The sequence below is a fragment of the Diadema antillarum genome, unplaced genomic scaffold (assembly GCF_040938485.1).
Source record: "Diadema antillarum isolate AM-2024a unplaced genomic scaffold, OU_Dant_1.0 scf00000024, whole genome shotgun sequence".
Taxonomy (NCBI): domain Eukaryota; kingdom Metazoa; phylum Echinodermata; class Echinoidea; order Diadematoida; family Diadematidae; genus Diadema; species Diadema antillarum.
Genome location: NW_027270913.1, coordinates 2,029,046 through 2,101,134, shown reverse-complemented (window position 1 = coordinate 2,101,134; position 72,089 = coordinate 2,029,046). Strand labels below are relative to the sequence as shown.

Sequence of the window (72,089 nt, the reverse complement as noted above, 5' to 3'; positions counted from 1 at the left end):
GCGTCCTTGGTGCAATCCTTTGCTTATTTTCCGTGTTTTTCCCCGCGATCATTCTCGTCCTACAGCGAAAACTTGCCTCCTTGGGTATTTCGTCTCTAGGAATGCTGACCATAATATTCTCTGACCGCTACCGATTTCGCTGCCTTCTCCACGTCCGTCCCAAACCAGTGGACTCTTCCTATTTGTGGGCTGGATCGCTTCGCACTAATTGCTAACGGCCTCATCATTTTTTTTTTCTCCCAAATACTCATCTATCTCGCCCTGAAGTACGAGAGGGCCCTCAATGTGTCTCTCTATCACGCCAGCGACGTCCTGTTTTCATTTGTGATAGAATTTGTGTTCTTCGGTGTCGTTCCGAACTGGATAATGCTGTTAGGAACTGTGCTTATCATAGCGAGCTTTGTAGGAATTGTAAGAAAACAGTGGCTTATTACACAGAAGAAAACGGATGAGGATGAAAACGAAGAACTGAATTGTGAGAATGTTGACGGATGTAGTTGTATTATTTTAGAGGACATTGATATTTAATCATTTTTATTCTTGATTTCTTTCGAGGTGTAGGTAAAATTCCAATAACTTCGTGCGCACACTTTTTGTGTGTTTCATCTTAAATCTTTACCTTCTTCTTCTTCGTTTCTTTTGGAATTTCGTTATACCGTTAAACGAAAAAAAAAAAACATCAATCATGTGTTTTCCCGAGGTCATAAAGCTTCGCATTCAAGACGGCAAATGTAGGCGAAAGAACAGGAATTTGGCAGTATTTTATTAATGATATTGTTCTGAGATTGAGCCCTGTCCTTTCCACTACTCACAGAAATGACCAGAGGCACGATAGGTTCTAGAGTTGCCAAAGTCAGCCTAATGTCTTTGCAAAGAAGCGAAACACCACAATGGAAATTGTTGAAATCCATCTTCGTTCTCGTAGTGAGAGATCTTATATGGCAGTGGTTTTCTTTACAAGGAAAATTGTAATATGTTCTGTAGATATTTGTGAAACTCGGCAATTCCTTCACTTCGCTGATATCTAGAAATATTAACAGATACAACACAGTCTGTAGCAACTCTTGCATCATTTATGCTGTATATATTTATGTATGTATACGAGAGAATGTAATTTCTTTACCTGTTCGATATACAATCTTACTCTGAATGTTTGATATATCACTATTTTGTGTACAATTTTGTTAAAACGGTTTCTTTCCTGTCATACCAATTTTAGTGTTAATTCCGATGACATCTTACCTTCAAATAAATTCTTCTTTCCCTGCTGCAGAGAGCTACAATCGTAAGCTTATTATCGTGTAAAGTGATTGAAGATAATGAGGAAAAAGACTCTCGAATGATTGAAAATGTGATTCAGTAGAAAGAATAGATAATTAGGCATTGCCATTGGTTCTTTACTAAATCTTGTTCCAGATGTGATTATTGAGATTAGAAGTAGCATTTAGTTTGGCCAAAAACAAAAACAGCACAATGACAGTAAAATTATATACGAAGAATGTGCAGTTTTGAATATAACATCATTCAGATGGTAAATCAAAGGTAAATCATCAAACATAACCGAACTTTTGATATGTCTCGGGTTATAGAATTTGTAATGTTTCATTGCCAATTTCAGATCTATCCACATAGATGAATATGGATAAATATGTGCTTCTATGACATCCATGGTTATTAGACCTACAACACTGAACAATTCTTCAGTTTAACAAAAACATATTCTAGTACATATTCACACAGGCCCGCTCGAGTGTATTCAAGACAGTCTCCCCTTCCTTCCATAGGGTGCTCATCATAAGCATAAAAGACAATGCAACATGATACATCTAAGACACAATTCTTACGAAACAGGTAATTCATTTTACATAATCATATGGCAAATCACATTGTACAGGCAAATTGTATAATCAAAAACTAACACACTCAATTTTCGATTTATTTGTTAAAATCAGTAAGGCTCTTGACTACCAAACTATTGTCGGGTCATTTTATAATGTGCAGACAAACTAGTCAGAACAGACAAACTAATCCGTTCGAACATTCGAACGGATTCAATAAATTATCTTTCTACTGTATTGCTTTGTTTTGTTTTGCTTTGTGTACGAGACCTCATGCAACATTTCCGTCCAGTTTAATCCATTTTTATTTTTCCATTTCATTTAAAATATACAGAAAGACAACATTTTGCAAAGTGTAGGCATAATCACATGAGTTATATACGTCAATATACATAAATGTTGCACTGTATAGGAAAACCGTTTAATGTAAAAATATATAGCATTGTCATATTGATGGTATATTGACAGAGCAATCACTTCGTGTATTAAACGATTTCGAGAAGATATTTAGACGTACAAGGAACTATGTTAATAAGTAGAGATTGACTATAATAATGAAAATGGCCCCAGGTGGTGTTACAACAATATGAAATGAAAACGTACATTTTAAGTATGACATCTCTGATGGAGCACAGTGCAGAGGGTGTGCAGAAGAGTGAGGTGTGTGTTGTGCTGCAATGCTGTGGATTTGCAGAAGTACTTACTATGTACGTCATTATGATGTGGAAAACGAAATGTTATGCCATATCATGTCATGCCATGAAATGGTCTTAGGAAAGTAAGTCGGAACCTGTGGTTTATCCTTATCAAGGTGTCAAAAAAATAATAACAATAATGATAAAAATATGAATTTGTATTGCGCCAAATCCACTCTGTAGAGTGCTCAAAGCTCATATTAATGCTATTATTAACCCAGTGTCTGGATACCTTATTTCTCGCCAGCACTGACAGAGCTCACCCTCCACTCCCTGGAGAGCATTCCAGCCAGATATGAGGATTTTTTTATCTTCAAAAGATAATACGATGTACACAAGTTTCAACGTCTGCGAAATAATTCTTGTCAAAGATGCTTTTGTGATTAATACGCAACAACATGGCAGAATTTTACTTTCATCTGCACCTGAGGCTTATCATTTCCTCGTAACAGAGACTGCAAAAGGGGGTCATGGTTATCAAGCTGAGAGAATACAATTCAGCAGTCTGTCAACAATACCTCTTGTCCCTGGTAAACTGTTGACTACACCTGAACAAAAGATTCTTAGTAGAGGTTTTGTAACATCATGCATTACCATTTCTTTTTATTGTTTCTGTGCAAGATTTTATGTTTACTTAACGTAGATGCGCAGACTGGACAACGGGAATTGCTATTCTCTATCAGTGTCGTATTCTGTATCTCCGTTTGTGTGATACCATGATGTATTGTAGGTATAATGCATACAATGAATAATGAAGACATACATTTAAAGAAAAATTGTATCTGTTGTTGTTGTTGTTGTAGATGTTGTGAGTGTGTGTGTGTGTATGTTGTTTTATTGTTATTATTATTGCTAGAGTGGTTTATTTGGTGAAAACTTACAAAATCGTAGCCCGAAGGGTAAAATACATCGCAATGACATACAAATACCTCAAAATTAAATAGAACACACTGCGCTATCATACAAAAATCCACATAGGAAATCTCATCATTAAATATGAATATATTGCACACAAAAATGTTTAACCACACGTCATACTTCACCTACCTATATACTCTATGACGAGTATGAATATTACTCAACATCATTCATGATACACTTAATACAAACTTGCCAAATAATATGCTACAGATTTACTTAAGAAAGCATCAGAAATAAATATCACTGAACCAATACCATAGAAAGGAAATACGAAAAGAAAATATTCTTGTGTATATCACCACTGTATAAGTATAGGCTTCAATCAATCTGTACCAAGGAATTAGTATTAAAAAATGATTCCTTTACTCCAACTCGTGTTAAAATTAAAAATCATTCAAACTTTATCACGTATCCACACCGGCATCCGCATGTCCACAGTCTAGCACATGTCAAGACACATGCACGCATACATTATGGAAAAGACGATACACGATTGTGTGCGTCTGTGTGTGTGTGTGTGTGTGTGTGTGTGTGTGTGTGTGTGTGTGTGTGTGTACTTAAAGATTATTGGGACAAAATTATTGTAACACGTGAAATCTATTTTTTGAAATCAATATGTTAGGCCTATGGTTCGCCTACTTTTCTACATAATGTTTGTGTATACTAAACGATTTTGAACTCTATAAAGAAATACTTCACTTGGAAATGCCTTTCCAATTTCTGGTAATTATCAAGGCTTTATCGTCTTTTTCATCATACTCATTCATCATCTGAAATTTTCTGCTTTCAGCCTCACCAGCAGTAATCAAACAGGGAATTTTAACATATACCTAATGTTTAAGATATACCCATATAGTTTAAAACACGTCCACATCAGTACCGGCGCTTATGGAGCAAAAACAAATGCCAAAATACTAAATGCTATAGAGATATGATCTAATTCACCGAAATATGTTTTCAGGGGCTATCACAAGTGAATTATGGCTGATTTTTGTGTATTCCAGCTTTACACAAATTTGATTTCCATGGTTCCATGGTTTTCGTTGGATCTGTGACCGCTATTAGTTATCTTATTTGACTATCGGATGGTTATAGTATGTCCTGTTCATAACAACTCCAGCAAATCTTGACTAACGTAAATCAAATGTCTTGTATACCATCTCAAGAATAGCAGAACGAGCGCGTAGAATTGTCAGTATTTTAGGGGTTATGCAGGTGGGTTAGTCTCAAAACAAAAATGCGGCACAATCAAACACGTTCTCATATACTTATCACAATCACATAAAAGTTGAAATACATTTTTATAAAATGGGTTCAATAATGTAGCCTATTAGAAGCGCTGAAATGAATCACGTGTGTGCTCTCGATTTCCTTTCTAACATGTATGCACAGCCGTGGAAAAAAAGTGAGCAGCGAAAAGTCACAACAACACGGCGTGTTATTCTATGTATGGGTCATTACAGAGAAAGCATAACTGCTCGGTCACTGACGTCACAATAGGCGTTTTCACATCAGCCCGATATTTCGAAATAGCGCGCTATTTTCTGACTTGGGAAATTAACCCGATCACGAAATAGCGCGCTATTTGATAATGTGAACACAAATTAGCGGGCTGATTGTATCTGTTGTACCTGGTCGAGAAAATTTCTCGAGTCCAACTCTGGAAATTTCTGAAATAGCGGGATAATTGGCGAACTAGCGCGCTATTTGATAATGTGAAAACGCGTCAAGGAATTAGCGCGATGCATCCCATCATGCCTAGCGTGTGTGACCCGATCGATCGAGGCAAACTGCACACAAAGCATGAGAAATTTTTGAAAGTGCACACATTACTGATGCTGTTTGCACATGCTCAGCTGTCGAATTAGCTCGAAAAAAAAATAATTTAAATTAATTCTCTTCGGGCTGATGTGAATAAGAAATGAAATAGCGCGCTAATTCGGAATCGCGAAAAATATCTCGAGCTTGGATTTGTATCGGGTTGATGTGAAAACGCCTAATGTCTACACTAGCAAAGCGCACTCAACCAGTTGTTACAAACGCGTCACGCGCTCCGGTACTGTGCAATGTTGGTTGAGAGGAAAGAAGTAGGAATACTCCACTGGCCTCTTCCATTGATACCAAATTATGTTGACAGATGTCATGTATGACTGAGCGCATTAACTTTTGAGACAACAATGATAAATTCCACATTTGAGTGTCACATTAATGAACAATGAAAGTCTCACTGATTGGATGAGATCTGTCAATGGTAGTGCAAACATAAACACTGCGGCCCGTACGAATGCAGGTTTGTGTTCAGGTTTGTGTTTAGGTTTCTCTAGACTGACATTTTATGGTCCATAACCTTGGACATGGACACTAGTTCGATTACTTGGTCACTCCCGCAAAGACCAACCCCACAACCCCCAAAAGTCCATTTTCTCTGTTCATATTCATCACATACCTCGCAGCGATAAACCATGTCTTGAATATGAAGAGAGAAAAGTGGATGATGGGTTAGCCTTTGTGAAAGTGACCAAGTTATCGACAACGTGGCATTTTGGAGATTATGGGACCATACATTGTAAACACAATCCTGCAGTCGTCAGGCTGGCCTGTTAATTTGACCACTTCCATTGACAGATCTCATGCATTCAGTAAGACAGTCATTGTTCCTTCACGATGACACTCATTACCTGGAAAAAGTGCAAATTGTCATCGTCTTCTTTAAAGTCCATGTTCTCAGTCATGCATAACATCTATCAATGGAAAGAAGAAGAGTTACCTTTACTTCACAACTAACATTACGCGCTCGATAGCTGACAATTATGAAATGCAGCCCTTTAAAGTTGGATTTTCACACCTTTCTCTTCTCTGTATAACCATAAGGGTATAAAGCTGGCCATGGTCTGCCGAGTGATGGCAGCATACCATGCAAATTGATTTGGAGAGGCTCTCGCGTCACGATATCGTACCAAGCGATAAGAAAACAGAGAGTCGTGTCTCCATAAAAGGGGCATTCCAGACAATTTTCATAATTTGACCACTTGGATTACATAATTGAGGGGGTCGTTGCAATGTAGTGCTAACCCACACTTTTGCCAAAATTGAGTTACATGCATTTTCATAATCCTTATCCTTCATTCTAACCTCCGTGAAAATATCACATTTGAATTCCGCCACCAATAAGATGGTAAAAAATGCATGCATTCATGTTTTATTAATGTACGATGTATGGACTTTCCAAAAATTTAACAGCTATTATCTCAAAATGACTATTGTGAGGGTTAGCACTACATTGCACCGACCCCCTCAATTCAACAGCTCCCATATTTGTGGAATCTATTGTGGTCCTTGAGCACAAAATTCTATGCTCTGAAAACCCCAAAATGTTACACTGAACAGACAGCCTCATATAATTATTTCTGAAATGTAGAAATGTAATACAACTGCAATACCACGTGTTTGATAAGTTAACGTGTAGAATTCATACATGCTTTCGTTTTTTGTTCTGCTTCGTTGAGCACCTAATAATGCATTCTTATAGTTAGGCTGCCATGTAATCATCCTTGTTTATTGTCGGTGATTGTGATTTACTATGAATTTTGAAAATATTCTTATTCCTCATCTCAATCACTCTAACTTCTGAAACTCTGTAACCTTAATAACCAAATCATAGTTGTTCATAATGTAAAAATCATCAGAAGGTCTCCTTTAATAACCCACTTAAAAATGCGATTATACAGACATTACACAGACAGGGCACAGTACCCACGATCCATTGACACTATTCATTGATTACTGTTGAATAATCTTATCACAAATGGGATGGGCTATTTCTAGATCGCTCTGTTCCGCATTTCAGCTCAGTGAATTGGCTATTGTATTGCAAATAGCGTCCATGACACCCCATTCTCTTGGCTGGGATTAAGTCATGAAGACGAGAGTCCAAATTCTTTGCAATACTCTTGGTAAATTTCGCACAAAGGGAGATGCGATCCACTACAATATCATATTTCGTATCGTGCTCGTTTATTTTTTCTTGTGATATGACATTAATGTAAAGTCAAAGATGAAAATAAACGTACTGGAACTTCCCCAATGAGTTTGGTTTCGAGAGTAAGATTGGTGCAGTTTCAGTAATTCATTTCAATTCAATTCAATAACGGTCTATAAAGAATCCGTGTAACTTAAACCGACACGACACGAAGTAGAATGGGCACACACACACACACACAAGAAAAACAAAGGCTTGTAATGAGATATCCGTAACCCATTGTCCTTTAGTTCAATAGTGTTAATGGGCATTATAATTTTTCGTACTTCTTGAATCCATTCTGTAGACTATTTATAGTAGCCTCAATGTTATCAGCGTCAAACTGATGAGCAAAGTTCAAGAATGAGTGTGTTGTTGATGTCATGTGGCAATAGCGTAAGTGATGGGCTTCAAAGTCTCCATTACGATAGGATTATTCAGGGTCATCAGATTCAGCCAGAACTGATCATGTCGCGAAAGAGTTTAGAATTTCAAATCTGTATCTTTACTGTAGAGGGTCATTGTTAATTAACGATCCCGGACACGATGGCTGAAAGTCTAAATAGTGGGCAGGAGACGCTGGAAGATTGGACTGATCCCGACATGAACAGTGTACTAGGCCTTCATCGGCGATCTTGTAGTGGTGGGGCAGGAGCTGGCTCGGACAATAAAGCGTTCGAAGGCGATACAGCTACTCACGAATTAGACACACAGAACACCACCAGTGCACTGCAACAGAATGACAAATCGCTACAACGTAAGGACATGCTGTTGAAGCAAAGGGGCATCTGGTTTACTGTCTTGTCAGCCCTCGTCATAGCCTTTTCTGGCATGACCGTCAAGCAGCTGGAGGGATCAGTGTCAGCAAATGAGATATCTTTCACCCGCTTTGCCATCCAGCTTATAATTTGTGTTCCTATCATAGTATTTCAAAGACCATCCTTCAAATATTCACGAGCGGCTTACATCGTCCTACTCTTGCGCTCCATCCTCGGGTCCACCAACACAATTGTCGTTTTCTACACGTACCAAATCATGCCTGTGGCCAACGCGAAGGCGATACAATACTGCAGTCCCTTGTTCACTGGTCTCTTAGGTTGGCTGCTCTTAAAGGAGAAGTTTTCGATTCTGGACGCCGTCTTAGGCCTGGTTATGCTAACAGGAGTGTTTCTGGTGGCGCAGCCCACTTTCCTTTTTGACCTCTCGGAGCATGAGGATTCTGAGTCAAGTTCCAGCGTCCTGGGCGCCTTGCTAAGTCTCTTGGCAGCCTTCTTAAACTCCGTCATCATCATCATCTTGCGGAAACTCGGCTTGTACGGCATGACCCCCATGGTCATGCTCACCCTCTACTCTTCATTCGGCGTGTGCTTCACCGCAGTAGTGACTTCCTCTACCAACCAATGGTCTCTCCCTGGATGCGGCTTGGATCGCATCTCAATCATATTGAACGGCATTTGCAATTTCCTCTCACAGGTTTTAGTCTTCATAGCCCTAAAATCTCAGCGGGCTGCGAACGTGTCGTTAATCCATTCGAGCGACGTCATGTTTGCGTTTGTCTTTGAATACTTTCTTTTTGGTACCGTCCCCAATTACATCACAATTGTAGGAACTGCTTTGATTGTGACAGGGTTCATTGGCATTACTGGAAAAAAGTCACCTCCCACAAAAAAGATGCTTTCTGACGACAAATCGGACAAGTGTAGCGTCGCCGCAAGTGAGAGTGGTGTGAGCTCAAGCAATATGCAAATGTAATATATTTGTTTTTGCCACATGCAAGAGCCCCAACGTTGTGGCAGTGTGCTTGTTCATTATTTTTCATGCTGTGTTAGTATACTATCTACATAATTTTGTTTAATTTATAATCCTCTAACTGAATAGTGTGGGCACTGTGGCATGTGGATAAGACTCCTAACTCCCAAACGAAGGAACCGAGTTCGCATCTAGTCCAGCACTTACGTCCTTGGACAAGATTTTTTTGTTTAAACCAACCATGCCCCCTCTCGACCAAGATGAAAAATGGGTATATGGCAACGCTACAGTGAGGGGGCGCTGTGGCATAGTGGACTCCCAATCGGAGGACCCGAGTTCTATTTCCCTTGGACAAGATGTTTTTACCCACCATGTCCCTCTCGACCAAGGTGTATAAATGGGTACCTTGCAACGCTAGGGTAAGAATAATGGCAGGGCCCTCTGGCGGAGCAGTGGTAACATTGGACAGGGTAACCTGGATAAATAAGACGTTACTGTTGTTGTTGTTGTTGTTCTTCTTCTTCTTCTTCTTCTTCTTCATCTTCTTATTGTTATTACTATAATTATTATGGCAGGGTGCTTGCGAAATAGTGGTAATACAAGGGGGCACCCTCGGACAATATCATCATGATAATCATAAGCTCTTAAGTTTGAGCTCGAGTCCTTTTTTATGTTTTGCAATTTAAAAGTGAAGAAAAGAAAAACTTGACTGCATGAAGAACCCATTTCCACAACGGACAGTGCGTGAGATGTTTAATGTGCGTCTGATTTGAGATTGTGTTGACGGTGTAAAAGGGTAAACAGCTTGGCAAAAAAAAAAAAAAAACATGCCTGAATTCTTAATACAAATACTGGCCGCAGCAGCGATCAAGATGATACTTAATAGCAAGGTAAAAGTGGCTAAATCTATGAAGTTATCTCCATCTTTCGGAACTATAGTGACTTAAGCACAAGGATATATGACTGTCAAAGATAGAGCTTGTCCTAGGCCAATTCCTTGGTTCTCCATCTAAAGTGTAATGGAAAATTACTCATTCTGTGTTTTTTTCTTTGTTATTGATGTTGAAATATAAGGTACGCCAGGTTAAGAGCATACTTTACCATTTGCAGATGAAACAGAAACCCAACTTAAGTGCCTAAAGCAGTTCTAAAATATGAATTAGGGATAGAAACAACCAATGGAAAAATTTGAATCAGTATGATTAATTTTGATTATTGTTTTGATATACAGAATGTGAACAATACTTATAATAAATATGTTTCTAAACTAAACCGTCTACAGTTATGGTTTCTTGAGAAAAAATAACGATATCTCTTTATGTTTTAGACTTTATTGCAATTTTTTTTTACATGGTCACAGATGGTAGGATTTTTGTGATGCAACTGACCTACACATAGGCATCAAATAAGTTATCTTTAACATTTTTGAAATCACTGCTCCCAATGGTAAACAGTACTTTACATCAGAGAGTTCGAATGAAATCTATAACGGAGAAATTCGTAAGCACCCACCAAAGATATACCAGATAAGGCTCATTTAAGAGGAACATTCAGTTTTGCTGTTGGGTATCTTGTATGAAATTCAACCGCAACCACTTTTAGTGCCCACGTTGTGTTTGTATGGTCTTATACAATGTACATCACTTGTATACGTCATTATACAAGATGCTATTCCGTAATGACAGTGTATTACACTAGATAACACTCCATTAGTAAACAATGCTTTACTGCTCTAATCTAATCTAATTTACAGTTTCTGGCGAAACGCGGGATACAAATTCAATGTTAAGGTATACTAGCAAATTGTGCTTACGCTCCAAATTTCCGTCGCTACCTCCAATTGGGGGAAGAAGGATGGTGATAAAGACGACGAATATGCAGAAGAAAGAGAGAAGAGAGAACTGGCAATGTTATGTCATATCAAGTCTCGTGACATTGCACAGGACATCTCAGACATCATGCAGAACTTTGGACCGAACCTGTCTTGCCCATCTTTTGGCAATCGCAACTAATAAAGAAGACAAATACATTATCTAAAACCTCGACCAAAGGCAAGGAGTTACGTCATCAGGGCAATGAAACTGGACTCTACAAACTTCTGATTCACATTCATGTCGAACGGTATGAGTGCGCTGCAAATCGTAGGATATATTTCTCAGACTGAGAAACCATCCTCAAAATGGCTGACAACAACTGTGCAAGTGCGAAACGACAGAGTGAGCAGGATGATGACAGTTTGCGAGAGAAAATCGAAACTGGAAACGGTGCTGAATCATGTGACTTTAGTAGGAATGCATTTTGTTGTAACGACAGAGGAATACGCGTTCATGAAAATGAACAAATGCCAAGTACGTCGGAAAAAGAAGTGGAGGCAGAAAAGGCAGTTAGCAGAGGGGCAATATCGAACTGCTGGGAGGTGGTGTTGAGTTGGAAAGGTGTTTGGTATACTCTGACTTCGGCCGCCATCATTTCGCTTGCAGCGATGTCCGTGCGACATTTGACAGTCTACATTAGCCCTAACGAGGTTGCCTTCACCCGGATGATGATGCAGCTTGTAGTTTGTCTTCCAATCGCTGCTTGGAAGCAGCTATCTTTCAATTATACTCGACAAGGGTATGCCCTCCTGCTTTTACGCTCCATCCTCGGGTCTCTGAACACTTCACTTGTCTTCATCGCATACACCCTCATGCCGGTGGCCAACGCGAAAGCCATCATGTACAGCTGTCCTATCTTCGCTGGCCTCCTCAGCTGGTTGCTTCTCAAAGAGGCATGCTCCTTCCTCGATGTCGTCCTCGGACTGGTGACCCTAACGGGTGTCATGCTGGTAGCGCAGCCCCCGTTCCTTTTCGATGCTCTCGATTCGGTGACTTCAGCATCCAGCTCCAGCGTCCTTGGTGCAATCATTTGCTTGATTTCAGCCTTTCTCTCCGCGATCATTCTCATCCTCCAGCGAAAACTTGCCTCCATGGGTATCTCGTCTCTAGGAATGCTGACCATATATTCTCTGACCGCTACCGGTTTCACTGCCCTCTTTACGTCCTTCCCAAACCAGTGGACTCTTCCTAAATGTGGGCTGGATCGCTTTGCACTAATTGCTAACGGCCTCATCAACTTTTTCTCCCAAATACTCATCTATCTCGCCCTGAAGTACGAGAGGGCCCCCAATGTGTCTCTCTATCACTCAAGCGACGTCCTGTTTTCATTTGTGCTAGAATTTGTGTTCTTCGGTGTCGTTCCGAACTGGGTAACGCTGTTAGGAACTGTGCTTATCATAGCGAGCTTTGTAGGAATTGTAGGAAAACAATGGTTTGTCACAAGGAAGAAAACGGATGAAGATGACAGCGAAGAACTGAGTTGTCAGAATGATGACGGATGTAGCAGTATCGTTTCAGAAGACACTGGTATTTAATCATTGTTCTTCTTGATTCCTTTCGAGGTGTAGGTAAAATTCCAGTAATGTCCTGAGCACACGGCTTTAGATCTTTACCTTCTTCTTGGTTTTCTTCTTCGTTTCTTTTGGAATTTTGTTATACGAAGAAAATTTTCAGTCATATGTTTCGCCGAGGTCATAAGGCTTGACATTCATGAGCAAACCAAAGTAGTCGAAGCAACAGGAATTCGGTAGTATTTTATTAATGATACTGTTCTGAAATTGACCCCTATCATTTCCACTACTCACAGAAACGTCCAGAGGCGCGACAGGTTCTAGAGTTGCCTGAGACACCCTAAAGTCTTTGCGTGAAAGCGAAACACCACAATGGAAATTGTTGAAATCCATCTTTATCCCCGTATCTTTACAAGGGAAATTGTAAAATGTTATGCGGATATTTGTGAAACTCTTCAATCCCTTCACGTCGCTGATATTTATTAATGTTAGATAATATTGAATATACAAAATGTGGACAATAGTTATGATAAAATGTTTCTAAACTAAACCGTCTACAGTTATGGTTTATTGAGAAAAATAGTGACATCTCCTTATATTTTAGGCTTTATTACAAAATTGTTACATGGTAGGATGTTTTGTGATACAACTGACCTTCACATATGCATCAAATGTGTTATCTCGAACATTTTTAAAATCACTGCTCCAAATGGGAAACAGTATACCTTTAAATGGCAATGCTTTTCTATATTCACAAGGAAAATTGTCAAATCTTCTGTAGAGGAGTTTGTGAAACTCGACATTTCTTCACTTCGCAGATATCTAGAAATATTAGCAGATGCAACACTGTCTCTAGTAACTCTGACATATGTTGTATACGTCAGAGTTCAATCTATGTATGCGAAAGAATGTGGTTCCTTTCTCTGTTCGATGTACAATCTTACTATGAATATTTGATATATCACTATTTGTCTATCATTTTATAAAGATGGTTTCTCTAATGCCATACCAATTTCAATATCAATTCCGATGACATCTTACCTTCAAATTAATTCCTCTTTCGAATTCTGTAAAGAGCTACAATTGCGAGGTTATCATCGTGAAGAATTATCAAAGATAATGAGGAGAAAGCCTTGCGAATGATTGAAAATGTGATTTTGTAGAGAGAATAATATCTAGGTATTGGTTCTCCATTACTCGATTGTTCCAGATGCGATTTTTAAGATTAGAGGTGGCATTTAGTTGGCCAAACAACAACAACACAATTACAGTGAAATATATATACGAAGAATGTACATTTTTGAATATGATATACTTCAGATCGTGAATCGAAGGTAAATCAAACATTACCGAAGTTTGACATGTAACGAATTATAGAATTTGTGAAATTTCATGACAAATTTCAGATCTGTCTAAATGATAGATATGATATTCCATGGCATCCATGGCTAATACCTTTAACTATGAACAGTTCTTCAGCTTAACAAAAACCTATTTTTTTTGTTTGTTTGTTTGTTTGATAGATACTTTATTTTCTGCAAATCAATATACATAAGTTACATAATCATGAAAATGCAGGAAATATACAAAGTAAATTAAACGCAAAGTCGTTTGACTTGCATGAACCAAGATACATACTAAGTACATAATCATGAACACGTAGGACATATGTAAAGTAAATTTAACACAGTCTTTTGACTTGCATAAACAACGATATGAAAGAAATTTAATATACAGTATGCATGTCTATGCAGCAGTGATAAGAATAACATTTATAGTTAAGAAACGATTATGCAGAGGGCCGCCATTATAAGCATTGCTTGAAAAGATGGCCGGCCCGAGGAAAAGATAAGGACGTACTAAATTCGTAACAATATAAATTCTGCTGCGAAGGTAGCAGGGGAAAATAAACTCTGGTGTGCAATGGTGGTGGTGGTGAATGTGTGTGCAGGTGCTTGAGGGTGCACAATAGCAGATAGGCTGGAATTTAGAATAGTGAAATTGGTTTACTGAAAGAGGGGACGATATGCGCTGTTGCTATCAGGAGACCAACATTAGTTACAGGTTTATATAATTTATTTGTTTTTAGTTCATATTTGAAATATACTGTAATAAAATGTACTTCTTTAAGTTTGCTTTAAATGAAAACAAGGAGGCACACTGTTTCAACTCCTCAGGAAGAGTGTTCCATGTATCCGGACCTTGATGTCTAATCGACTTTTGAGCAAGTAAAAGCTTCGGATTACTTAAGTGAAAATCATGGGAACGACGGGTAGGGTATGAGTGAATATGGTCATTGGTTACTAGGGTATTATGAAAAAATGGTAATGCATTTCGAGTGTGTTTATACATAAATATGGCAGTTAGGTATAAATGTATATCATGGGCCTTCAAAGTTTTTAGGCGATAGAATATGGGGTCAGTGTGAGCCAAAAAATGTGAATGTGTGCATATACGAAGAGCCTTTTTCTGGAGAAGAAAAATTGTGTTCAATTTTGTTTTGCTACTGTTGCCCCATACAATATTACAGTACATTACATATGGTAAAAATAAAGTGTTGTATAACATAATTAAAGTTTGATCATTAATTAAATATTTTATTCTTCTTAAAACACCAGTTACTTTAGATATTGCTGTTGTAATATTCTGAACATGAGTATTCCAAGTTAGATTGCTATCTAGGGTTACTCCTAGGAACTTGGTTGAATGTTTCTCAGCAATGTTTATATCATCAATAAAAATACTTTGAGGAAGGGTGGGTTGGGATTGCAACGTATGAAAGTGTATAAAACATGTCTTATCAATATTCAATGAAAGCTTATTACTTCTAAACCACTTCGAGATGTTGCTTAATTCCGTATTTAATGTGTCAACCAGTGTTACAATGTCCTTGTGGGAATAAAAAACATTGGTGTCGTCTGCAAATAAGATGAAATTTAAACGAGGAGAGGAGTTGATAATATCATTGATATAAATCAAAAAGAGTAGGGGCCCAAGGATAGATCCCTGAGGGACACCGCATGACACGTTTGAATATGTTGAGTGAGTGAATTTAAATACAACATATTGTTTTCGATGACTTAGATAACTTCTGAACCACGACAGAGTAATCCCTCTCACACCATAGTTATATAATTTTTCAAGTAAAATATCATGATCAATAGTGTCAAACGCTTTACTAAGGTCCATAAAAACTCCAATTATGTGCTCCTTTTTAGAAAGCGCATCAATAATATTATCAACAGATTTAATTATAGCATAATCGGTAGAAAATCCTTTCCGAAAACCAAACTGATTCGCATTTAATATTTCATTTTCAATCATGAACGAGTGGAGACGCTTGTAAACTACTTTTTCTAAAATTTTTGATATTGCAGGTAACAATGAAATGGGTCTATAATTTTTCACCATTAAGGGATCTTCTCTTTTATGAATGGGGATAACTTTGGCCGTTTTGAAGGAGTCTGGATAATTTCCGTTGAGTAGGGATAGATTGAATATATGGGTGAGAGGGGCTGCTAGGGGGTAAATTATTTTTTTCAACAAATTCACACTTAAATTATCAGACCCACAGGATTTACTACATTTCAAAAATCGAACAGTATCAATAATTTCCGATTCATTAATTGGAGTAAAAAACAAAGAATTTTGATTACTTTCAAATAAATAATCTTTATAATTCTTTGCATCATTTGCAGGAATAGATGCTGCTAAAGAAGGACCAACATTAACAAAAAATTGTTAAAAATATTTGCAATTTGGTCAGGATTGGTAATAACATTATCGTTATGAGTAATGCTGTCAGGACATTCCGTAGGTTTCTTTTTGAGTATTTCATTAACAGTCCGCCAAAGAGCACTTTTATCATCCTTATTAGATTCGAGTTTATTTGAAATATATGATTTACGTGAGACTCGAATCAAGGTAGTTAATTTATTTCTATATGTTTTATACCTTTTCACATTTTCAGGAGTAGGTTTTCTCAAAGATATTTTATAAAGACGGTTTCGAGTGAGAATGGAACGTATAAGGCCTTGAGTAATCCAGGGTTGCCGAGCTTTTTTCCTTCCTTTTCTTTTGGGAGTTAAAGGAATGTGCTTATCACAATAATCTAATAATTTTTGTAAGAAAATTTCATAAGAAGAATTAACATCTTGGAGTTCAAAGACGTCATTCCATTGTTCTTCAAATAAATCTTGATTCAATGAATCAATATTATGTGGCGTTACATTTCTATGCATTTTCAAATATTGTTTGGGTTGGTGACGTATTGGGGTTGTTACAGATTTATCATTTATCATAAAAATTGGTAGGTGATCGGATATATCTGAGTAAATAATGCCGTTCGTACAGGTTTCCGTTATTACGTTAGACATTATGTTATCTATTAATGTTTTGCTATGTGTGGTGTTATTTATTCTGGTAGGTTTATTGATGTGGGGATGCATTGAATTGGAAAATAATATGTCGTGGAAATGGGTAGGTTCCAATAAATCTATATTGTAATCTCCCATCAAGAAAATGGATTTTCTCTCTCCAAAGATTTCATTAACACAATGGTCGAAGTTATCAAAAAAAGATTGAATGTCATTTTGTGGAGGACGGTAAATAGTACCAACTATAATATTTTTTTCATTTTCATTTAGGATTTCATTAAATAAACTTTCTGCTTCCTGAATACACAAATCAGTTCGAATTTTAAATTCAATTTGATTATTGACGTACATGGCAACCCCACCTCCTTTGCCATACTTTCTATCATTACGAATAAAATTGTAATTTTCAATGCCAAATAGGTCCGGGGAATTGGTGTGCAACCATGTCTCGGTAACTCCTATGACGGAAAATGGGAAATCATTGAGGGAACTTAAAAATAATTCAAATATTTCAAAATCTTTATTTAAACTTCTTATATTAAAATGAATTAAACTGAAATTAGCACAAATCTGATTTGCGGTATTGAAAGGAAATTGACTGTTAAATTCGTTGATAGTGAAGTATTGGCTTGTGTGGTTCACTAGCTGTTGGTCATCTATTCCAAAATCAAAATTCATTTACAATGAGTGACATTATGTGATAACTGCATATCGTGGTGCAACGTGGAGTGCAGTGCATATCGTATGCACGGGGTGTATACGATGAGGTGCATCGGTGCGTGGTGTGCTGTAACAAACTATAAAGGAGTAATTGAAACGAAATACTTAGAGCCAGAGTCAACATAATTACGTTACTACTAGTAGTCATAAAAAACAACAACAAACAAACAGGGGAACTTAGCTATAAATCTGCGTATAAATGCACATTTAACTATTATTCGCCTCATTGAGTCCTCAATGCAAACTCTACCAAAACTCCTGCACTGGATTTACTATCATAAGAATAGAACATAAAATCTGGTTCACCTGTAACACACAAATGGAGCTCTTTGATAAGGGGTGTGAAACGTTGAAATGCGGTTATTTCAGATCATCCTGTGTAATAATTGCTTTCGCAATTACACCGCATGCATACCAACCATTGACATTTTCTAAAGTTTCCGTTTTCGATGTAGTGCAGGTGTCTAGTCCAACATACAAAGCGTCACTTGTAGTAGTTTGTAAAATGAATCACCGGTTGTCTGTTGACCTGTGAAGAGGCCTACACTTAACATATTAAGGGTTAGTGACACTCCGGAGCACACCGCAGGGCCAACACGGTCAACCACCGGACCCCCCCCCCCCTCCACATGGTTTTATACCATATGAAGGGAGTGGAAGGGGGCCCGACAGCCAACCACGCCGACCCCACAATGCACCCCAATGTGCACCATACCTTGACAATATATTACATCAGTAGAGGAAAAAGAAAAAAAAATAAATATTTGGTTGCAATGCGCTGAATAAACTGAAGCACCATCACTTCGGCAGTTGACAGGAGAAATGCGGACATGCGTTAAACAGTACATAATGGATGGGCCTCCGCATTGCTAACGACTGTAACAGTATGTACGGATTGAAATTGGGGTCGGATAACAACATATTCACAACATTCACAACATTCACAACATTCACAACATTCACAACATTCACAACAACACATTCACAACATATTCACACGGTGTCCGCTCGAGTTGGCTCAAAACAGCCCCCTTCCCTTCATAGGGTGCTCACCATAAGCATGAAATGATACTTCAACATGATACATCTACAGCGACAATGCTTAGGCTTAAAGAAACAGGTAATCTTATTTTACATAATCATATGACAAATCACATTATACAACTAAATTGTATAATAAAAAACTAACATATTAAATTATCGATTTTATTTGTTAAAATCAGTAGGGCAGTCGAACCGTCCATAAGAGACTATGTTCACCTCATTTTATAATAATTATGTATTAAAACAAACAAGCAAACAAAACCAAAAAAAAAATATCCGTTCATGTTCGATATTTTCAATCATCTTGATACTATATTTACGAGACCTCAAGCCATATTTCCGTCCAGTTTAATCCATTCTTATTTCTGCGTTTCATTTACAATACAGAAAAAACAAGATTTAAAAAAAAAGTCCATGTCGGCATGATCACACCATGAATCACATCCGTAAATATACATGTATGTAGCTCAATTGTAGGGAAAACCGAGGGAATAATATAATGTCATACTGAAGGTATTGACAGAGTAAACAGTTCGAGTACTAAAAGATTTCGAGAAGATATTATTAGACATGCAAGGAACAATCGTGATAATCAGTGATTGACAAGGGAATGGCCCAAGGTGAATATGTTACAACATTAAATAAAATAAAGCGTACATCTGATTTGAGGAAATTTGACATATCTGAATGAGCAGCAGTGCCGAGGACGTGCAGAAAGTGAGGTGTGTGTTGTGCTGTAATGATGTTGATTTGCAGAAGTACATATTACGTACGTCATTGTGATGTGGAAAACAAAATGTAAATGTAAAGTTATGTCATGTCATGCCTATATAATGGCCTAAGGAGAGTAAGTCGGAACATATGGTTAAAGCTTTTTTACATGCATGGAAAATATTGAGATATGAGGATGTTTTTTCTTCTTTCTTCTTCTAAAGATATTTAACGATGCAACAAGTTTCAAATTATGAGAAAGAATTCTTGTGGAAGATGCTTTTATGATTAATACGCAACAGCATGGCAGAGTTTTCTCGCCTTTACTGTTATCTGTATCTGAGGCTTATCATTTCCTGACGACAGAGACTGGAAAAGGCTGATTCTATAGGCGTTATGGTTCTCAAGCGGAGAGAATACAATTTAGGATTCTTTCAACAATATTTTCTTACCTCTTGTCCGTGGTAAGCAGTTGACTACATCTGAGTTTTGGAACATGCAGTATCACTTCGTTTTATATTTACTTAACTGCGCAGATCCGCAGACCGGACAACATGGCAACGAGAATTGCTAATCTCGATAAGTGTCGTGCTTTATCTCCGTTTGTGTGATACCATGATGTATTATAGACATTGATAGATACAATACATAACATTGAATAATGAAGACATAATGATGCTTTATCTGTTGTTGTTGTGTGTGCGTGTAAATGGTGTTCTTCTTCTTCTTCTTCTTATTATTATTATTGTTATTATTATTATGATTATTATTATTGTTATTATTATTATTATTACAATGATTTATTTTGTGAAAACTTTCAGAGTCGTAACCCGAAGGATAGAATACATTGCAATGACATCTAAAGGGACTGTACCGTTCTAGTTGAGGTGAGTATTTAGCTTTTAACGTTTTGCGAGATATTCAGAAACCACTCTATGAGATATTCAGAAACCACTCTATGAGATATCAAAGAGCAAGCAATTCTATGGGAATCGAAAGTTTATTTGATGAAAATCGGTTTTGAAATGGCTGAGATATCCAAAAACAAGGTGAAACAAAGAGATCCTAATAAAATTCGTGGCCTGTCGCTTGTTATTAGGTTTTCCCGGTCAATTTCATACTTTTGTCATTCAAGTTCCTATTCCGAGCATTCGATTTCACGCATTCCACTCTCGCAGCACTGAATCAGCAATCAAATTCAAAATCCGGTCATTCGAATTCACTATCCGAGCATTCAAATTCACTGTCGGAGCATTCAAATTCACTATCGGAGCATTCAAATTAACTATCGGAACATTCAAATTCACTATCGGAGCATTCAAATTTAAGAGAGGAGCACGCATTTCATCAATGAGCAGTCAAATTCATGTCAAGCTGGCGACGGAATCTCGTCGGTCATTCAAATTCGTGAATAGGCAACCATGTTCCAAATAACTGCATTCAATTTAAAAGAAGTCCTGAATTTAGTTAGTTTGGGGTCGTGTATGCATGTGTTTCTCATTTGGCTCTGAATATATTGGGATTTATGATGATTATCTATTTTGCAGTAGAGGTCCACCTGTTCATTGACGATTTTGAACTCGCACTTAGCAAATAGGAATATACAGGCACATGTCCCTCGGATTGGACATAAAATGGAGGTCCCACGTGTAAGAGAGTCACAACTCATGCACGTAAAAGATCCCACTTCATTTATTCATCGCAAAGAGCAGAACATCAAACTGGACCCCATAATATATGGAAGACCACCTTTTGCAGCTGAATATGGGTTATCCAGCCATCTTGTTTGATGGAAAACGAAACAAACAAGCAAAAATTAGGCACTGTATATGCCTACAGACGAGCATAATACAGAGGGTTGGTTGACACTTTCGAGGAAAAAAAAATTCGACTATATTGAAACTGATACTTTAACATTTTATACGTGTTGTTTGCTGTGTATTGCTGTCCTATTGATTTACTTTTGCGGGATTATGTGAGATCATTGTGTGTCAGTTTGTCTTTAAATTGATGAATTGTCATTATCATGATTACGTGGTTGGTGTTGGGGCGTTGTCAGCATGCAGTATCACCAAGAGATATGATTACTAGTCGTTGTGTTGTTTGGATGCACTGCTGATGGCTGATTGGACATTGCAATTTGAAACTTATTGAGATGAAAAATAAAGAATACATGAGCAGAGAACAATGTAGAACCTGTAAACAACCATAATTACACTATATGCAAGCCTTTATTGATTGTGTTGGCCCTTTTCCCTTTCTTAAAAGTCTACTCCATTTTCCTCGTTAAATTGATTGCACGAAGTAGGAACTTGATCGCCTAAAAATGAATTTGAACGCTCCAAACAAGCTCATTGGGACTATCACGTGACTATCGCATGAATTTGAATGCACGAGTAGGAAAGTCGGTGCTCGCATTTTGAAATTGAATGCCCAATAGTGAATTTGATTTCACGAAAACGAAATAGAACGCCCATAAATGAAATTGAACGCTCGGATTCTGAATTTGAATGCCCGAATATTTTCGCGTGCGTGCGCTGCGTGAATTTGAATGCACATTAATGAATTTGAGTGACAAAAATATGAAATTGACCGGGAAAACCTATATTATCACAATTTTCTTTTTTTTTTGGGGGGGGGATATCTAAGCCATTTGAAAACCAATTTTCATCAAATTAACGTTGAATCATTCTTGAAATTACATGCTCTTTCATATTTCATAAGAATTTTCTCATTATCTCACTTAGGAATGTTATAAACCTGAATCCTCACCTCAACCAGCGCTGTACAGTCCCTTTAATACCTCGAAATTAAATAGAACATATTCAGCTATTATATAAAAATCCACATAAGAAATTGCATCATTTAATGTTAATATATTGCACAAAAATATTACGACATATAATACAATAATATACAAATATGAATATTACACAACAACCTCCATGATATACTTCACAAGAAAACCCTGCCAAATTGTTATTGCACAGATTTACTTAACAAAACATCAGATACAAATATTACTGGACTGATACTACAGAAAGCAAATTATGAAAAAAAAAATGTTCGTACGTCACCATTGTATAAGTATGTTTTAATCAATCTGTACCAATGAATGAGTATAAAAGAAAAAAATCATGGTTCCTTTACTCCAACCAATATGGAAATTAAAAATTATGCAGACAGTAAACACGTATCCACAGTGGCATCCGCATGCCCATCACAGTCTAGCACATGTCAATACACAAGGACGCATACACACGGATAAGACGATACACGATGGTGTGCGTTTGTGTGTGTGTGTGTGTGTGTGTGTGTGTGTGTGAGTGTGTGTGTGTGTGTGTAAGTAAAGATTATTGGGACAGAATTATTGTAGCGCGTGAAATTTTTTGATTCAATATCTTAAATTGATGGTTCACTGACCTTTTCAGCATAATGTTTGTGTATACTATAAAAATTTTGAACTCAATCACTTCCACTTGAAAATACCCTTGCAATTTCTGAAGATTATCAAAGCTTTATCATCTTTTTCATAATATAATTTCATCATCTGAAATTTTCTGTCTCCAGCCAATGCAGCAGTAATATAACATGGAATCTTCAAAACATATTAATATAGCTAGAATGCGCCCACATCAGTATGGGGTACCGGCGCTTACGGAACAGAACTTTAACGCGCGGAAGTGCCAAATTGTTATAGAGTTATGATCTGAATTATCGCAACAATATGTATACTTTCAGGGGCTATCACAGGTGAATTATGGCTTTTTTTTTTTGTATCCTTGCTCTCCACAAATTTGATTTCCATAGCAATGGTACACTTTAATTTTCGGATCGACTTCGGCTGTCTTTGGGTCCGTGGCCGCTATATACAGGTGAAAATCCACCACCGGATACAAGATTGGCAGCCGCTGATCGCTTTAGACAGGTGACCTCAGTGCACGTCACGGGGTTTAACATGGCTTTTCTCCGAGGGAGATTTTTTAAGTAGACATAATGAGGCAGGAGGCCGCAATATATTGGTTAAAATGCAGTGAACCAAACGTATTTCACATTTTGTTTCTAGATTTATTTTTTTTTAACGGTGTCACTCCTAAAAATCTCGAATACAGGTGCTTAATTTACTAACACAAATTGTTTGAGAAAAAGAAAGCATCATTAGTATTACTATCATTATACCTACATGACGAATTAAAGTCTTTGTATCATTATCAATGAATGAGTGTATGAACAGTTTGATCGTAAAACAAGTCCATTCATGTTAATTTGAGATATTTGCGATTAAAACTGTTAAGATAAGAAGGCAATGCAGACATGATTGTATGTGATAAACCTTCAATGGTAATATCAAGAATAATATTTCTGGTTACATAACCAGTGAGGTATTACTGGAAAGTTTGTATTACTCTATCTGATATGGACTTCCTTTCAGATCCTTGAAAGTGGCACGCAACCCGTTTTGAAATCAAACTCTTCATACGCGCAAACATACACACACAGACACACACATGGACACAAACAAGCTATATATATATATATATATATATATATATATATATATATATATATATATATAATTTGTGTGTGTGTGTGTGTGTGTGTGTAAAAAAGAGGCAGGAACAGAGAGATAAAGAGCGAATGATAGAGGCAGATTCAACATGAAGCGCGCAAATCGACCCTGAGCGATGTTCAAAGTTCTGTTATTACCGACCGGCTGGGTTAAACAGTAACGAACACATTGCACCAATTATTAATGCAGATATTAAATGAAACAGAAGCTTGATAAGAGCTGATGTTTTAATGAGTAATGCTTCTGAACAGAAGATGATTGACTATGCACAATCTTAGGTCTGCGTTATACAAAAGGGGCCTGGCGTTACGTTTTCCTATTTGTCAACCTTTATGAACGATTAGCTGTATGGCGAAGGTCCTCGTTTGTTCGAGATAAGCCCATCAGACGTCGATTATCAAACATCAAGTGAGACACATTCAAACGTACACTGATGTGACAACCTGTTGCCAGTGCAGTTGATATTGTAGGTAAGTTCACAATCATAACAAGATCGTGAATTTTATGACACATGTATGCTGTGCAGTTAGTTGGTGGGAGAGTGCAATATCGGCCTAGAAAGTTCAGTTGCGCGAGGAAGTAAAACCAAATCGAACGTTCGAGGGTTAAGCCCCCGTTCCACTATCACGATTTGGACCCCGATCTGTCCCGATCTAGCAGATCGGGAGAGAGCGGCAAAAGCGTACGGGGATCGGAAGCATCGTAGTAGCAGCGTGTCGAGGTCAGGGTTGGAGCGGGCATTTTTACAGATCGGGAAGAAATTTTGAACCGGTTCAAAATCTCTTCCCGATCTCCCCGATCAAAATTGACATATTTTTAATCGTACGGCAAGCGGGGAGAGCGTAGTGACAGCGTAAACGCAGCGGGGAGAGCGTAGTGACGGCGTAAACGCAGCGCGGATGAGCGTAACAAGGTCTTTCTGAGCGTAGTAACATCGGCACAAGAACGGGAAGTGAATTTAGCTGTAATTTTCGAAGAAGAGGAGATGAATGAAAAGAAGAGAAGAAAGCAGCGAAGAAGCTACCCAAAAGGCGAAGAAAGAGAGACTGCAAGTGATGCTGAAAGAGGAGGAAGAGGACATAGCAGAATTTTGAAGAATATGAAATCATTTACAACTGGAGGAAGACGGACTATAAAAGCAAGGATATCAAGAAAAATCCTTGGAAAAATCAGCACGTCTTTGTTTATACAATGCATTGCTGCAAAAGAACCGTGAGTTGAGGAGCCTCTTCGAGGTCCGCAGTATATTTCTTCGGTTCTGCATGCTCGTAAGTTGACTGACTGCAGACCGACAGTCGAATCGGGGTACATCGGGGCACATCGGGCACTTTTCACCTCTCTGAACGGGGTAACAGCGTGATAAGATCGTATAGATAGTTCAGAGCGTAGATACAGCGTGCATCGATCGGATAACATCGGCAACATCGCACTGACAGCGTAGCTACATCGTTCTAAAGCGTACCGGCAGCGGCAGAGATCGTAATGTCTCATTCCCGATCATGTAGTAAGAGCGTAGCAAGCACTTGGTAGTCGTAACTGCAGCGTACTTAGAGCGTTCTAACATCGTACTGTGTCCAGATCGGCTCAGGTTTTACCCGATCCTTCCCGACCTGAGAAAATTGTCAAATCGTAGCGAGAACGGCATAGTGGAACGGGGGCTTTAATGATAACCGGACAAAGGACAAGAAAATCATATTGTGATAAAAAACAAGTATGACATCCTGGAAGCTGCAGAGTGGTAATAGAGTTTCGTGAAATTGTGGAAAACTTCAAAATCTTAATCTGAATATTAATCTAAATGTCTCAATCGCTAGTAAAACTTTCGCCATCCTTTTTTTGTTTGCGTTACACAGTCAACTTATAAATACAAGCCAAAAGTACTCTTTAACAAATTACTGTCAAATGTCGGTTGTTTGTTTTGGTGACATGCATCTGTCTGTCTGGTTGTGATAGTTTAAATACGTTCACAACTGACCAAGCAGCTGCATAAATTTCGCATACAAACGTCCTGAGAATTCTTCATTAAGACATGATTTTATAACAGTTGTCATGTGCTGTTAGTCGAACACCTCCCCCTCCCCCCCCCCCCCCCCCCCTCTCTCTCTCTCTCTCTCTCTGTCATGTCTGTTACAGCTGCGGTTGTGTGATGTCGGTCGTCTTTCGATACCATGAATGATATGACTTCAGGGAACATGAATAATGTTCGACCCTAGGGTTCGAAATGTCATTGGGATGGGTTTGAATTCATTTAATGCCGTCTTGTGGGACAGAATAGCATTTTACACCATGAGGCTAGGAGATCTCGATTGCTCCTTGCTGCAAAACGTAATCGTGTTCTGTGTAATACGTACATACACTCAGCAAAAAAAAAGAAAAAAGAAGAAGACGAAAGAAACAACTACCAAAAGAGAGAAAGCAAACACTTTTTCAAGCTCTTGTTTATCGTAGAAATTTGGTTAAATATTAATGCTTCATATACCATGTTAAAGGTAATTCAATTTGCTATCAACCTGGTGGGTCATTAAAAAGAGAAACTGAATGCATGAGTGCACACATGCGTCGAAGGCACAACAGTAAAAATGGCGAAAATGGACAAGTTCTCATTCATGCATATGTGCTCTTCCATTTAATAGTAAGAAACAAAACAATAACAAACATACATTGATTTGAAAAAAATCACTCTCTGATCCCCATAATATCTTTGTAGTCTCCAAAGATATAGGAAGGCAAAAAAAAAATCAAATGATATCAAAGAAGAGGCAATATTTAGAAAAATTTAGAAATGAGGAATGTTATTTGAAGTAAGGAAATTGAAAATGGTATAAAGTTCTCATGAATTCGAAAATTCCTAAATTAAAAGAATGAAATTCAGAAATTCTTTCCATTTTATCACCTTTGCGGCTTAGTCCCTTTGTCAATTAAATGTGAGGTTACCAAAAAATCTCATTTTTCCCTTTAGTTTCTTACTTTGTTTTTGTTTGAGAATATCAAGATATACAAAGGAACAAAAACTAATTTTTGTTTTTCGCTCATGTCTGTCATTATGTTAAATTGACCTTTTTTTATCAATGCTATCTTGAAGGGCATTCGCAAATGAATGACAAAATATCAATTTCTGCAATTTTTGCTTTTATACCTCTAAAGACAAAAAAACCCGACTGTGTTCACTCATGCGTAACAATAATGTTAATCATTATCAGTACTGATCATTATAATAACCTACTGGGTTGATAGCCAATTGAATAACCTTTAATGTGGTATTTGACTAAATGATTTTTTTTTTGTACCAAAATCTTCTATGAGAAATATGTAATGGCAAAGGTGTTAACCTTCTTTTTTTTTTGGCTAAGTGTTTAATAGTGTCTAATATATATGTTTACATCGTCGCTTTGGCGACAAGACCTCGTAACTCAAAAGTGTCAAATGTTCAGGAGAGCAAAGACAAAAAAACAAAAACAAAAACAAAAAAGTGGCAGCCAAAGCACAATTTCAAATGGGATAGCCTTTTCTTTTGACATGCATGGTGGCTTCATTTTGGGGGTAAGACAGCTAGGATTTGGGCAGAATGTCACTAAAATGATCATCTCACCATTAATCCAAAAAAAAAATATCACTTTCGCCAGAATTGGAGATTCAACGTCTTGTCACCCAAGCGACGATATAAATTTTTGTATGTTAATTTTGTAATCTACAATAAGCCTAGAACACAATTTCCTTCGTATACACATTTCAAAACAACTTAACACCTACAGCTCCAAAGAAATATCTGTTTGCGCAAAACAGTGCTGAGAGCAAATGGACCGTAAGGTGAAGGTGCCTGTATAATTAATTATATACCTGCTTTTATGCTTTTGAAAATAAAGACAATTGAAGCATTTAACTATTGAACACTAACAACATACTTTGAGGCAAGAATTATCTTCGACGACAAACTTGCTAACATTACATGTTCACTCGTTATTAAATAGATTCGAAACCTTCCCCCAATGGAAATACCTTCTGCAAAATGTATTCTGATATATCCTTAACAGTCTAAGTACTCCTATATAAAACGGAGGACACAATTTGTACAGTCTTCCGAATTTCGAATGTCAAATTGTGCTTTAGAACGTCAATTTTGTGATGATCACAAATCTTTTTGAAAATAAAAACATTTCTAGTTAGATATTTTTGTCTTACATTAAAAAGAAAAATATAACTTGTGTTTGAATGCCAACGTTTTTTTTCGTTTTGTATGGTATATTATTTATCAAAACGAACATTTTCGCCAATGGGAAAAAAATGTACAATTACAAAGGGGTAACCTCTGTTGTTACGGAGACACCGTTGATACAGCCCTTGTTACTTAGTGTCCTGTTGAGAATGTCCTCGGACATCAAAGTGAATGACGGAAAACTTGTTTATAACAATCTTGAGCGTCGTGCGTGCACCGTGTCGGAGAAGGCAATGGCTGAAATTTAATTAAAACACGGTGTTTGGTTTTAGTGTCCTTTGATCATACAAACAATGTAGTACTATTGGTACACCTAGCAGTTACGTTAAATTGACTTTCAGTATACAAATGATGTGAAATTTGCTAATCAATACCACCTCCTAATCGCATTCACCTACACTTACATCTATATTCTTGTGATTCATACTTCCTTAGGCAGAAATTATGTTTTATTCATTACTTTGCTTGTGATTGCTCTGTCATTCTTAGCTTGGCAGCCTATGCAGATTCTGAAATGATGGATCCAGTCCGGGAAAGCAGATCTCATCAAGAAATAAATCGAGATGGCGGAACAAGTTCCGAATCTTTGCGATCGACTTCCTCTCAAACACTTGAGGACTCCGGCAATACACGCCATTACGATTCACACACAGCGAAAGGCACAGATGAAGGCAGTGGCTTTAATAGTAATGCTTTCGTCAACCAGGGTTATGAAACCGCCAGCGAAGGCCATAATGACCCAGTGACTAATATTATGACGACCCATCCAGAAGACAGCAGCAAGGACAGAGAGTTTTTGAATGTGAAAGAAGAGACAGCTCCGTCAGAGATCAGTTCTCTGGCATCAAACAATAGAAGCAAATATTTAGGAACTTCTTGCTCTCAGATTCGGCTGAAAGGCAAAATTTACGCTCTGTTTTCAACAATTATGTTGTCGATCTGTAGTACGTTGGTTGTTCTTATAGGAGAGTCAGTCAGTTCGAATCAGATAGTGTTCAATCAAATGTACATGCAGTTGCTGTTCTCCATACCGCTACTCACGTGGCAGAAAGCCTCATTCAAGTACCCGAGGGAGGCGTGGTTTCTAATTATTTTAAGGTCTGTCATAGGATCCACGGTGAATTGCTTAGTGTTCTTTGCTTACCAGATTATGCCAGTGGCCAGCGCCAAGGCCATTACTTACAGTGCGCCAATCTTCACGGGGTTGTTCAGCTGTGTCCTCCTCAGCGACGCGTGCACTATCTTTGACGTGATCTTCTCCCTAACGACGATTGGCGGAGTGTTCCTCGTCATCCAACCACCATTCCTCTTCGGCGGGGAAGAGTCATCGTCCTCCTTTCTCGGACCGACCCTCTGTCTCATCAGCGCTGTCCTTATAGGGACGATCTATGTTTCTCTTCGGAAGATAGCAGCTTACCGAGTTCACCCACTGGTCCAGTTGGTCACCCTCTGCATCGTAGGGATGATGGTCAGTGGATCCATGACCACAGGGCTGGGAGACTGGGTAATTCCCCCTTGTGGGAGGAGCCGAATCTTTCTAATCTGCAATGCCCTATTCTCCTTCGCATTCCAAGTTACCTTCGTCATCTCCATGAGGTATGAGACGGCTACTACCGTTTCCTTGATCAGGACAACCGATGTCTTCTTCACCTTCATACTCGACTTTCTCATATTCGGTACGGTCCCAAATGGTTTTACTATATCTGGAGCATTCATAATCGTCGGCAGTCTCGTTGGCTTGACAGCAGGGCAATGGTGGACGGAGAAAAGACGGCTTCGGAATCAAGAAGATGATAAGCACTCTAACAACAGCTGCAGCATTCCGAACGATGCACAGTCTGTTGAGACAACGCAGAAATTGTAGGTTCAAATTCATAACCCATACTCCTTCCTTATCTGAAGAAAGAGATGTTCTTACAACCATGTGTAAAAATCACAGCACATTGCGATAATGCCTTTACAACATCAACGTGAAACAGTTCTAATTACTTCTTATGAAATGACTGAATTTAGGTCTACGATTTATAATAGGGCAGTCCCATGTGCTGGCCTTGACTTATGTTGCATATTATTTGTTTCATTTCGAAAATATTTTCAACAAAGATTTGGAAAACAATGCAAGTTTTGTTTACAGACATCGTATCACATTACTGAGAAGCATGTAACGACATGGTCAATGTTCACGCAATACAATCACGACAATGGGCGTAATCTTACCTTTCTTCGACTACGGATCCTTAAAAATCTATGCGGGAGAAGATGCTTTATAGGCATGCAATAATTCTGAACGTATTGAGTTATCATATCCTGTATGCAGACGTGGCCAGGGCGATCTAAGAGGTCTGGTATTAATTCCTATTTGTAGAGAAAGATATGATGTCATTCCAACTGGTGCACTAATTACAAGTGACACGTCAGTTTGCTGCTTTTCCTGCTCCCAGTTGTTCGTAAGTGTACGGTTTTCGCGCCATATTAAAGTCGCCACGATCTTGCAGCCCTCACTGTATAGTCTCTGCCTAAAAGAAGTCATCAAAACAGGATAACTGTAGTTTAATGGTGTACTGAATTAGGAATGTAATATGCTCATGTTGAATAAATAGAAATTAACGGGCCTATGTAATGTAAGTGCATGTTGTGATTTGTGTTGATTCTTGATATCTTCAACATCACTTATGTTGCGAAACGAATTTTTCTACGTATACGTTACATAATTATATTATTTTATAATATTTTTCTACTGTTTTTGTTTAGATTACTTGGATATACGCCCTCAAACAAACCCTTCAAAAATCTGTATTCTGTTTCGTGATCTCATCTGTGAATCATTGCTAAAGTATTAATATGCTTAACAAAAGACATTGCAGGGGAACATGCAAGTTATGTTCGGTCTCGGGGAAGGTGCATTCCAATGTCTTTTGTTAATTTTACCTGTACCTTAGCAATGATTGACAGATGAGGTCAAAAGCAGAAGGTTTGGAAGGTTCGTTTTTGTTTTTGTTTTGGAGGGCGTGTATAAGTAATCTGACAAAAAAGGAGAACAACGACAACAAAAAGATATTCGTTTCGCCAATTAAGTGATGTTGAGGGTACCCTGAATCTACACAGGTCAACAGTGCATTTTGGACAACAAAGGTCCTTTAAGCATCCTGATTAGCATCGACATTGATTTTCTTATTTTAGTTTCTCAAACAAGAGGAATTTGACTCGATTTTGTCATTCTTATAGTCAGAAACAATCAGAAAAACAGATGAAATTAAAGAAAATTTGAATATCACGGCCCAATGAGAAATCTTGCTTTCAAATTTGACCGTATACATGTGTTCTAAATGATTCTGCGTGTACAAAAAAAAAAAAATGATATTCAAACACTCTATCGAGAGGGCATGTATAGACCTACACTTGCTGACATATCCATGCAATGTACGTATTGTTTGAGTACATGGAAATTGTGGATGAGTGAGTAGAAACTTATAAGCGAACTGCCAAGCGTGAAAGAAAACAAACTTGACTGATACAATTCGCGATGATAAAGTAATGGCTCCATAACCTTCCGCTAATTGGCATTAAAAACCTACCCAAACGTCTGATCGAGATGAAAGCCTTGGAATGGACAATTTTGGCTACGAGATCCTTTTTGATGAGGACAGAGAAACAAACGTCAATGACAAGGTGACTTCATCAGTATCGTCTGCTAATTCCGTTGAGGGGTTACATAGGAGAAGAGATCATATGACGGCTTCCGTCAAAAAAGAAATTCCATCCAGTACTGCATCACCTTCGTGTTCGAATGGTAATTTTAAAGGCTGCTTGCGTGTTGTATCTTAAATCTTTACTTGCTGCTTCTCCTTCTTTGTTTGTTTGTTTGTTTGTTTGTTTGTTTGTTTTGAGGGGGGTAATTATACGAAGAAAATGTTCAATCATGTGTTTCGCCGAGGTCATGAAGCTTCACATTCACGAGCAAATATAGGTGAAGGAACATAAAAGGAATCTGGTAGTATTTATTAATGATGCTGTTCTGACATTGACCCATGTCCTTTCCACTAATTACAGCAATGATCAGAGCCACGACAGGTTCTAGAGTTGCCAGAGACAGCCTAATGTGTTTGCGAAGAAGTAAAATACCGCAATGGAAACTGTTTGAAATTCATCTTCGCCCTCGTAATGGTTTTCTTTACAAGGGCAATTTTAACATGTTCTGGAGATATTTGTGAAACTCGGCAATTCCTTCACTTCGCTGATATTTCGAAATATTAACAGATACAGCACTGTCTTTAGTAACTATCTTGCATCCTTTATCTTGTACATATTTCCTATGCATGAGAAAGAATGTGTTTGTCTGGTGTTTTTTTTTTTCCAGTTCGATGTACAGTTTTATAATGAATATTTGATATATTACTATTTTGTGTACCACTTTATATAATGATATTTCCTTTCATGTCATATCATTTATGTTAATTCCAATGATTCAAGACATCTTACCTCCAAATGGATTCCTCTTTCCCTCCTGTACAGAGCTACAATCTGACGATTGTTATCGTGCAGAGTGACTGAAGATACTGAGTAAGCTGGGGGGGGGGAAGACTCGCGAATGATTGACAATATGATTCAGTATAAAGAAAATAGATATTTAGATAAACGTTCTACTCGATCTTGTTCCGCAGATGTGATTTTTATGATTAGAGGTAGCATTTAGTTGGCCAAACAAAACAACACAATTACAGTGAAATCATATACGAAGAATGTACAGTTTTGAATATGATATACTTCAGATCGTAAATCGAAGGTAAATCATCAAACATTACTGAACTTTGACATGTAATGAGTTATAGAATTTGTAATGGCTCATGGCCAATTTCAGATCTATTTACATGATAGGTATGTTCTTCCATGGTATCCATGGCATCCATGGCTAAAGGTTCTCTGACATACTAAAGTACAAAGGAATATTGGTTTGGAAGGACTTGTATCCAAGTAATCTGAAGGAAAATAGAAGAAAATTAGTTAAAGTATTGATGGAATGTTTCTATGTATTCTTTTCACCGCAAAAGTGGTGTTGAGGGTACCATAAATCAGCACAAATCAACATGCATTTGTATGTCAGAGAACCTTTAATAAACCTATAACAATGAACAGTTCTTAAGTTTACCAAAAACCTATTTTTACAATATATTCACACAGTGCAAGCTCGAGATGGGTCAAAACAGCCCCCTTTCCTTCATAGGGTGCTCATCATAAGCATAATGATACTACAACGTGATACATCTCTAGTGATAATGCTTAAGAAACAGATAATTCATTTTACATAATCATATGACAAATCACATTATACAACTAAATTGTACAATCAAAAACTAACTAACATACTAAATTTTCGATTTTATTTGTTAAAATCAGTAAGGCAGTTGAACCGTCTGACGGACTTTTATAGTCACGTCATTTTATGATATGTATTTAAACAAACGAACAAACAAACAAAAACAAAACAAAAAATCCGTTCAATTTCGAACGGATTTAATCAATTGTTTTGATACTGCTTTTTACGAAACCTCATGCAAAATTTCCGTCCACTTTAATTCATCTTTATTTCTGCATTTCATTTACAATACAAAAAAAAAAACAATTTAACAAAGTGTCGGCATGATCACAAGAATCATGTCCGTCAATATATGTATGTAACATAATTATAAGAAAACCGTATAAAGTAAAGCAATATAGCAATGTCATACTGAAGGTACAATAACAGAGCATACACTTCGAGTATCAAAAGATTTCGAGAAGATGTTTAGACATGCAAGAACCATCTTAATAAGCAGAGATTAACTGGGAAAATGGCCCCAGGTGATGTTACAACATAACATGAAATAAAACGTATATTATAAATCTGACATCTCTGAATGAGCAGATAGAGGGCGTACAGAAAATGAGGTGTGTGTTGAGCTGTAATGATGTACGTAACGTATGTACGTAATCATTATGTACGTCATTATGATGTGGAAAACGTAATGTAATGCAATGTCATGTCATGCCATGTAATGGCCTTAGGAGAGTAAGTCGGAACCTGTGGTTTAACCTTATTTAGGTGTCAGAAAGATATTGAGATATGAGGATTATTTTATCTTCAAAAGATATTTACCGATGTACACAAGTTTCAACTGATTCGAAAGAATTCTTGTCAAAGATGCTTTTATTAATAATACGCAACAGCAGGATGGCAGAGTTTTCTCGCCTTTACAGTTATCTGTATCTGAGGCACTGGCGTAGCCAGGGGGGGGGGGGGGGGGGCGATGGGGGCGGTCGCCCCCCCTAAGATTTGGACCGGGGATTTGGGAGGCGGAAAAAAAATGCGTGTATACTGTATGCATGCACATGAAGCGGGTCTCCTTTGCAACCTTTCATGAAATAAGATATTTTTTTTGAATATTTCACTAAAAGTGTGCACCAGATCGTTGAATTTCAATTCAAAATATGCAAAATCTCTCGTGCTTGTAAGGGGGTATCCCCTCCCAAACCCTCCCCCTCTGTGCCTCTTTCCCTATACTAAGTACACTTTTTAGATTTACAAAAAATCATGAATAATTCTGAGTGCACAAGACTTATCACTTATATTCCGAAAACTCAAGGTTCCCTCATGTATAAGGGGAATTTCCCCTTTAAATCGACCCTTTCCTCCCTCAGTCCCCCCCCCCCCCATCAGTTTTTTTGTGATTTCCCAAATGTTGATTCATGCGTATACGAGATATCTCAATTTCAACCTTAAAAAGGCAAAAGCTCCATCGGAAGGGAAGGGTGGAGATAACACTCGCCCACGCCCTCTCCCTGCTCGCCCGCCCCTCCCCCCTCACCTCGTTGAAACACGCAAAAACATGCATCAAATTGCACCATTTAAAACATCAAAATGCAAAAATTTCTTACCATAGGAGGGGGGACGCCCCCCTCCCACACCCTCCCCTCCCCTTCGCTCGCTCCGCTCGCTCGGGTTCAGTCGCGTTCATAATATTCAGTGAAAAGAATTAATACTAGAAATGTATTTAAATTATGCCATTTTAAAGGCAAATTGTTCAATAATAATCTACACTAAAATATACTGCTACCTTAAACAAGTAGGAATGTTTCACGTCGATAAAACGCGCAAAAACATGCATCAAATTGCACCATTTGCAAAATCAAAATGCAAAAAGTTCTTACCGTGGGAGGGGGGCACACCCTCCCCTCTCCCCTCGCTAGCTAAGCTCGCTCGGGTTCAATCGCGTTCATGATATTCAGTGAAAAGAATTAATACAAGATGTTTATCTAAATTATACCATTTTATAGGCAAATTGTTCAATAATAATCTACACTAAAATATACTGCTACCTTAAACAAGTGGGACTGTTTCACGTCGATAAAACGCGCAAAAACATGCATCAAATTGCACCATTTGCAACATCAAAATGCAAAAAGTTCTTACCGTGGGAGGGGGGACACCCCCCTCCCACACCCTCCCCTCCCCCCTCGCTCGCTCCGCTCGCTCGGGTTCAATCGCGTTCATGATATTTAGTGAAAAGAATTAATACAAGATGTTTATCTAAATTATACTATTTTATAGGCAAATTGTTCAATAATAATCTACATCAAAATAAACTGCTACCTTAAACAAGTGGGACTGTTTCACGTCAATAAAACGCGCAAAAACATGCATCAAATTGAACCATTTGCAAAATCAAAATGCAAAAAGTTCTTACAGTGGGAGGGGGGACACCCCCCTTCCACACCCTCCCCTCCCCCCCCCCCCCCCTCGCTCGCTCCGCTTGCTCGGGTTCAATCGCGTTCATGATATGCAGTGAAAAGGATTAATACAAGATGTTTATCTAAATTATACCATTTTATAGGCAAATTGTTCAATAATAATCTACATCAAAATAAACTGCTACCTTAAACAAGTGGGACTGTTTCACGTCGATAAAACGCGCAAAAACATGCATCAAATTGCACCATTTGCAACATCAAAATGCAAAAAGTTCCTACAGTGGGAGGGGGGACACCCCACTCCCACACCCTCCCCTCCCCCCTCGCTCGCTCCGCTCGCTCGGGTTCAATCGCGTTCATGATATTTAGTGAAAAGAATTAATACAAGATGTTTATCTAAATTATACCATTTTATAGGCAATTGTTCAATAATAATCTACATCAAAATAAACTGCTACCTTTAACAAGTGGGACTGTTTCACGTCGATAAAACGCGCAAAAACATGCATCAATTTGCACCATTTACAACATCAAAATGCAAAAAGTTCCTACCGTGGGAGGGGGGACACCCCCTCCCACACCCTCCCCTCCTCCCTCGCTCGCTCCGTTTGCTCGGGTTCAGTCGCGTTCATGATATTTAGTGAAAAGAATTAATACAAGATGTTTATCTAAATTATACCATTTTATAGGCAAATTGTTCAATAATAATCTACATCAAAATAAACTGCTACCTTAAACAAGTGGGACTGTTTCACGTCGATAAAATGCGCAAAAACATGCATCAAATTGCACCATTTACAACATCAAAATGCAAAAAGTTCCTACCGTGGGAGGGGGGACACACCCCTCCCACAATCTCCCCCCCCCCTCGCTCGCTCCGCTCGCTCGGGCTCGGTCGCTTCGCTCCCTCGCAGACTAACCGCCCCCCCTAAGATGAAATCCTGGCTACGCCGTTGATCTGAGGCTTATCATTTCCGTATAACAGAGACTGCAAAAGGCCGATTCTATAGGCGTCAGGGTTCTCAAGCTGAGAGAATACAATATACAATTGTCTCAACAATATTTTCTAACCTTATGTCCGTTGTAAGCAGTTGACTACATCTGAGTTAAAAATTCTATAGGTAAAGGTTTTGGAACATGCAGCATCACTTCGTTTTATGTTTACTTAACTGCGTAGATCCGCAGACCGGACAACTTGGCAACGAGAATTGGTAATCTCGATCAGTGTCGTGTTCTATCTCCGTTTGTGCATACCATAATGTATTATAGGCACAATGCATAGTGAATAATGAAGACACACGTTTTAAACATTTTTTTGATCTGTTGTTGTTTTGTGTGCGTGCGTATGTGTGTGTGTGTGATGGTATTATTATTATTATTATTAGAATGGTTTACTTGGTGAAAACTTTCAAAATCGTATCCCAAAGGGTAAATACATTGCAATGACACATAAATACCTCCAAATTGAATGGAACGTATTGAGCTATCATACAATTTATCCACATTAAAGAAAAATCGCATCATCATCTGGGTTATATTTTGTGGAAAAATATAAATGAAAATAACTGAATTGAATTGAATTGAATGATTATATTGGTTAGCTATAGTCTTTTTAGATGGGAAAACAGCAGCTTGTGTCGTCACAGTATTAAAACGTGGTAAACAAAAAGTATTTCACTATTTTGTTTCCAGATTTTTCTTGAATGGTGTCTCTTATCAAAATCTCGAATACGAGTACTTAATCAATTTACTAACACAAATTGTTTGAGAAAAAGAAATCATCCTTAATATATACCTAAATAACGAGTTACAGTATTTGTATCATTATCAATGAATGAATGTATGAACAGTTTGATCGTTAAACAAGACCTTTCATGTCAATTTGAGATATTTGTGACTTTCAAAGTTCTGTAGTACCGACCGGATGGGTTAAACAGTAACGAACGCATTGGATCAATTATTAATGCAGATATTAGATGAAACAGAAGCTTGATAAGAGCTGATGTTTCGATGAGTAATGCTTTTGAATACTTGATGGGGATCATGGTTGACTACTCACAATCTTACGTCTGAAATTATACAAAAGGGGCCTGACGTTACGTTTTCGTATTTGTCAACCTTTGTGAACGATTCGCTGTATGGCGAAGAGTCCTCGTGTGTTCGAGATAAGCCTATTAGACGTCGATTATCAAACATCAATTGAGACGCATTCAAACGTACATTGATGTGACAACTTGTTGCCAGCGCCGTTGATATTGTAGGTAAGTTTTTATGGCACATGTATGCAGTACAATTAGTTGGTGGGAAAGTACAATATTGCTCTAGAAAGTTCAGTTGCGGTGAGGAAGTAAAATCAAATCGAACGTACGAAAAGAGGATTAATGAAAATCGGACATAGGACAAGAAAAGTAATTTGTGATATGAAATTTTTACATCCTGTAAGCTGCAGAGTGGTAGTAGATCGAATCAGAGTTTGGTGAAATTGTGAAAAAAACTATAAGATCTTTATCTTTATCTTACGTCTCATCGTTATGAAACTTTCGCCATCCTTTTGTAGGTTGTTGTCTTATACTTCTAAGTCAACTTAAACACAAGCCAAAAGTATTCTTTTACAAATTCCAGTCAGCTGTCAGTTGTTTGTTTTGGTAATATGCATCTGTCTGTCTGGTCGTGACGGTTTGGATAAGTTCACCACTGACCAAGCAGCTGTCTAAATTCTTCATTAACACATGGTATTATAACAGTTGTCATGTGTTGTTAGTCGAACACTCCCCCTCCCCCCTCGCTTTCTCTCTGTGTTACAGCTGCGGTTATGTGATGTCGGTCGTCATTTCGATACCATAAAATTTGAAATGACTTGAGGAAACATGAATAGGGTTCGAAACGCAATTGGGATAGGTTTGAAGTCATTCAATGTCTTGTGGGACAGAATAACATTTTACACAATGAGGCTAGGAGATCTTGATTATTCCTTGCTGCAAAACGTCATCGTGTTTTGAATATACGTACGTACACTCAGCAAAAGAAAGAAAACAAACACTTTTTCAAGCTCATGTTTCTCATAGAAATCTGGCTAGATATTAATGTTTTATACATCATTTTAAAGGTAATTTTATTGGCTATTAACCTGGTAGATCATTAAAATGGAAAATTTATGGATGAGTGCACACCAGCGTTTTTCTGGTCCAAGGCACAAAAGTAAAAATTGCAAAAATGGACAATTTCTCATTCGTACATATTTTCTGAACAAAAGACAAATTTAACACAATAAGAAACATAAATCAATTTGCAAAAAAATCACCCTCTGATCTCTATAATGTCTCTGTAGCCCCCAAAGATAAATAAAGGCAATAAACAAATATCAAAAGACATCAAAGAAGAAGCAATATCAAAAAAACAGATTGTAGAAACTTGGAATATTATTTCAAGTTAAGAAACTTGAATATTGTATTTGGTTCTCATGAATTCTAACATTCCTATGAAATTAAAAGAAATGAAATACAGAAATTCTTTCCATTTTATCACCTTTGCGGCTTACTCCCTATATCTCAATTGAGTGTCAGTTTACAAAAAGAAAACCTCTCATTTTCCCCTTTAGTTTCCTACTTTGTTTTTGTATGAGAATATCAGGATATACAAGGGAACAAAAACTCATTTTTACTTTTCGCTCATGTCTCTAATTATGTTAAACAAGTCTTTCTTATCAATGCTATCGTGAAGGGCATTTGCAAATGAATAAAAAAAAATGTTAATTTCTGCAATTTTTGTTTTTCTGCTTTGGAAGACAAAAACAGCTGTGTTCACTCATGCGTAACAATAATGATAATGACTGTAATAACCTACTGGGTTGATAGCCGATTAAACGCTATTTCTGTTTAGACAATTGCCTAAAATGGAAAGAAAAAAAAATATCTTGTGTTTGAATGTTAACGTTTTATCGTTTTGTACTGCACTTTCGTTGAAACGAACTCTTTCTCCAATAGGACATAAGACACACAATTACAAACGGTAACCTCCGTTGTTACGGAAACACCGTTGATACAGCCCTTGTTGCTTAGTGTCCTGTTGAGAATATCCTCACACATCAAGGTGAATGACAGAAAATTTGCTAAGGTACATACATTCTCTTAAGCGCCGCAATTTCACCATGTCGGGGAAGGCATAGTCTGAAATCCAATTAGAACATGGGTTTTGTATTTGTGTGAGTGTGTGTGTGTGTGTGTGTGTGTGTGTGTGTGTTTAGAACATAGTACATCCTTCAGTGACGGTAAATCAACTTTCAGTATGAAAGTGAGAACCAATACCATCTACTAATCGCAATCACCTACACTTTCCTTTATATTCATTATGTGACTCATACTCCCTTAGGTAGAATTTATGTTTTATTTTATTACTTTGCTTATGTTTGCTCTGTCATCCATAGCTGGACAGCTTATGCAGATTCCGAAATCATGGATCCAGTCCCGGAAAGCAGATTTTATCAAGAAAGTAGTCGAGATTGCGGAACAGATTCCAAATCTTCACGATCGACATCTTCGCAAACACTTGAGGACTCCGGCAATACACGCCTTTTCGATTCATACACAATGAAAGGCATTGATGAAGGCAGTAGCTATAATAGTAATGCTTTCGTCAACAAGGGTTATGACACCACCAGCGACGACCATAATGACCCAGTGACTAATATTATGACGACCCACCCAGAAGAGAGCTGCAAGGACAGAGAATTTTTGAATTTGAAAGAAGAGACAGCTCCGTCAGAGAGCAGTTCTCTGACATCAAACAATAGGACCAAATATCTAGGGACTTTTTGCTGTCCGAGTCGGCTGAAAGGCAAGATTTACGCTCTGTTTTCAACAATGATGTTGTCGATCTGTAGTATGTTGGTTGTTCTTGTAGGAGAGTCAGTCAGCTCGAATCAGATAGTGTTCAATCAAATGTACATGCAGTTGTTGTTCTCCATACCGCTACTTACTTTGCAGAAAGCATCATTCCAGTACCCAAAGGAGGCGTGGGTTCTAATTGTTTTAAGGTCTGTCATAGGATCCACGGTGACTTGCCTGGTGTTCTTCGCGTATCAGGTTATGCCAGTAGCCAGCGCCAAGGCCATTCTCTACAGTGCGCCAATCTTCACGGGGTTGTTCAGCTGTGTCCTCCTCAGCGACGCGTGCACCGTCTTTGACGTGATCTTCTCCCTGACGACGATTGGCGGAGTGTTCCTAGTCATCCAACCACCATTCCTCTTCGGCGGCGAAGAGTCATCGTCCTCCTTTCTCGGACCGACCTTCTGTCTCATCAGCGCTGTCCTCATAGGGACGATCTACATTTCTCTTCGGAAGATAGCGGCTTACCGAGTTCACCCACTGGTCCAGTTGGTCACCCTCTGCATCGTAGGGATAACGGTCAGTGGATCCATGACCACAGGGCTGGGAGACTGGGTAATTCCGCCTTGTGGGAGGAGCCGAATCTTTCTAATCTGCAATTCCCTATTCTCCTTCGCATCCCAAGTTACCTTCGTCATCTCCATGAGGTATGAGACGGCTACTACCGTTTCCTTGATCAGGACAACCGATGTCTTCTTCACCTTCATACTCGACTTTCTCATATTCGGTACGGTCCCGAATGGTTTTACTATATCTGGAGCATTCATAATCGTCGGCAGTCTCGTTGGCTTGACAGCAGGGCAATGGTGGACGGAGAAAAGACGGCTTCGGAATCAAGAAGATGATAAGCAATCTAACAACAACTTCAGCATTCCGAACGATACACAATCTATTGAGACAACGCAGGAACTCTAGGTTCAAATTCATAACTCATATTCCTGCCTTATGAATAAAGAGATACTCGTACAACCATGTACGAAGTCACGGCAGTCGTGTTGACGCACATTGAGATAGTGCCATTTCAACATCAACGTGAAACGATTCTAATTACCTCACGTGAAACGACCAAATAGGTCTACGATTGGTAATCGTAATCTCATGTGTTGGTTTTGACTTATGTTGCATAGATTTAGATTTCATTTTCTAAATATTCACAACAAAGATTAGGAAAACAATGCAGGTTTTGTTTACAGACATCGTATCACATTATAGAGAAGCATGGTAACGATGGTCAATGTTCACGCAACACGATCACGACAATGGCAAACACGGAAGTAATCTTGCCTACATTTCTTCGACAAGGGATCCTTAAAAACCTATGCTGGGGAAGATGTTTTGTAGGCATGCAGTAACTCTCAACGTATTGCGTTATCATATCCTGTACGTAGACATGGCCAGTGCGATCTAAGAGGTCTGGTATTTATTCCTATTTGTAGAGAAAGATATGTTATTCCAACTGGTGCACTAATTACAAATGACACGTCAGTTTGCTACCTTGTCCTGCTCGCAGTTGTTCATACAAATGTAAGTGTACGATTTTCGCGCCATATTAAAGTCACCACGAACTTGCAGCCATCACTGTATAGTCTCTGCCTGAAAGCAGTCATCGAAAGCGGATATAATGTAGTTAAATGGTGTAATGAATTAGGGATGTAATATATATACATGTTGAATGAATAGAAATCAACGGGCCTATGTGATGTAAGTGCATGTTGTGATTTGTGTTGATTCTTGATATCTTCAACATCACTTATGTTGCGAGACAAATTTCTACGTACGTTACATATATTATTTCATAATATTTTTATACTATTTTTCTTTAGATTACTTGGATATACGCCCTCAAACAAACCCTTCAAAAACCAGTATTCTGTTTCGTGATCTCATCTGTGAATCATTGCTAAAGTACTAATATCCTTAACAAAAGACATTGCAGGGGAACGTGCAAGCTATGTTCGGTCTCAGGGAAGGTGCATTCCAATGTCTTTTGTTAATTTTACCAGTACCTTAGCAATGATTGACAGATGAGGTCAAAAGCAGAAAATTGGCTTGGAAGGTTTGTTTTTGCGTTTGTTTTTGTTTTGGAGGGCGCATCTAGTTAATCTGACAAAAAAAAAAGGAGAACAACGACAACAAAAAGATATTCGTTTCGCCACATAAGTGATGTTGAGGGTACCATGCGTTTTGGACAACAAAGGTCCTGTGAGCATCATGATTAGCATCGACACTGACTTGCTTGTTTGAATTTCTCAAACAAGAGGAATTTGACACGATTTTGTCATTCTTATAGTCAGAAATAATCAGAAAAAAAAACATGAAATTAGAAAAAATTTGAATATCATGTCCCAATGAGAAATCTTGCTTTCAAATCTGACCGCGTACATGTGTTCTATATGATTCTGCGTTACAAAAAGAAAATGATATCCAAACACTCTATCGAGAGGGCACGTATAGCCCTACACTTGATGACATATCCATGCAATGTACGTATTGTTTGAGTACATAGAAATTGTGGATTAGTGTGTAGAAACTTATAAGCGACCTGCCAAGCGTAAAAGAAAACAAACTTGACTGATACAATTCGCGATGATAAAGTAATGGCTCCATAAGCTTCCGCTAATTGGCATTAAAACATAAAGACGTGGAGAACAAGGCATAAATAAAAATGGAAATTGTTTAATCAGAAACAATTACACCCGTTTGGCAAATACGCTCTGTCAATTATGACACGTTAACGAGATTGTGCTGTTTATCATAGAGTTGAAAGTCCATGCACCGTCACCATGAGTAGGCGACGCAGGTTTTATTTCATTCGCGTTCAAGTGTCAATAAAACACTCAGAGTCGTCAGAGTGCATGTTCATACACTATAATCATGTTTTGGCTGCATTGAAAATCGACGGTCTTAAAGGGACTGTACAGTACTGGTTGAGGTGGGGGTTTATGTTTTGAACATTCCTAAGTGAGGTAATGAAAAGCCTCTTATGAAATATGAAAGAGCATGTAATCTTAAGAAGGATTTAACGTTTATTTGATGAAAATTGGTTTTCAAATGGCTGAGATATCAAAAAAAATGATAATAATAAAAGGCGACATGCCACAACTTTATTAGGATCTCTTCGTTTTACCTTGTTTTTTGGATATCTCAGCCATTTCAAAACCGATTTTCATAGAATAAACTTTTGATACCCCTTAGAACTGCATGCTCTTTGACATGTCATAGAGTGGTTTCTGAATATCTCGCAAAACGTTAAAAGCTAAATCCTCACCTCGACCAGAACTGTACACACCCTTTAATGTCAGCACTAGACCCTGCCAAGCTGTACCACTCTAAAAACTAGAAACTCTATAACTGCCAAATCAACCCTGATACATAATTAATTCTATTTTACCGAAGCCTTCGGCTTGTACGGGTAATGAAATGCATCTTGAGGGATCATTGCAATTATCGTGAAACAGCCTATTAAAGTGTACTCGAGATTATGCACTGTTCATGTGGTATCATTGCTATTGTGTAGACCTGTGCTGCCTTTATTATCTTTATGTGGATATACGTATGAATTTATATATATGTATATGTATAAATGTAATGGAGTTACGCGAAATTCCCTGTATCAGTTCGTTATCATATAGCGTGATATCATGGATTGATACAAAGAACAGCACACGAATTTGACGAAAACTGAAATACAAATTTGTAACTGTTGATCGAAGTGTGCAATATTCCAAGAACTTTTGTGACTTTACAAATCGGGTATGCATTAACTGAGCATCCACTGTAATTGGTACAAGGACAAAATATAACCCGGCAGTTTGATTTCTGTGTCGATGGTGTGGGGGTACTCTCACTTAAAAATCGAAAATACCGCAGCAAAACATCAATTACTCAAGTTCGATTAATCCCCTCTGACGTCATTAGGCAAGCTGGCCTATTGATCGACTTCTGAAAAGCATAATCTTCTATTACACAAAGTAAATTCTACAGATCAGTGAGGGCATTATTAAAAATTATCCACACAAGGTACCGCCGGAGCAGTCTACCACGGCCGAGGCAATAGCTAAGAGCGTTTGAACTGTTTCTAAAGTACAGCGTGTGGGTAATAAAAAGGGTGCACGTCACGAGACCGACACCCACGAGTCATACATCCCACAAGTTATACAGCTCACAAGTCATACAGCCCACGAGTCATACAGCTCACAAGTCATACAGCCCACCAGTTATACAGCCCACGAGTTCGACACTAAGTAAATAAAGCCCACGAGTTCGACATCAAGTAAAATAAGCCCAGGAGTTATACGACTCACGAGACCGACACTACGCACAAAAGGCTCACGAGACCGACAGTAAGCAAACCAAGCCCACGAGACCGACACTACACTTAAAAGGTCCACGAGACCGACGCTACGCATACAAGGCTCACGAGACCGACATTACGCAAAAGAGGTTCACGAGACCGACACTAAGCAAAGAAGGCCCACGAGACCGACAGGATGAACAGCGCCACCTATAGACCAATAAATTGTATGGGATGTCCTGATAATAGCATAGGCAGATATGAGAGATGGAAAAGAAGAGTTGCCATCTCCGGCAGGGTGTAACCCCATCAGTTGCCCCCCCCCCCCCCCCCTGAAATGATCAGGATCTTTAATTGTGTTTGCATGGGTGTTTGTTTGTGAAAAAAAATGAACAAAGTACAGTAAAAGTGTGTAACAGATCTTTCCATAGTAAACCTGCGAGGGTGTTGAATTAGTATTAATTAGAAATAAAAAAATAACGTAATCGTCTATTAAGGTAGCGTAAGGGATTCGGGAAAAATTAGATGCATCATTGAAAACAGCTATTGTATTTCACGAAAAAAAATGTACTGTTTGGAGGAGAATAACACAAGCCACAAATTGAGGTGAGTCCCTGCGATATAAAACGTTTTAATTAGTAGCATTACATTACAGTTACAGAGAAAATTACAAATAGATCTTACTGCAAAACTTCCAAGCAGGAGGGTAGAAAATCTAAAATAGAATAAGTAACTAGTGAATCGGGAAAGAGAATAGGTAAAAATTATATCCTGTCCATCTTCTAGCTAAAAATTGGGAAAGCCTTTAAAAAATAGCACGATGGCATTATCAATGCTCTAATATTAATTCATACATCGTTATTGTCCTCTGTTAAATTCATTTGTGTTTTTGTCTCTTTTTTTTTGGGGGGGGGTGAAGAATACTAATTCTTCTATTTTTTGGGGAGGGGGAGGGAGCGGTGGCATGAAGAATACAATTCAATTTTTCTACTTGATAACAATGTCGCTCCCTGACACACTTGTCCCCCCCCCCCTCCCCAGAAGTATGTAGAAATACATATTTGATGACGTTAATAATTATGTAAATGGTCACCATCCTTCAGTTGATAGCGTTACGAAATTACACCCGCCAGTATGTTATTTTTCCGTTCATGGAACACCCTGCACAGGTGATTGACATGTAGATGGCGCTGTTTATCCTGTCGGTCTCGGGGGCCTTCTTTGCCTACTGTCGGTCCCGTGGGCTTCCTTTGCTTAGTGTCGGTCTCGTGAGCCTTTTTAGCTTATTGTCGGCCTCGTGGGCTTTCTTTGCTTAGTGTCGGTCTCATGAGCCTTTATTGCTTAGTGTCGGTCTCGTGGGCTATGTTTGCTTGGTGTCGCTCTCATGAGCCTGTTGTGCGTAGTGTCGAACTCATGGGCTGTATGACTCCTGAGCCGTATAACTCGTGGGCTGTGTGACTCATGGACCTATTATTGATGTCGGTCTCGAGGACCGTATGACTCGTGGGTGTCGGTCTCGTGGGATGCCCCCGTTAGATCTCAGCTCAATTTGTTTAGGCCCTTGCCTCCATAAAATGGAAAAGTACAGGTGGGGCTTGTATTAAGTGTTTCCTCGTTAACACCTGAGCTGCTCCCTGAATAATAATAATAATAATAATAATAATAATAATAATAATAATGATAATAATAATAATGATAATAATAATAATGATAATAATAATAACAATGATGATAATAGTAATAATAATAATAATAATAATAATAATAATAATAATAATTGCATTAATACGGCGCTTTATACTGGTGTTTCTGAGCGCACAAAAAGACTAAAAAACAAAATAACATTAAGACAATGCAAAACCAAAATTACCATCACAAAAGAAGAAGAAAAAAAAAACAGTGCATGTGATACAGTACGATGCAATAATTTATAACTGACTGTGTGTGTACGCCTCCAGAGGAAAAAAAAAAAGGATCGTATAGTTTTTATGGATACCTAACATCAAGCCTATAACATTTTGGGGTGAGGTTACGAGAAACCTCTTATGAAAATATAAAGGAGCATGTAATTCCAATAAAAATTCAACGTTTATTTGATGAAAATTGGTTTGTAAATGGCTTAGACACCCAAAACAGAGTAATACTAATAAAAGCTGGGACCCATCTTTTATTCCGACTGCTTTGTTTTACTTTGTTTTTAGATGTCTCGGCCATTCCAAAACCGATTTTCATCAAATAAACTTTGAATTCCCCTTTAGAATGGCATATGCTCTGGACTATTTTAACAAGTGGTTTCTTGATATATCGCAAAAAGTTAAAAGTCCATTTCTCATCTCCACCAATACTATACTACCCCTTTAACGGTACATCTTTTATCTTTTCTTGCTGCATGTCATAATTTATGCAGTGACAATTCGCACTGCAATATGCTAAGTTTTCGCCCTACCACTAAGGCTTGCTTCCTGACTAACATACATGAGACCTGTATGCAGCGTCATTTTACGTTTGATATACACCTTTGAGAGACGTTGGATATGTCGCAGGAAAAGCATGCACAGTCAATGTCGGCTTGGTCTACATGCTGGTGCCAGCAAAAAGCGACAATGAGAAAAATGTCAAATGCAGTAGAAGATGAAAGCATGATCAATAACCACTCGTCATTCTTTTTTTTTTTCCCCTTCTTTTTTGATAACGTGATGTTCGCTGCAAACGGAAGGCCTTGTTGTATAGTACTACTTCTTATAGCAGCGTTTCAGACTCCGGAAGTGTTTTGTTGTTGTTGTTGCTGTTTTTTTTTTGGTCCCTCGAGTTCAAAAAGACCTGAGTCACTGCATGTGTGTAGAAGCAATCCAAAGACGACCTTTCATCCTATCCCAAGCAAACCCGGGTTGTTCATTCTACCTGGCTGGATGATTAAGTGGTCATGTCTTATTGTCCAAAGTGAGTCCCATGTTAGTTGATATTGTGTTACATCAAACTTCGTGATATCTCTTATCTTAGGGATATCTACCCAGTATGCTAACACACACACACACACACACACACACACACACACACACACACACACACACACACACACACACACACGCACAACGCACACACATGCAACCATACATAGAAGCTTGTCCACTCACATTTTCACACGCTCCAATGACATTTTCTCTATAAACTGAAATTGTAGAATTGAAATGTCTCGTATAGTGAGAGACAATATGAACAAGTGAGTTACAGACAATAAAAATTGACAAAACAACATTAAAAACAGAAACATGATATCTATCATGAAAGCGTGTTAGTGCACGAGGCACTGGATGAACCAAAGCTAACGGGAGTGCAAAGTTCAATCAGTTAGATACACAATGACAGTCCGTCAGATTTAAGTGTCCCTTCATGTCATCTGGCTTCGTGTGTGTGACAGTAGCCATTCCGCTACAATGGTCATAACTTATTTTCATCTCGCTGTAAAGGTGGACAACACACACGCGATTGTTAATGAGTGTACAGAGTGTGAAAGTGTTCTCCGTACTACTTGAAAAAGACAGCTTTATAGTGAGGGGAGACCATCACTCTTGTTGAAAAGCAGCTGATGTGTTGCGTCTAAAGCGACGTAGGAACTGTGTGGATCATTTTATTTCCAATCCCATTCTTTTGACGTCGCTTGCAGCACGGTAAGGAGAAACTACAAAGCATTGACTTTATCATTGTGGATTGACGCAGTATTAATTTGTTAATGTTGTCTGATATCAACAAAAGGTAAGTCGTTTCATTAACACATAAATTTGAAAACCAAGATGATATTCCGCGTTGTTGTTGTCAGTATATAACAGTTGGCAGGTGGGCATAGGTGGAATCGGTGTCTTTATATCGAAAGCCAGATTCTAGCTCATCTGTACCGTCTTTGAACGTTGGGTGAGTCGTTTTATAAGACTTTAAACATTATGTCTACGCTGTTATCAATCAAGTCTTTACGTCGTTTAATTTGCTAAATTGAATTAACTAGATTACAAAAATTGTGTTGTAAATTGAGAAAAATTGACTTGGTTCAGGTCATAATGCCCTTATCATCAATTATATGACTTTAAAATTTTAAAACATGTGTTATATTTCAATTTTTTATACTATGTTTTTCAGATGAATTGGATATGTTCACGTACGCACACACAAAAAAACAACTTCCAAACCATGATTCTGCCAGTGACATAAGCTGCCAATTACTGGTAGAGTATACTAATAATTATTTCATTTTGATTAATTATTCTCGTGTTAATTGATTAATCAATTAATTGATCATTTTCGTGTTAAGTATTTGTAATTACAGTAAGTAATTCTAAAGAAACACTTGAGTGGTTCACAATATACAAGCATTGCTTTTTTTTCGTAGTGAACCTCTCAGTTCTCCTTTTCCCCCTTCAAACATAATTTAGTATTTTGCCGATATGTATACCTCTATTTGTTAATTTTCGATTCGCACATTCTAATGTACATAATGCATATGATATAATTCCTGATTTATTCTGTGTTATGTTTTGTTGGAAAAAATGAGAATGAAAATAAATGAACTGAACTGAACTAATATAATAAACAAAAGACAATGGAATCCACTGGCCTAGCTACCCCTATATTTTGTCTGTTTCCGTGCAATGCCTTTTCTTAATTTTGATTTAATTTGATTTGAACAGGAACATGGAAATATGGAAATTATACACAGTCTGAGGGAAGATATGAATACATTCCAATGTTATTGCTTTTTTTTTGTTAGTCAAATTAGTACTTCAGCAGTGATTGTCAGATGATATTATCTACACATTCTTACTTTGAGAGTTTTTTTTGTAAGCGTAAAGTCAGAAAAACAGCAGAAAAATTATAGAATGCATTGTGACGTATTTAGATAAACATGAAAAATGTGATGTTCAGGAGATCATAAATCGACACAATTATTTAGCTTATTATACTACTAGTATTATAGAATATATTACAATGTTATTGCAGAATTATGGCTGTTACGTACTTCCTTTCGATTTCATGAAATGTTGTGTATATTATGCTCGTTACCTAATTGTGGCTAATGATTCCTCTTGACAAATATGAATATTTTAATTTGGTTTGAAAATAAAGACAAAGCACGTGTTCAGGCTCATGAGGTGCAAGCCCGACGTGTAATGATGTTGATTTACAAAACTAGGAATGTTGCCAGTGGTTTCATAAGCTAATCTCTTACGCAATAGCTCTTTATCTTTTTATATTTCTTCTTCACTTCCTCTTCCTCAGAGATACCACTCCCTGGGGATGTTTCAAAAAGCTGTTCCTAAAGTTACGAACGACTTACGACCGACTGGTGATCAGTTCTTGTGCTGAATTATTGAAATTCTGACAAGCTAGCACATAAGAACTGATCACCAGTCGTTCGTAAGTCGTTCGTAACTTTACGAACAACTTTATGAAACAGGGCCCCTGACTCTTTTATCATTACATCTGCCAACATATAACAGAACATAAAAAACAACAACAAGTAATTGCTTTATTCATTCCCTGTCATTTCCTCTTTGAACATATTCCCAAAAGTGAAAAACACGAAATTTCCTGTCTATATGCGAAAGGTATATAAGCTCTATAGTTGCACAGATGGATATTTGAATGATTTTCCACCCACACCCCTTTTCCGGCCGTATTTTTTTTTAGTCTATGTCAAAAATGACGGAAATGTTATGTGATGTTCTAAGGTTATAGTAATCACACTACGGTTTTAGGATCTTTTAAATGCGCGGACAATTCGAGCCACATTCATAGGACCTACTGAATAAAATATGGCCTACTTTGTTATTTAATAATAATAATAATAATAAGTACAGCATTTGTAATGCGCCTTCGATCTAGTATCCTATTCTGAGGCGCAGAGGGACGTAATTATGAAAAGAATAGCATACATCATAGTCATAATTGTACATAAGAAGGTTGAAAAAGAAGAAAGAGATAGGTAGAGATATACACACCAATGAACAATTCGTTGAAAATTCAATCGAAACAAGATTTGCGCGCAATGTTTTAATATTACATCTATAACTCTTTTAAAACATGTAGGCATGATACCTTTGCATGTAGTATGAAATAAGAATTAACCTAGTCGTGTTCTATCAATGTTTGAATCAAACCTTGAATCTTCGAATCTTTTTAGTATTCTGAGAATAGGAATTGTCAAATCTTGCAGATAGTGAACACTGCTGGAATCACATCTGCAGTTGTATGTTCGGTTCCATCAGTTATAGGCTTATAAAACATAAGAAAACATGATATCATAGCAACTAACAAAAAACCTCAATACTTATGATATCGCTGCAAATAAACATAAAGTAATGGTCACTAACATGCCTTTTCTTAAATGGGATCAATTTGATTATCATATCGCATTGACCCAGCATATCCCATGTCAGAGTATATACCTTATAAACAGGTGAACCGTGTGGTAAGCAGCAGCTGTAAATGTACAGTTTCTTTCGCGGAACTTTTTTTTTTTCGAATTGATGTTGTCATCCAGTAGGGCCTAATGGCAATTCCTTCTGAACATGTGCTGCATCGACAATGAGCGAAAGCGTTTACTTTAAACACGAAGTTGACTGAATGTACACTTGATTCCGCAGACAGAATTATTCAGCGGTATTTGTGAAGTTCTGTGATGTTTAAGTTGTATGTTGACATTCACTGCACAATTCAGGGCGATATTTGCCCTACCAATTGAAGAATATAAAAACACACGGAGACAGTTTGAAGATGGAGACAACCATGGTCCTATAACCTTTGAATAATCAACCCATTCACTCAGAAACCATATTTCTGTGATTTGTTCTTTATGATGTAGTTTTATAATCCATCGTGAGACAAGTGAAAAAAAAACAATTTCTATTATGTCATTAGCCCTCTGATCCTTGCTGATGTTGATACGTAATTGCTTGTGTGCAGTTGCAGTTGCATTTTCAAAACAAATTCTAAAACAATAATTCTAAAACGTTTTTTTTTCTTAAATTGGCACACATTTGACACGATTTGAATTCTTGCTTCTCTCTTTCAACTTTGTAAAGCTTTATAGAGTTCTGTCCGCGATCAAGTGAAGACTTAACAAATTTCGTAAGTTCCTTCCAGTCTTTTTCCAGTGTCAGACACAAAGTGACATTTTGAGGTGGGAGTTTAATGACGGCAGGATGATCATTTTTACAGCAACTAGCCTCGGGACTTGGTGCTGTAAGGAAAAAGTCGATGCATAGGGTTTTGTTGAGATTTGATTTTCGTTCAAACATACATTCAGTCTTATTCCAGAGTATTCAAATAGCTGTTATTTTTTTATGAATAAAAGTATGGATAGCAGTATACGTCAATGGTCAATATGTCAATGGAGGAAAATGTAATCGGAGGAGAAGAAACCAGAATCTCTCTATTCTCCTTTTTGTCGCGGAGATTATCAGCTTTAAATCGCAGGTGACAATACATTGCATTGATAAAACAGATCCCTTCTGTTCAAATATGCATCATTCCCGAATCACGACAAATCTATAGCGAGCAGCAGTTCATATATTTATAGTCTCGTAATATTTTCGGTAGCAAATATTAATATGTAAAGGACAGGATAAAAAAATTTAAAAATGTACTTCTTTGGATGTAAAATGTTACTGTCTGACTAAGTGCGTCGACATCACATTAGACAATTACTTAATTTAAAAAGAAATGATATTCAAGTGTTAAAACCTGGCGATCAAGTTTGCGCACAATTGTTCTCACGATGGTTAAATGTATACCTTTTTTCTTTCTTTCTTTTTTTGTTGTTGAGAGGCTACTAATATTCTTGTTTTGTAGTTATTTTTCTTTAGTCCTGGGGCATTTGTAAAAATGAGATTGAAGATGTATATTTTTTTCATCGATATCATCTCCATCATATTCCATACAGGATTTAAACATTTAATTTTTCTCTTCAATACGACTTATATATATTTTTTTGATCATCAAGAACCACTTCATTGGTCTCCACATCCAATCTCAATGGAGGAGTGGATTGGAGCATGGGACATCAAAGCCAGTGAAATGCTAGCCAACCTACGCATAAATTTGCACAAATTGCTTCCACTATGTAACATCTCCCTGGTCAAAGGCTGTGTCGCTGAGTAGAGACTAGTAATCAGGGATTCTTTGTAATCTTAACACTATGATAAGATGACAGTAAGTAATCTGCGATAGGAAGTGTACATCGGGATTGGCCCCGAAGTCTGTTTCACTGTTGATGGCCTTCATTAGGTAATGTTGGGTAATGTTTAAAGGCAAGGTTTAGCAACGTTTCGAGACTGAAAAAAAAATGTACTGAATTGTAACAAAATCTTGCATGTCTTGGTTGGCAAATTTGTTGAAATGTAATAAACTATCGCTAAATATTGGTAAATTTAATGATGCATAAAAACTGCACACTCCAATGTCAATCAGCAAATTGATTATGATAATAAAGATTGAAAATTCATTTTTAGATAAAAATTAGGAGTAATGATTGACAATTATTTAAGGTGGAATTATCATACAGCTAATATATCTTCAAAATTGGCTGAAGGAATTTGAATTCCATGCAATAGGATAAAACACTTCTGTCTCAAAAATTCGTTTAATGCCTTAACACTCTACTGTAACCCTACCTCACATACTTTATCTGTAATCTTACATATGGGTAAATTGTGTTAAATCCAAATTAAAACGATTTAATTGTACAAGAAGAAGGCTGTATGAATTCTACCTTTAAAATACATTGATCCTTTATTTAACCGATTCACATGATCAGATTAGATGATATCAATGATTTTCAAACGGTAAGATTTATGTTGAAGTGTACAAAGATTCTGCTACCTCATGCTTTAACAAAATTAAAAAGTTCATTAATATCCAATCTGTACCTGCAATAACATTCATTTAGATCATGTCGATAAACCGAGAATTCTGTTAGCTCACAAGTCCTAAAGACACTGTGGATCTGACGTATGGAATGCTCTTCCTAATCATCTGAAGTAATTCTCACTCCTTTTAAAACCTTTTGAAAGAAAGGTACAGTTAATGATGATAAATAGATATTGCTATTGATATTCATGATATTAATGATATTCATAGTTATAAAAGTATGTATTGAAATATAATGTAGTACAAATACTTATAACAGAAATGTAGAGCTATGGTTATTTATGATCCCTTTGAGCATAATCATATTTCATTAGTAAGTAGAATCAAATCAAACTATTCGTGATTCCTCCCTCCCCCCCCCCCCCCGCACTTGCGACCCCTTTTTTCATGAAACGGCTGTCACCTCATCAAGAATCATTATTAAAGTATGGTGATTGTAAGATGTCATGTAAAAGAAAATTCAACGTTCTGTTGCATTTTGTATTTTAACTATTAATTGAATTCGTTTGTTAAATATGATTTTCCTCAGAGAATGTCATTTCACCATAAGCTGTGTATTTGCTCTCTTTTCGTTTGTACATTGTATTCTTCTTCTTCTCCAAAAAACAACAACAAAAGTCACCGAAATAAATCAAAAGTGAAAATCAAATAAACGCAGCACAGAGTTTATCGACTGGATTCCTTAAATGCAAAATCCTCTACTTCAAGCTTTACTGTGATTTTTGATGTCTCATTATATAATTTATGTTTGCTTGTGTTATCATCAGATACAAATTGACTAAAGACAAAACGCATGTCATTGACTATGATCTGTCTTATTGTCGTTATCGTTGTCTGCAGGAGATAAAGTATGTTCATCCGGGGTAATGAATCGCTTTCCGGAGTTGAAGACTCTCAGGCCAGCAGGAGTAAGAGCGGCGACTTTAAACAGCCGGTCCTGCCGTCCCCGTTACCCACAACAAAATCAGACTACATCCCATCTCCTGGTACTACGCCCACCTTGAGACGCTCTCGAAGAAAACCGGAAGATGTCATCGAGAACGGCGGCTGCCACGCGCAAGGGCTGGACAACTTCGGCTATGACGAAACGACAGACCGCGGTGTTGGCTGCAGCAGCTCCATATCATCGATGCCACGTTCGAAGGAAATATACGACTCCGATTATGGAAGTGATGTTGGGAGTGCAGGGGTGGTCACTCCTTCGATGTCGGATTCGCAGGGACAGGCAGACCGTAGCGAAAGCGCATGCTCACTTAATCGGTACAAGGGCGTGACTCTGGCATTGGTTTCTACGATTTTGATTTCGTTTGCGACGCTTTGTGTGGCGTTGCTTGCCGGATCAGTTGGATCAAACGAAGTCGTCTTTGCGCAGATGCTGATTCAATTCCTCATCTGTGTACCGCTCGGAGTTCTGGGTAAGGTCTCCTTTAGAGTGGGGAGGACTGCGTTCTTGCTGGTGCTTTATCGCTCCGTGATTGGATCCATTTGCTCGCTGATGGCGTACTTTGCCTTCCAAGTGATGCCTATGGGAAACGCCAAGGCGATTATTTACAGCTCGCCAGTCTTCACTGCTCTCTTCAGCTGCCTCATCCTCCATGAGACTTGCACGGCGTTCGAGATCGTTTTCTCTGCCGTCACGCTGTTCGGGGTCTTCCTCGTAATCCAGCCGACTTTTGTCTTTGGAGGAACGGAAACATCATCAACCATCTTGGGACCGATATTCGCCTTGATAGTGGCCATTCTCGTCGGGACGATATTCATCAGTCTGAGAAAGATTGGGCAATATCGCGTCCATCCAGTAACGCTCCTCATCGTTTACTCCCTCATAGCTCTGCTCTTCAGCAGCTCTGCGGCAACGATCTTTGACGAGTGGGTAATACCACGTTGCGGTAGAGATCGCATCCTCCTCGTCCTCACCGCAGTGTTTACTTTCCTCTCACAGATAACGGTCACCCTGGCAACGAGATACGAGAAGGCGACGATGGTGTCTCTCATCAGGACTAGTGACGTTCTCTTCACCTTCACTCTGGAATACTTCTTCATCGGGACTTTCCCGAATTACATCACCATGATTGGCGCCGCTCTAATCTTGGGGAGCTTAATTGGAATCACGCTCCGGAAGTGGTGGAGGGAGAAGAAAAAATTAGAGGAGAAAAACGACGAAGACTTTGATGACAAATCGAAAAAATACAGCGCAAGCGACTGACTTCATATTACTCCACTCATGATCAACTGTATATCCTCTAAAACTGATATGTATGCGTTACACAATGATAAGTTCAGATTGTAGCTACACGGGAAGTTATCATCAGTTTTGGAACGATTTCCATAACAGGCTCCTTGTGCACAGTTTTTTTTTTATATCTTTGGAATGTATAGACACCATCAGCCATTAGCCATTTCCAAAGTGAACACTGTGAACCATGTCAACTTTTCACCTATAGGACATTGCATTTTTTACTCATCTCTAAATTAATAAAATCAATGTTCATTGCGCCTTCTGCAATATTATGCCCCGTCTAAGTTTTGCCCTCTATTGGTCTGATTTCTCTATTTTCTCAACAATGAGGCTGATTTCTTATAATGCTAGAAACTCTGCTTATATTTTTCTTGAAAGGTTTGGTAAAATCGTGTTGATAGTTCAGGTAAACGGGTACGGAAAGCGGAACGGTGTGGGCTGCATTCCGGTATTCACGGTATTTGGAGATTTGAAGCGATTTTACTATAGATCATTCTGTTAAATGGTACCGTGTAATTACAAATGATGTTAGCGTTATTGTGATGCGTACACACTTGTCACATTTCTGCACCATGCCTGTAAACATCGACTGGCATTTTGAGTACTTTCATCATGTTCATGGCCGGTGAATGTAAGATGACGTCTGAATCAGTAGTCAATAGTTTTAAAATGTCATCCTTTCACAACTAAAAGAATCGTTCAATTTATAATAATGTCGTAAATGTGAAGAGATGGGTGATCAAATATGCTAAACTTTTTTTGAGAGATTTGCGATGCGCATAGTTCATTTTTCTCAATCTTCACGTGATCTTGATTGATACTTTAAATACCGAATTTTAGAATTGCTCCGTGGATAAGTCCTAATAAATTGTAAATCTTCAAAAAACAAACAAACAAACAAACAACCCAGATGCATGCTGTTTAGTAACTCTCTGTGAAAAACTGCGAAGGATAGCTTTCGGGATGACACAGTCAGAGAAGAAGTCCTTTCAATTGAATTCATAATGTTCTTAGGCTTGATTCCTGATAATAAGCTCACTGGGAATTTACACGTTGATTCTGCATGTCGCATTATCTTATATCATGAACAAAGTCAAATGTTGTCTTCCTTTAATCTCTCTTTTGATGGTATACTTTTATTCAACTTTAATTTCACCCTATTTAATCTACGGCATACTCGTCTGTGGAAATATTCCTCGTACATAGAAACAATGTTATCGCGGGAAAAAAAGCTCTTTATATGATTTATAAATGAATCACGAAGAAGCCATGCTGATTTTGTTTTTTATTCCACGAAATTAACATTCCGAAGATTAATGATTTGTACCGTTTGCACTTGGGACAATTCATGTACAGACTTTCTCGGCTTGCTCTCCCATTCTCTTCCATTTGTATTCGATTCCACGTTCAATAACAAACCAAAACCGTTTGCTAGTATTCATATTCTACCGGGCAATCCAAAGAATTCCACATTTCATGCATTGACTAGGACCTTTCTTTATCAACTCCAGATTCTCATTTTCTGGCCATAAACTTTTGCATCGTCTTGATAACACAAAAAAATAGCTTTAAGCTTTGATTCTTTTACTTTTGAAAAAAAGACTTTAAAAAAAATTCCTGCATAGCAAACGATTCTTTTTAATGTGTGCTAATTTCAAGTCTTTGATTTATCCTCGTCAAAACCATATTCAAAAAAATAAATCTCAGAACATGATATTCTCTCCATCCTTAATGTATCTCATGCCTCGTGTGCATTATGACTCTTTGATTAACTCCTCTATTACCTCCTCCTTCACCACTTTCCCCCTTTCCCTATCCTCATTTGTCTGTTCCTGTTATTCCTTCCACGATTATCCTTTCCTTTAAGAGAGCTGACTCGTGTTTGTTTCTTTGTGTGTGTATTTTCTCTTTGCCTGTTTTGTCTGCCTTTTTTGCAATCTGCCTTAGTTTTTGTGTGTTGTTGGTTTTTTTTACGTCAGTAATGACTAATTTTTCATTACAAGCCTTGCTTTGCAGTATTCCCCTCCATTTCTAACATTGTTGGTTTCGGTATGTAGTCATTATAGTCATGGCGTACAATGTACTTCCGTTAAAATAATTTTCCTATATTACAATGTTGTATTAATTTTGTGTAACTATGTACGTGTAAGATATATTTTACTGTAATTGATTTTCGGTTTGAAATGAATAAATGAAAGAAATTATAATGTTCGACTAACTGGATGAAAATTACTATTTGAGTTTTCTTTCAGCTAAAAAAAAAATGTCCTCATTATCATGTAACTACAAACATTGTATACATCAGATTCAAATAGAGCATATGATGTTTTGTATGAATGTTTGCCAGATGAAGTGCAGAGACGGCCTATACCTTGTTATTTGGTAGCAATTTGCACAGTGCATCGACACGAGCCAAGTTGCAACAACAACAGAGTGTAACCTCAATCCTAAAAGTGAAGTTCTAATTGCGTCACCTGCATATTTCATCACAAACTTGAAAAAGAAAAGAACCAACGTAACTCAGATCATTTGGTGAACAATAACTATCAGTGTTAGAGGAATCGAACCCCCCCCCCCCAAAAAAAAAATGAATAAATGCGGATTGACTGAAAGCAGCAAAATCAGTAGAACACGTCAGCGACAGTTTGATGAAAATCGGACAATAGATTCAAAAGTTATGAATTTTTAAGGTTTTGATGCCGTCATCGCTGGATAAGGAAACTGCTACAATTCATGACGTCAGTATGGGCAGCAATATAAAGAACAAGGAAAATTCCACAAAATTTCTCTTACACATTCCATCGACTTGCTGACATAATATGTCAGCAAGTCGTAAGTTAAGGGTAATATCATTCCCCATGCTTTCTGAAAGAGCAAGTGCTCTTTCATTATATGGTTAGAAAAGTGAAAGTATGTTGAATTTTCTTTATATTTTCTATATTGTCCATAATGACGTCATAACTGTAGTATGAAAGTCTCCTAATATCTAGCCGTGACAGCATCGAAACTTTATAAATTCATAACTTTTAAATCGATTGTCCGATTTTCCTTTAACTTTCACTAATGTGTTCTACGTTTACTAATATTGCTGCTTTCGCTCAATCCACATTTTGGATATTTGGGTTGTTTCCTTTACATGGTGCATTGTTGTACAAGAAGTATCCACTTGTCAAAGAAGTGTATTGCGATTTGTAATGCGATGATGCCATGTGTGGGCATGAGGGAAATGACGCAAGGAGCAGCGAAGCTTTCTATACCAGCTCGAGTCTAAGCAATCCTATAGCGAAACACGACAGCAAAAAGGTGATGCAACTTTGGTTCCACATGACTGTAGTAAAAAAGCGTAACCACTACCCAATAAAAATGAATCACCCCATCTACGTCAAGCGAGTATTGGACGGTGAGTTAATTGAACGGTTTATCATGGCATAGGTTGTAGAATATATCGCAAAGGTACATAGTCCATCCTTCAAGACTGTCAAGAAAACAAACAAAGACCATAATTACGCTCGATGATTGTGCTGCCATTAATTTCAGGCTAAACTACGAAGAGCGAGACCTCAGTGGTCTTTATTCCGTCATGCGCCACCCAAACTGCACGGATGTTCTTTTGAATTTCAGTCAAACAGGTTTTACATCGGAGTCAAGGAAACTGTTCATTGATTTAATGCAACAATTTTTGTGCCAGGTAAGTTCATAAAACTTAAGTTCTCTGCGTGACTATGAGTACAACAACGGTGGGTATATTTATTTGATTACCGGTACTATACTTGTAAAGTACAGGCGTACGATCATACGACCTACAGTACGCTGCATTAGCACATGTAGCACATAATGATCACGATATCTACGGTCTCAGCACTGTTTACTGTTTTTAAACTTCAGCAGAGCAGTATCTACACACAATAAAGAAGTACACCCCCCCCCAACCTTTCACCAAAGTAGTGTAACGTTTGAGCGAGGCGGTTTTGAGCAAGATAATTCTGCAGGGATATATATATATATATATATATATATATATATATATATATATATCCGTTGGGTATATATCCGTCGGGAATATATGGTTTGTTGAGGGTCGAAAAGTGCTCAATGCTGTAAAGCAGAGCATATTCAGACAAGGCACCAAAACACAGGTACGCCTATATATATATATATATATATATATATATATATATATATATATGTATATATATATATATATATATATATATATATATATATATACTTTAGTTCTCGATATCGCCAATTAATACCAAGGTGCCATGCGGCGAGCAGCGTTTTTAATGCATTACGGGGTAGGTCAGGCATAAGTCAGGGGAGTTTTGGCTGCATATATGCACTCAGGTCACGTTCCGTCATTATCCAGGGGTGTTTTTGTTGCTGATTTTTTTTCCGCTTTCCATCATGTGACCAGCACATTGAAGCCTTGCAGTAGTGAACCATGACTCTAGTGACCGCATATCAGTAAAATTTTGACATTTCAAACTCGTTTCTTTTGGTTTAATTCTAAATAAACAGAAGAAAAAGCAGCAACGAAAGAAAAACAGACGGAAATTGCATTGAATCGCATGGGAACTACCTCGCAAGACAACCGGAAGCGACAATACATACCGAAAATCCCACAGTGCATCTGTGACATCGCAGGGCCCTGCAGCGCGCGCAGATTTTTATTTATTCATTTATTCTATTTATCTTTTTTTTTTTTGCGCATTGATGATACCGAGAATTGACTATTAAACTTTTGTGTGACAATGAGAATAATTTGTTTTGTAATGAGTTGTTGAGCACACATAAAATATAAAAGGGTCATTCTGAAAAGTAGCAGTACTCACTTTTGGAGAGTCCGTGAAACATTTCGCTTCTGGTGTACGTTTGTTCAAATGCTGTTCTAGTTTATTAGCTATCCTGGTAATTTCATGTGTTTTTTTTTTTTTTTCTGACGGGTGAGCAAAATTTAATAAGTGCTCTATTATGCATATCTTAACACAGATCACTCGTTTTCACACAGAAGTTTGTAAATAAGTGCAGAAATCCCCTTTGGCAATAAGTTTCCGCCAATCATTTTTGTTTAAAGGTTACGGCATTTTGATTATTTATTCTGAGTGTGTACATATATTAAGAGGGGGATGTGATCGTTTTGGCGAGGGAGTGTACTACCGTCAGTGATTTGAAGAATGGTGGATAATATAGTGCATGAGGTCGGTAATACCGATATCCCTGATGGTCACTTTCAGGTAAAAACAAAAGACATTCAAACTGTCCATACCTACGTAGATGACTCATTCAAATCAGAGGTGAAAGAATTCACATTTTGAATCCCTTCCCCCCGCAAAAAAAAAATAGAAAAGAAAATAACATGTGCGATATTACAGTATTATTGTAATTGCGTTTGTGTGTGGTCATACATACATCTCTTAACAGATACCCCACACGTATAATATGTACACACATATCCACACTATAGCTTATGACCACACGAGCATTGAGAGTCAAAAATTTATGGGACGAACACTGTACTATCAGACTTTGGCTTATAGCTCAGTCGGTAGAGCACGGGTCTAGCAATCTGGAGGTCTCGGGTTCGAATCCCGATGGAAACCCATTTGAGAATCACTCATTTATGGTCAGTTTTTCCTTTGTTTGTTTTCATATCATATCATGGTCAACTTTTTGGTGGTCTTCCGATGTGGTAGTCTTAAAAAAAAACTGAAGAAAAACATAAAAGAATTAAAATCATTGAAAAAAAACCCTACAAGATTGAAATAAACCGTTATAGTCACGTAAAAGCACGTAGCTGAAACGCGTGCAGTTATCAGGCACTGGGCCGCGAGATATTCTCCCTTAATCTAGACTAGAAAAACCACATTAATCGATGTGCAGACATAAAGACAAAATTATCGCTCGGACCATCAAAATCATAAGATTTTTCAAGAAGTGATGGTCCGACATGTATTTTGAGTGGCCCGAAGCCACTGGGTCATCTCTAATGCCAATATGATACAGTATAATGCCGATATATTGATATATCCCCTCTAAGTAACTGTTCCCGTTCTAGGGTGCAAAGCTTATGATTCCGAAGGAAGTTCGAGGAGGAAGAAGATAGCAATAACAATCAAGTTATATAAACGATAATGACGGAAAGGAAAAACGTGTCTGCGTGTGCTATTGCGTGTCTGGTACAATGCTATTAAGGTCAATGGGTGGTTGAGGTGGAGTGGCAATGCATGTCCCTTCCCAGTCTGTTATAGAAATTTGTGCTAAGTTTGTGGTGTTTCATTTTGTTTTTCCGGCTACCTCTCAAGAGGTGCATTCTGATATAAAATTGTTGTCATCTTGATAGACTGCAGTGAGAAATGGATACATGTACAAATTAAAATATGTTAGCTTGTAGTGCGTCTCTTTTTGTTGACATACCCTCTTTTCTGTAATGTTTATTTTTTTTATATAAATCGCTTGGTGCAACTCATACAACTTATATTTTCCTTTGCCAATTTCAAAGTTTGTTTAACTTTAAGCAAAAAAATAAGTAAGTAAATAAATAAATAAATAAATAAATCCATTTCCATTATTTAATCATATATACCAGTCCAGTTAAGCACCAGTTCACATTCTATTAGTTGTTGTCCAAAGATGATTGATAAAGAGAGAGCCTTCCTTCCGTTTAAAGAAGGAGATAACCCCCCCCCCCCACACACACACACACACTTTCATAATTTGTCCCCTTTATGTCCGTACTGAGTAAAGGACCATCAGGGTTTGTAAGGATATCACTGTGTGAGAGTGTTTTAGCTTTGTTCTGTAATGCCAGCATCAAAGCAGAAGGGAGGGGAGGGGGATGACAACATCAACAAGAAAAGCAAAATACGCCAGTCATGTGCATGTGCCCTTTCCTCTTTCGGGCAGGGAGGGTCACAGTCCACTGATTGTCAACCGATGTAACAAAGTTGAACCAGCTTGTGTAGCAAAACAGACTCTGTTCCTGACAGCCGAAGACTATGTACCCTCCCCTTTGTACAAACATTGGAACGATATCAAGGCTGAAGCTTTTTTTACCAACTGAAAGGGGCCGCAAATAGTTATGTTTATGATTTGTCAACAAAATGAGCTGGCTTTTTTTTTTTTTTTTTTTTTTTACTCAATCAATCTCGTTACACCCACTAGTCTTTGTTCAAGATTTACTTGCTGTTCTCATGGTGGCCTACAGTCAGTTTTGGATTTTCATCACAGACAGAGTCCTCTTTAATACAAGAAGACATCTATCTATCTAGCTATCTATGTAGCCTTAGTCCGGGGATATGTTGGTTTTTTTTTTTCAGAAAAAAATCTCTCTTGTCAGCAAGTAAATTGGCAAATCTAATTTTCACGTCATAAACATGTAGTTCGATCTTGGAGGAGGTTTAGATGGAACATGTGAAATTCTTTCAGTCTCCACTACTATCCGAAAGCATATTAATAAACAAAAATGTCAATTTTAGAAACTAAAAGAACTCTAATCATTTGTCATATTTTGCCAATTAAAGAATGAGTGATAATTTTACATATATTATTTACAGGCTTTTGAGTCATCCTTTTTCTACCTAACTAATAGTTATGATATAAATGAGTTAATGACAAGAAGTCATACGAAAGATCTTTTTTTTTTCTACCTCGTGAAAAATTAAGGACGTAGTGGTATAATGCTACAGTGTTAAGATTGAAATTTAAAAAAAAAAAAGAACTTAGACTTAATTGAAGTAACATGTTGAAATGTATGTATACATATGAATATCATATAAAAACTCACCAACTATTGCTGGCTTATTTTTTGCACATCTCTGTCAACGTTATGAAATTTCATAGTTTTCATAGTTGTACATTGCATGCTGTCATAATATGTGTAGTATGAAGTTTCCAGGTGCTGACTTGCAGCTATAGAAGCGGAACATATATCCAGAACACATTAGCGTTTTATTGTTTTAAGGTCAAATAGGAATTTACAATACTGAGACACGTGACAACTCATGTAAAGAGGGGAGTATACCCCGTGTGTCTATTGATCTAATCAATAAAGATTCTGAAGATAACATCATAAATATAGAATTATGCGGACAGTTCAATCCAATAGTGTAGTCAGGTAGTTTGGTATCTTCAAAGTTGTTCAATTCACCTCTAATAAATTACCAAACTTGTCCTGAACTGTTCATGCAGACATACACAAGTAAACACGAATTCATCTTGGTAGTCATGTCTTATCCTTAGTTAAATAATTTTGAACATTTCCCGTTTTAGAAATCTTGCAAAAACGCCTCGGAATGCGTTATGTCTGTTCTATTCTATTTCTATTGGCAGATTGTACGTTACATGCAGCTTTATAACTCATACATTGCTATTGTACGAATTTCGAGGAGTTCGAAATTGTTACGAAAAATATCACGTGCACACAATGCCAACCGTTGCCCCTGGACCCAGAGAGGAACATTAACACGGTTCTTGACCCCCCCCCCTCCCCAGTACACACTCACACACACATTTTAAAACACTCCTTGGCCCTTGTAGAATAGTGATGTAAGTCATGTTTTTATTTTCTACCACATTCAGAGTGTTCTCAACTGACCGTTTGTTTCTAATTGTTCGTGTTGATTGACCCTGACTAGAATCGAAGATTATCCAAGTGATTGTCGAGAGAAACAGAAAGTGCCGATAATTGTTGTTTGCACCGAAGTTTTGTGGACATCAGTCGTAGGTCACCTTTAGCGCCGAATTTTCGGTTGGTGCACATCTTCTCTTTCGCCCTTGGCATGTTGCAAATGGGTTGACAGAATTTTTTGGTCCGCAGCAGCAAGCAGAACTGATTCGTGACAGCAGGGAGTTACAAAGACCAAATTTTAAGCAGTTAAGTATTTCAGGTAGCCACATGACTCTCGGTAGGTACTGTGGATGCTTTGGTCTTGTTTTCTTAAGGATCCTATAGAATCCTGATTTAATAATGCTGATTCACGTCGTTATATATCACGATGTGATTCAGCATTAAATGATACAACGCGGTGTGACCCGCGTTTCGCAAGTCATGCTCCGTATAAAATGTGGCTGTCGTTGTGAGTTGCACAGTTCTTACATTATCTTTAAAACTTTTTCTGTTCAACAGCAGTCTTATTACATATTCTGGCAGGGTATTCTAATGAGTGAGTTTAATCTTTCTAATCGTGCAAAGAATTTGGATGGACTTTCCTGGGATGTTGCAGTTTGATAAACAGACGGTTAACGAGATAGCATGGAGAACTTTCTGCTCAATTAACTAATGATTGTGATGCGGTAATTATGACAATAGTTGCGGACGTCGTGCACGTCGTCCACGCGATCTTGAAAGGTTTAACTAGGATCGTTTGTTACCTCTTGACAGACCAGTGAGGTTGAAGCCCTGTTAACTTCATTTGAATCGATGCTGCCGACAAGACACAGAGGGTCCAAATTCTGTTAAAACGACGCGTTGACAAAAGGGAATAAAGAGAGGATCGGGGGCATGGTGGTTTAATGAAGAAGACGTGACTATAGAAAGCCCACCAGCGGCCAAACTGCTATTTTCGATGTCATCCGCAGGACCGGTAAGACGCGCTCGGGACACGGTTCCGGAGGACCGAGAGGCATTTCCAGATATGGCTACTACTACTTCCCCCGAGGACAAGCACCATGGAGAGAGTTTGACCTTGCGAATGCGTTCGTCTCAGAGGTCGTGCCCTTCAACATCTGGCCGAACGTGTCTCATCCCGCCACCGGGTGATGATGAAACTACAAAGACCGATTGCGCCGTGTTGACGGGAGTGGAAAATTGGGGCTACGAGAAATCATCGGATGCAGAGGAGAGAGAAAACTCTTGTACCTCTGCAGCTTCCGCGAGCACGACACACCGATCGGGTGGCAAGGAAATCGATGGCGCTGAAGATGTCGTTTCGTCCACGCCATCATTCTCCAAGGTAGACCACGATAAGAAACACTCATGCTCAATAGGTGACCAGAGGGGCATCCTCTACGCCTTGTTATCCACCGTCATGCTGTCGCTAGGTAGCATATGCGTTGCACTACTCTCGGGTGCTGTGGGATCAAATGAAGTCGCATTTGTCTCTGCATTCATCCAGTTCCTGTGCTCTCTCTCAATGGGAACCTTCCAGAATGTGTCTTACAGGATGACGAGGAAGGCATTCGGCGCAGTCATGATGCGATCCATCGCCGGGTCGGCTGCAGTGATGCTATCGTACTATGCCTACCAAGTGATGCCGGTGGGGAACGCCAAAGCCATCATGTATAGTTCCCCCGTCTTTACCGCATTCTTCAGCTGCATCATCCTTCACGAAGCGTGCACGGCTCTCGATGTCGTGGTCTCATGTGTGACGCTATCAGGTGTGCTTCTCGTCATCCAACCGTCGTTCATCTTTGGCGGGGAGGAGGCCACTTCCTCCTCGATCTTCGGGCCGATTGCCTGCCTCTTGTGGGCATGCCTTGCAGGAATAATATTCATCTTGTTGAAAAAGATTGGTAAATACAGAGTACAGCCACTAACACTCCTCACAATCTACACCTTCATATTTATGCTGGCCTCAGCTTGTACCGCGACGGCCCTTCATGAGTGGGTGATACCTCGTTGCGGGAGGGACCGAATCATACTTGTCGCCAATGGCGTGGTCACGTTTGTCTCCCAGTTCGCAGTCACCGTTGCAGTGCATTACGAGAAGCCTACCACCGTGGCGCTGATCAGAACCAATGATGTCCTCTTCACGTTCATCCTGGAGTTCGCTATCTTCGGAATCGTCCCCAACTACATCACCGTCATCGGCGCCGTGCTTATAGTGGGCAGCTTGGTTGGAATCACGTTGAGAAAGTGGTGGTTGGAGAGGAAATCAGTGGAGAATAGAGAAAATCATTCAGACGCAGCTGAGTGAAAGCTCTTCCATGAGCGATGCTGTTGGGTACGAAAAGGGTTTTTTGTTCTGAGATTATTTCCATGAGGATACTGTCATCACCCTTGGATCACCACGCTTGGAGATAAAACATAGTTCACAAAAAGGCTCAAAATTCATTTTCCACCGTTTGAAATTCGCTTGCAATACATCAAAAGTATCTACCAAGAAACTTACCCGGCTGACGCGATTTGCCAGGATTAATGAGTTGTTTTGGAGTGTTTTGAGATCAAGCGTGTAGAATTATCTTGATCGTATGCATACGACTTTCATTTATCATCGTGGGTACACTCTTAAAATATTGGGTAAATTTAGTTGGGTATAATTGTTGATTGGTAAAAAAAAAAAATCAGCATTCTGGGCAATTATCGCCCAATTGAGCTTTTAGGTGATTAAACCAACATTGGGCAATTATCCTTACTTAAATATTGGGCGAATATTTACCAACAGAATTGGTAATGGAGAGTTGGGTACTTTTTGTCCCGCTGTGTAAGTGACGCATTCCCTTTGCGTGTTGGGTAATTTTTGTTGGGCAACTAATACTTAAGTAGAAATTCGTCTTATATGATTTACCAACATTATTTTGCACATTAAGCCTGGGTATTTCTTACCAGTACTTGGGTAATTTTGTTACGTTCCTTTCTAAGTTAGTAAATTTTCATGGACAAGTAAAAAAGTCTGTGCGTGTATGTGTATGTCTTAAAGCATTACAACTAAATGGCCCTATATAATTACGTGAATGAAATATTCCTGGTAGTAACTAGGTCAAGGATGTAGTCTAAGCCCAGATGTATTTGTAGGTATAAGCTTCACGACTAGCTGTAGGATTATGATAGGTTAGTTATGAACAATGTCTTGACATACAAATGTTCTGGTAAACACCCATACATCAAATAATTCAACACAAAATTAATTTTGTCAACAATATCTAATTGGGTAAAATTGGTTGGGCAAATGATTACCCAACTCAAAATATAACCAACAGTTGGGAAATTGCAAAGTTGGGTAAAGTCTGATTGGTCAACAGTTGATGGGCAATTTAAGTTGCCCAACCTAATAAAAAACTCATCACCCTACATCAGTTGGGCAGATTTTAACAAATAGTATTTTCCATCAAGCTACATATGAACCACTCTGAAGATCGTGAATGCTGTTCTGGCCCGATTTGCCAATTATCGATATGCGATTATGAAAAATTACTTAGCAACAACGATCGGGTAAGTTCTGAGATCATGGTATTCCTCCGAACCTTTTTGGCTATTATTTCGCATTTTTCTTTACCTATCTGCATCCCTGTTACAGCGTTATCTCACACATTCCTTATGTATGCGTGTACATTTTTGGAGCAATAATCGACAGTTCTGCGTGCCTACGGGAACAATGATTTCATTATTAAGTTTGAAGGGAATGAGCATGTAAACCTAGATGTCGGCTGTCATGGCAATGCACGTACCTTGTATGCGAGAAGCGCACATTTTGATGTGACAGGGATCCAACTTCGTTGACAAAATGTTCTAAACAACGGCATGATCGTCCCGGTGTGAGAAGTATCTATGTACTCTAAAGATACTTAACCATCGTGCTTACTATAGTTTATTTTTGGTTTCTTTATTCTTATAATTCTCTGCCTATCCATAGAAAGTATAGAATCATTATGTCAGCTGTGTCGCAAAGAGTATAATGGCTATACAGCTATGGCTTATACATAATTATCTAAAGACCATTTGAATAGTGTTTCAAAACTTGTGGAATTTATGACGCGACAGCGAGGTAAAGAATGTACGCTCACATGATGATATGTGAGCGTACATAATTTTTATAGTAGTCAAGCATGTCAAGTATACTGTTTCATGTTTACATACTTATCATAAGTCCATTTCAATGCCCAGCCCCATTGATTACAGTTGAAAACTGTCATCTTATCGAGTTAGGATGATGACGACGGCACAAGTTAGAGGCAGATAGCCGATTTGGTTTGAATTTAATGATCAAAATTTTAGACTCGATGGGCAGTGTAAACGCAGTAAAAAGCGCCATATAGATCAAGTACAAATTCGTCTCGCATTTTACCGGTAACAGTGAAAATCAGATAATTGTTCTTTCTCGGAAAGAAAAATGCAACGTTTTGTATAAGTATTTTACTTGCCTTGTTTAGACATTCATGTTACTAAATAAATGAAGTCACACTGTACACTATTGCCACAATAATACTTTGAAAATGCCCGCCATGACTTTAATTTACAAATTTCAAGAGGGTTCAATAACCAGATTTGATAGAATAGTTTAATCTTCATGTGTACCAACCTTGTAAACTGAAAAATTTCAATTTACATTTAGCTTTTCGCATACTACCAACCCAGTGTTTCCTAAATGGGGGTTATACTGGCTTTCAAATTCATGCTACCTCGTGTTTTCGTGTATAGAAATATATATGTCCCTGAGTCGGATACACAATATTGTATTTGACTCTTTCCTGCTCAGACTGTTAGTGTACTGGCTTAAGTACTTCTTACACGGGTACTAGTATTTTATTGGAATCAGGCGTAGAATATCTATGTATTTGATGTGAATCAGACAAAATTCCATTAAAATGCTACATGTTGCAAAATCATTATCTCTATCAATGCATAAAGAACTGAAATTAACATAGAGAAAATGATCCCAACCCTATCACTTCATGTTTACGATGCAGGAGATGCTATAATCTGTGTAATATCGAACAGTGTATACAAACGTCACTCTTTGATATTTCATTGTATGGTATAAGCTTGCATGTGATACCTGTCGCACACACACGCTCTCACAACTATCAAAATTAATGAAGTAACATTACAGCAAAGATAATTATAGTATCCGAGTTACAAGGTTCACAATTTGGTGTCGGAAAACAAAGAGTTTGTTGATGAATTCATTGCTAGATAACCAGAACTATGTATTCTATTTTCTCATTTTTTTTCTATGTTTCTATTTCTTTTGATTGATTATCAATCACTGCCAAAATCACAATCTCTCTTGTAATCCTCAGGGACGAGAATAGCACCAACCATCGAAAGTGACATGTTGCCGATCGAGCAAGAAACCATCCAAGAGAACATGGATTCTGCCCTAGAGTACGCAGACAATGACCGGAGCTCGCTTCAGGGAACCTGTTGTGTGTCGTCGCTGCAACCTTCCCCTACGTCTGATAGACAAAAGCTGGTTAAACCTCCTTCTGTTGAGGTCGCCTCGGCGAATTTGTTCGTTCGAGATGAAAGCCTTGGAATGGACAATTTTGGCTGCGAGGTCCTTTTTGATGAGGACAGAGAAACAAACGTCAATGACAAGGTGACGTCATCAGTATCGTCTGCTAGTTCGGTCGAGGGATTACATAAGAGAAGAGATGACACCACGGCTTCAGCGAAAAAAGACATTCCATCAAGTACTGCATCAAAGGAAAATGATCCGAGACCTTCTTGTTCGAATGGTAACTTTAAAGGCATCATTTATGCAATGATTTCGACTCTCATGTTGTCCTTTGGTAGCATGTGTGTAGCACTTCTTTCGGGATCCGTTGGATCCAATGAGGTTGCTTGTGTGTCGTCATTCATCATATTGTTGTGTTCCCTGTCCGCGGGCACCTTTCAGAACGTTTCTTTCCGGATGACGAGGAAGGCATTCCTGGTGATTATATTGCGATCCATCGCCGGGTCGGCTGCAGTGATGCTATCGTACTATGCCTACCAAGTGATGCCGGTGGGGAATGCCAAAGCCATCATGTACAGTTCTCCCGTCTTCACCGGATTCTTCAGCTGTATCATCCTCAACGAAGCGTGCACTGTCCTCGATGTTTTGTTCTCATGCGTGACACTATCGGGCGTCCTTCTGGTCATCCAACCGACGTTCATCTTCGGCGGCGAGGAGACTTCCTCCTCGATCTTCGGGCCGATTGCGAGTTTGATTTGCGCATGTCTCTCTGGATGATATTCATCATGTTGAAAAAGATTGGCAACTACAGAGTACACCCTCTTACACTGCTGACGATCTACTCTTTCATTTCGACCATAGCTGCCGGTTGCATCGCCACAGCTCTCCACGAGTGGGTGATACCACGTTGCGGGAGGGACCGCATCATACTGATCGCTAACGGTGCGATTCGGTTCTTGACACAGGTCACGATAACGCTCGCCATCAACAATGAAAGGCCGACCACTGTATCATTGATTAGAACAAACGACGTCTTTTTCACGTTCATCCTGGAGTATGCCATTTTCGGAATCGTTCCTAACTACATTACCGTCATGGGGGCCTTTCTGATTGTGGGTAGCTTGGTTGGGATTACATTGCGGAAGTGGTGGCTGGAAACAAAAGAAAGAGATAAAGGGAGTGAGAGCATATCTGACCCCGGTGAACAAGATCCCAAAGAAGAAATATCACAAGAAGAAAGAAGCCATATCGACTGAACATTGTATTTAACCGTTTGTATGTTATCACACATGCTGCTACTGCAGATACAAGTAAACAGGGGCGTCACCAGCTTTTTTTCAAGGGGGGTGCGTTTTGACACTAAATGTTCACGAGATTTTTTTTGACAGACATTTTGATTAGGAAGCTCTCAATCCCTAGACTTTTACTGTTTTTTTAGGGAAACCAAGCGGGGAAAGGGCACCGGTAGCTAGGATTTCATCTTGGGGGGGGGGGGGGGGGGGGGGGGGGGTTGGGGTAGTATGCGAGGGAGCGAGCAAGGGTGGGGGGAGTGTGTGTAAGTGCCGGAGAGGGTTGCACCCCTATATAAATGGATAATGGAAATGGTGTGAAACGACAAATTACTGGCAGCGATATCAGGGGAATGGCATAACGACTACATGCGAGCGAGCGG

At 38.2% G+C, this 72,089-nt stretch overlaps 6 protein-coding genes and 1 pseudogene across 8 annotated transcripts; all 7 read left to right on the top strand.

Annotated features, from left to right (window-relative positions):
• Positions 1-8,018: 8,018 nt before the first annotated feature.
• LOC139732563 (solute carrier family 35 member G1-like) lies at positions 8,019-9,224 on the top strand. The gene has a single exon (XM_071643419.1). The coding sequence runs from the start codon at positions 8,019-8,021 to the stop codon at positions 9,222-9,224; it is 1,206 nt and encodes a 401-aa protein (XP_071499520.1).
• Positions 9,225-11,400: 2,176 nt separating this feature from the next.
• LOC139732552 (solute carrier family 35 member G1-like) lies at positions 11,401-12,630 on the top strand. The gene has a single exon (XM_071643409.1). It carries the CDS (start codon positions 11,401-11,403, stop codon positions 12,628-12,630), a length of 1,230 nt encoding a protein of 409 aa, XP_071499510.1.
• Positions 12,631-29,390: 16,760 nt separating this feature from the next.
• Positions 29,391-30,104, top strand: LOC139732541 (solute carrier family 35 member G1-like). Its single transcript, XM_071643399.1, has one exon. The coding sequence runs from the start codon at positions 29,391-29,393 to the stop codon at positions 30,102-30,104; it is 714 nt and encodes a 237-aa protein (XP_071499500.1).
• Positions 30,105-40,551: 10,447 nt separating this feature from the next.
• On the top strand, positions 40,552-41,763 carry LOC139732530 (solute carrier family 35 member G1-like). Its single transcript, XM_071643388.1, has one exon. It carries the CDS (start codon positions 40,552-40,554, stop codon positions 41,761-41,763), a length of 1,212 nt encoding a protein of 403 aa, XP_071499489.1.
• A 6,795-nt stretch (positions 41,764-48,558) lies between these two features.
• On the top strand, positions 48,559-57,843 carry LOC139733012 (solute carrier family 35 member G1-like). 3 transcript variants are annotated; one of them, XM_071643865.1, is made up of 2 exons: positions 48,559-48,810; positions 54,902-57,843. In XM_071643865.1, the coding sequence occupies exon 2, from the start codon at positions 54,912-54,914 to the stop codon at positions 56,265-56,267; it is 1,356 nt and encodes a 451-aa protein (XP_071499966.1). In that variant the 5' UTR covers positions 48,559-48,810; positions 54,902-54,911; the 3' UTR covers positions 56,268-57,843. The 3 variants fall into 3 exon arrangements, with proteins under 3 accessions (XP_071499966.1, XP_071499960.1, XP_071499974.1); XM_071643859.1 differs by having other exon boundaries at positions 48,559-48,895; XM_071643873.1 differs by lacking the exon at positions 48,559-48,810 and adding an exon at positions 49,298-49,359.
• Positions 57,844-59,849: 2,006 nt separating this feature from the next.
• On the top strand, positions 59,850-71,673 carry LOC139732521 (solute carrier family 35 member G1-like; annotated as a pseudogene).
• On the top strand, positions 66,523-67,627 carry LOC139733005 (solute carrier family 35 member G1-like). Its single transcript, XM_071643848.1, has one exon. The coding sequence runs from the start codon at positions 66,524-66,526 to the stop codon at positions 67,214-67,216; it is 693 nt and encodes a 230-aa protein (XP_071499949.1). The 5' UTR covers position 66,523; the 3' UTR covers positions 67,217-67,627.
• Positions 71,674-72,089: the final 416 nt, after the last annotated feature.

Coding starts and splice junctions, on each gene's coding strand:
- LOC139732530 (XM_071643388.1), top strand. CDS start 40,552: ATGAAAGGCATTGATGAAGGCAGTAGCTATAATAGTAATGCTTTCGTC.
- LOC139732563 (XM_071643419.1), top strand. CDS start 8,019: ATGGCTGAAAGTCTAAATAGTGGGCAGGAGACGCTGGAAGATTGGACT.
- LOC139732552 (XM_071643409.1), top strand. CDS start 11,401: ATGGCTGACAACAACTGTGCAAGTGCGAAACGACAGAGTGAGCAGGAT.
- LOC139733005 (XM_071643848.1), top strand. CDS start 66,524: ATGCTATCGTACTATGCCTACCAAGTGATGCCGGTGGGGAACGCCAAA.
- LOC139732541 (XM_071643399.1), top strand. CDS start 29,391: ATGCCAGTGGCCAGCGCCAAGGCCATTACTTACAGTGCGCCAATCTTC.
- LOC139733012 (XM_071643865.1), top strand. CDS start 54,912: ATGTTCATCCGGGGTAATGAATCGCTTTCCGGAGTTGAAGACTCTCAG.